The sequence below is a fragment of the Haemaphysalis longicornis genome, unplaced genomic scaffold (assembly GCF_048455015.1).
Source record: "Haemaphysalis longicornis isolate Haplotype H1 unplaced genomic scaffold, Haemaphysalis longicornis Haplotype H1 scaffold_14, whole genome shotgun sequence".
In the NCBI taxonomy this organism is placed as follows: domain Eukaryota; kingdom Metazoa; phylum Arthropoda; class Arachnida; order Ixodida; family Ixodidae; genus Haemaphysalis; species Haemaphysalis longicornis.
In genome coordinates this window covers 33,301,669-33,373,457 of record NW_027526245.1, presented here as the reverse complement: position 1 = coordinate 33,373,457, position 71,789 = coordinate 33,301,669, and the positions used below count along the sequence as shown (strand labels likewise).

General features: G+C 48.6%; 1 protein-coding gene across 1 annotated transcript; it reads right to left on the bottom strand.

Annotated features, from left to right (window-relative positions):
- Positions 1-11,567: 11,567 nt before the first annotated feature.
- LOC144165325 (uncharacterized) lies at positions 11,568-18,301 on the bottom strand. Its single transcript, XM_077695439.1, has 5 exons — positions 18,109-18,301; positions 17,703-17,809; positions 15,138-15,282; positions 12,606-12,691; positions 11,568-11,579 (listed from the first exon to the last, which is right to left on the bottom strand). The coding sequence occupies exons 1-5, from the start codon at positions 18,299-18,301 to the stop codon at positions 11,568-11,570; spliced, it is 543 nt and encodes a 180-aa protein (XP_077551565.1).
- Positions 18,302-71,789: the final 53,488 nt, after the last annotated feature.

Below are 71,789 nucleotides of genomic sequence, written 5' to 3'. Positions count from 1 at the left end.
TGTGCAGCTCAAAACGCCGCCTTGAGGCACGCCGTTTTCCTGCAGGAAAACATTTGAAAGGGCAGTGCCAACTCTCACACGAAAGGTTCGCTCCGCCAGGTAGCTACGAAGTGTATTAAACATATTTCCCGAGACACCGAAGGCTTTTAGGTCGCAAAGTATCCCGTATCGCCAAGCGGTATCGTAGGCTTTCTCGAGATCAAAAAACACCGTAGCACAAAACTGCTTATGGACAAACGCATCCTTGATATACGACTCAAGGGCGGCGAGTTGGTCGTTTGTGGATCGCCCCACCCTGAAGCCGGCCTGGCAGCTCTCGAGAAGACCATTGAACTCTAAGAAGTACACAAGTCTCCTGTTGATCATCTTCTCGAGAAGCTTGCCCAGGCAGCTTGTGAGGGCGATGGGTCGATAACTGGCGGGAGAAGAAGGGTCCTTACCCTCCTTCAAGAACGCCACTACAATAGCCTCCCTCCAAGATTTTGGGATGTGCCCCGAAAGCCATATGTTGTTGTATAGGTGTAGGAGTGTTTCAAGAGTGTCCGGGTGTAGGTGTTGTATCATGGTGTATGTAATCTTATCTGCGCCGGGAGCTGAAGGTTTACACGTGCTCAGTGCAGCCCTCAACTCATAGAGTGTAAATTCAGAATTGTAACCAGATTTTGACCTGTTATTGTCATGTAGGGACTTCTTTTCACAAGTATTTTTATGTTTCAGGAAAGTGTTTGTGTAGTGTGCAGAGCTGGAAACGTGTTGAAAGTGTTGTGCAAGAGTGTTAGCCTGGTCTTCGAGTGTGTCCCCTGTTGTACTGACCAGGGGCAGGCTATGTGTATGTTGTCCTTTAAGTTTGCGTATTCTTGTCCATACCTTGTGTGCATCTGTGTATGAGTTAATGGACGTAAGGAAGGTGCGCCAACTCTCTCGTTTTGCCTCACGGCGCACACGTTTGCCGAACGCCTTGGCCCGTTTGAACAAAATGAGGTTACCCGACGTGGGGTACCGACGAAGGATACCCCACGCCTTGTTCTGGGCCTCTCGCGCCCGCCTACAGTCCTCATTCCACCACGGCCTCCGCTGGTTGCGCGGGGCTCCAGAGGCGTGGGGAATGGACTTTTCAGCGGCGTCGAGGATGTGCGCCGTGAGGAGTTGGGTAGCTTCTTCAATGTGTAGGTGTCCTATGGATGTGTGGTGTAGTTTGGATGTCTCTGTAAATGTATTCCAGTTAGCTCGTGCTTCATTGAACCTATTATGGGAAGATGGACTGCTTGGGCCTTTGCCTATGTATGTGAGTGAGGTGGGGAAGTGGTCACTGCCATATGGGTCAGTTCCCACTCCCCACTCGACAAGAGGAAAGAGAACTGCGGAGCCAATAGCCAAGTCAACGCATGAGTATGTGTTGTGACCTATGTTATGGTATGTAGGCTGTTTATTGTTGAAAAGGCATGCTCCAGAAGATGTAAGGAATTTTTCTATCAGGCGACCTCGGGCATCCGTTCTGGAAGAGCCCCAAAGAGAGTTGTGAGCATTAAGGTCGCCTGTAAGGATGTATGGTTCGGGCAGCTGGTCAACCAGCGCCTCGAAGTCGGAGCTCGTAAGTGAAACATCAGGAGGAATGTATATGGAGCATACCGTTATCAACCTATTAAATATTATTAAGCATATTGCTACAGCCTCAAGGATAGTGTTCAAGGTGACAGGGTGGCATGCTAAGGATTTCCGGACAATTATGGCCACACCGCCAGAAGAGTGTGTGCAGCCATCCCTGTCTTTCCTGTATACCAGGTAACTATTCAAGAAATTTGTGTTCTTGGAATTCAGGTGTGTTTCCTGAACACACATTACACTTGGCTGATTAGCATGCGGAATCTCATAGACGTCGTCAAGATTATTCAGAAGGCCTCTGCAGTTCCATTGTACTATGTTCTCTCTTCCCATTATGAAGTGTTCGGAGCTACTGGACTGTGTTGTTTATGTGTCGTCTTTCGGGGCTGTGACTCTCGTCTTTTTTGGCTTGTCGGGAGGCTTTGGCGTCGGGACGCGTTCCTTGCGGTGCACCGCAGACAAGAACGGACCGACGTCCATTTCATCCTCGGATGTCCTCGGAGCGCCTGAGGGATCAGGCTCCTTGGACCGCGAACCCTTTGGGGCGCGCTTTTCCTTGCCCGCAACCACCGAGGGGTTCAGGAACGCCTCGGATGGCACAGGCGGTGCGTTGGGGGTGGGAGCTGCCGCTGGCTCCCCCAAGTCCATCTGCTCTGCGCCCTCGCCTGTGGCTTGGGACGCTGGAGTGGAAGTGGAGGATGCAGCATCGCTTCCACCAGACGTGGTTGACCCCACAGCCGCTGCTGGCTCAGCGAGCGGTGCGGAGGCGGGTTGGGCTGCCCGAGGCAACCCAGGGGGGGGCGGGGGCGGGACCAAGTCCGACTCGCGGTACTGGGTCCCCGCAGAAACCACACGCCGCTCCGCCCCCCGGCGAGCTGCGTCGGCGTACCTCCCCAGAGGGAAAGAGGCGAACCTCTTCCGCGCCTCTGGGAAGGTGATGTTTTCAGTGACGTTGATGTTAATGATTTTCTTTTCTAATTGGAACTTTTCACATTTTCTGGAGTAGGCCGCATGTGGGCCCTGGCAGTTTACGCAAAGAAGTTGTTGAACGTTACAGTTGTCAGACGGGTGGTCGTGCTGGGCGCATTTTGCGCAGGTAAGTCGGCCGCGACAGGAGTTTGCGCCGTGCCCGAACCGTTGGCACTTGAAACAGCGCCGCGGGTTCGGGATGTACGGCCGGGCTGAACATCGGATGTAACCTGCGTTGATGAATTCTGAAAGGATGGACTTGTCAAAGGTTAGGATGAGGTGCTTTGTCGGTATTTGTTTATCGTCTCTGCGGATGGTTATGCGCCTGACCGCTGTTACGCCCTGACTACGAAGGCCCTCCAGCAGGTCAGCTTCAGATTCATTTAGCAGGTCATACTCGGAAATCACGCCCTGGGAGCTGTTTAAGCTGCGGTGGGGCGTGACTCGGATTGGCAGATCGGCGATGCTGGTTTGAGCAAGAAGTTTATTGGCCTGATCCTGGCTACTGACCTCGACAAGAATTTCACCGGTTCGTTGTTTTTTGGCCTTATACGACCCTCCAACAATACCGTCAAGAAACTTTGAAATGAGAAATACAGACTGTGAAGCAAGAGGTTTTGATTGGTCTACAGATTCCATCACGATGAAGCGAGGATAGTTGTTCAGTTTCGGAGGACTCAAGTTAGAAAGTGGTGGAAAAGAAACTTCGGTGCGGCCCCTTTTCGGGGGCCGATCACGTTTGGGGGGGGGGGGGTTTGAAAATGCCATATAGCATAGTATAAAAGCAGGAAGACTGGGGTACTTTCTTCTTTGACCTTACCCTGGTAGCCAAAGAGGTCCCGGAGCTCCCTGCCTGGTAGACAGACAGGGAGCCCATCCGCCGGAGCTTGACCTGGGCTCCGACGGCCACCGTTCGTGGTTTCTAACCCTCCACCTATAAACACATCGCCACGGTTGGATCCAGCTTATGTTTGGGGGCTCGGGGTCCGCGGTATCGCCAGTACCGTCACCAAGATTGCTCAAGGTGCCCCGTGCGGGGCGAGCCTGCGATTTATCATCTCGAGAAGCTTGCACAGGCAGCCGGTCAGGGCAATGGGTCGATAGCTAGCAGGAGAGGAAGGGTCCTTCCCTTCTGTCAAGAATACTACAACTATGGCCTCCCTCCAAGCCTTTGGAATGTGCCCCGAAAGAAATATCTTGTTGTAAAGGTGAAGGAGTGTTACAAGAGTGTCTGTGTGTAAGTGCTGTATCATTGTATATGTAATGTTGTCTGGGCCTGGAGCTGAGGGTTTACACGTGCTTAGAGCAGCCCTCAGCTCATGTAGTCAAAACAGGGAGTTGTAAGAAGTCTGTGATTGGTTGTTGTCACGTAGGGACTTCTTTTCACAAGAGGCTTTGTTTCATGAAAGTGTTTGTGTAGTGTGCAGAGCTTGACACGTGTTGAAAGTATTGTGCAAGTGTGTTAGCCTGATCTTCTAGTGTGTCCCCAGTCGTGCTGACCAAGGGCAGGCTATGTGTACGTTGTCCTTTAAGTTTACGTGTTCGTGTCCATACCTTGCGTGTGTCTGTGTTGAATTTACGGATGTTATGAAGGAGCGCCAACTATCCCGTTTTGCCTCACGGCGCACGCGCTTTCCCAAGGCCTTTGCTCTTTTAAAAGAAATTAAGTTAACCGACGTGGGGTACCGGCGAAGGACACCCCACGCCTTGTTCTGGGCCACTCGCGCTTGCCTGCAGTCCTCGTTCCACCAGGGCCTCCTTGGGTTGCGTGGGGCACCGGAGGCCTGGGGAATGGACTTTGCGGCGGCGTCGAGGATGTGCGCCGTGAGCAGTTGGGTCGCCTCTTCTACGTGTAGGTGTTTTATGGATGTGTAGTGCAGTTTAGATGTTTCTGCGAATGTACTCCAGTTTACTCTTCCCTCATTGAACCTTTTATGAGAGGGGGAAGTGTTTGTGCATATGCCTATGTATGTCAATTTGGTGGGGAAGTGGTCACTACTATATAGGTTTGTGTCCACATGCCACTCAAGAAATGGGAAAAGAACTGCAGAGCCAAGAGCCAAGTCAAGATGTGAATAACTGTTTTGTCCTATGTTATAATATGTAGCTTGGTTTTTGTTAAAAAGGCATGCTCCCGATGATGTTAGAAATTTTTCAATTAGGCGACCTCGGGCATCTGTGCGGGAAGAGCCCCATATTGAATTATGTGCATTGAGGTCGCCTAAGACTAAGTACGATTCAGGTAGTTGATCTATCAGGGCCTCAAATTCAGTGTTCGATAGTTGATAATCCGGAGGGATGTAGAGGGAGCATACCGTTATTAACCTACCAAAAATAATTGTTCGAATCGCGACAGCTTCAAGCGTGGTGTTAAGGTGGATGGTGTGACACGCTAAGGATTTTCGGGCTACTATGGCCACACCACCTGAAGAATAAGTGCAACTTTGCCTGTCTTTTCGAAAAACCAAGTAGCTATTCAAGAAGTTAGTATGTTTACTATTTAGGTGTGTTTGCTGAAGACACATGAGACTTGGCTGATGTGAATGAAGTACCTCGTACTCATCATCTAGATTGTTGATAAGGCCTCTACAGTTCCATTGAATGATGTTGTCTGTTCCCATTATTTACATTCAAGAATGACTGGAGTGTGTGTGTGTGTTCATGTGTCGTCTTTCGGGGCTGTTACTCTGGGATTGGGCTTTTTGGGCCTGTCTGTAGGCTTGGAAGTCGGTGGCCGCTCCTTGCGCTGCGTTGCAGGTAGGAATGGCACGACGTCCATCTCGTCGTCGGATGTCCGAGGGGTGCCCGACGGACCGGGCCCCCCGGACTTGGCCCCCCCTCGGGAGCCCTTCGTTTGAGCCGCCACCGCCGAGGGCGTCCGGGGCGCCAGAGGGGGCACGGGCGGTGCGGTGGCGGTGGGAGCCGGTGCGGGGCCCGTGGTGTCCATCACCTCGGTACCCTTCAACGCACTGGAGGACGGGGAGACAGAGGCGGGAGCGGCACCGGTCCCGACGGAAGACGTTTGCACCACAACCGCTGCTGCCTCAGCAAGCGGCGTGGTCGCGGGTTCGGCTGCCAGAGGAAACCCAGGGGGGGGCGGGGCAGGGACCAGGTCAGACTCGCTGAACTGGGTCCCTGTGGACACCAGACGCCGCTCCGCCCCCCGGCGAGCCGCGTCGGCGTACCTCCCCAGAGGGAAAGAGGCGAACCTCTTTCGCGCCTCTGGGAAGGTGATGTTCTCCGTGACCTTGATGTTAATTATCTTTGTTTCCATTTGAAATTTTTCGCACTTGCGGGAGTACGCTGCATGCGGACCGCCGCAGTTCACACAAGTGAGGGTTTCGGATGGACAGGTGTCAGTCGCATGATCGTGCGCCGCGCATTTCGCACACGTCCTTCGGCCACGGCAAGAGGTTGTACCGTGCCCGAACCGCTGGCACTTAAAACAGCGCCGCGGATTCGGGATGTACGGACGGATGGAGCAACGGATAAAACCTGCATTGATGTGTTGTGGAAGAACTGCGCGGTCGAAAGTCAAGATAATGTGCTTGGTGGGAATCTCCTTGTCGTCTCTGCGGATAGTGATGCGTCTCACGACAGTGACGCCCTGATCCTTCAAGCCGGCAAGGAGATCCGCATTCGTTTCGTTCAAAAGATCTGTCTCGGATATCACACCCTGGGAGCTGTTGAGGCTCCGATGGGGTGTGACCCTGATGTCTAGATCAGCCAGTCTAGTCTGAGCTAGAAGCTTTGTGGACTGCTGCTTGTCATTTATTTCGATGAGGAGTTCACCAGACCTTTGTTTTTTGCACTTATATGATTTTCCTACTATGGCTTCAAGATACTTGGCTATCAAGAAGACTGACTGAGATGCTAGAGGGTGGGTTGGATTGAGCGATTCCATCACAAGAAATCGAGAAAAATTATCCGGTTCAGGAAATGTTAAAGATGGCAATTGGGGAAAAGATACTTCGGTGCGGCCCCTTTTCAGGGACCGATCACGTTTGGGGGGGGGGGGTTTGAAAATGCCATATAGCATAGTATAAAAGCAGGGATACTGGAGTACTTTCTTCTTTGACCTTACCCTGGTAGTCAAAGATGTCCCGGAGCTCCTTTCTAACCCTCCACCTATAAACACATCGCCACGGTTGGATCCAGCTTATGTTTGGGGGCTCGGGGTCCGCGGTATCGCCAGTACCGTCACCAAGATTGCTCAAGGTGCCCCGTGCGGGGTCGCGCAGCTAATACTGAATGTAGATTAATAATTCCAACGGCATTGCATCGCTATATTGGTGCTACGCGACAATACAGGCCCTTTGAACTTTTACAGAAGGCTTTTCTGGGTCCCTTTAATGCTGAGTTGTCATATATAGCCTGGAAGTTTGATGAGCTGTTGCCCACCGCACAACTTTTTGTTCAAAGGTTGTACCATAATGACACTGTTAAGAACATAATAGCACCAAGCTGGTGAAAGTTTCTTGCAATGCTGATATAAAACAGTGAGCAAGCAATATTAACATTGTGGCCTGCCCTGTGTGATTTCTCTGTGACCTGAGATAATAGTCAATACATTATTCTCTTTTGAACTGAACCTTCAGGCTAACTGCTTTTGCTTTTACAATTTGATGAGTATTTATTTCAACCGATAAATTTGTAGCCCCCTTTTTAAAAAGTATCAGCTTAGATTAGAGTAAACGTGGTAGTTTCCAAACCGATTGTTTGAAGAGAATCCACTTTATTCTTAAAATGGGTTCACATGCATAACTGGTAACTGTGGACACTCCTGCAGTCAGGCTAATGTGAAAGCGGGGCGGTGAGCGAAAGCTTTATGGAAATAATGCCTGTGACACACGGCAACGCTAAATCTTCTTTAAAATAAACTCCTTTCGCCTCGTCATAAGACATTTTCTGGAAAGGAGTGGCGCTCCTGACACACAGCATCCCCCCAACTCCTTTATGTAGTTCTCTTAACTGACACACCATTAATGTGGCGCTAGCAATTCTGTGGAAAAAGCATGCAAAATAACCAAAATAAAGTGCGGCTAATAGATTTTCTTTATTATTTTAGAGAAAAACTGTGCCTTTTATTGTTGTTTAGAAAAATAAATGGGTAATTTTACATATTTGTATTAAACAGCAACGATGGAGTGCTTTTTAGCCTGCGTTCCGTGCCTAATCTGGCAACAGTGGGCAGATGTACAAAAATATATTACGACTGGGCTTGTTTGGTGCAATTTCATTTCATCGAAGTTTTAACAATTGCTGAAAGTATTATGAAATCGAGTTTGTTCTCCTTAGTTCTGAGAAGCTTATGATTTGCAAGCGCCTGCTTACGAGGCTGCGCTGCTAGCTGCTCCTTTTCATCCGGGAAAGGAGATAGGTGAACACCCCTTATGGGAAATGCCCGCTGCGAGAAGATTCTCTTTTGTCGTGTGTCACCGAGGCGAACGCCGCTTCGGTAGCAGTCCTTCTTTGCAAAGGCCTTTTAGGCGCCCGTGTGTCAGGGGTATAAACCTTGTTTAGAGGTCATTTGTTGAAGTCTTTGAAGAGAGATTGAGAAGCGAAAACAGCATTAAATTACGCGTTTGTTGCAGTGATCCTGAAATTGGAAACTTTCCCTGCTTGAGAAACTAGCTTTTCCAAAGGGCAAGCCATTCTGGCATCCCCAAACCGTCGGCCAATCAGCAACAGTATGGCCATCTGTGGTCCACTGGCCACAGGTTGTCAACCCTGCTCTGAAGCATAACAGTCAATGCAGGTCCTCGAGAAGAAAGCATGACGTGCAACCGTTTGCCACTAAAGATAATGTCCTATGAGGGTGTACTTCACTCAAACACAATGATAGTGAAAAAAGCCAGTGGTAAGCAAGCAGAAATGGTCTGTACATCATACTCATCATTTTTTACGAAGACTAAAAAAGAAAAAAATTCGCTTCCTTAAAGAATACGCCAGCAAGCATTAGTTTAGAGGTCGCCAAAATTAACATAGCAGACACACTGTGCTTTTCGGAAGGCCTGTGTAGGGTGTATGCACTGGCCCCTCAACTGCACAGTAGTGACATTTGAGGGGGGGGGAGGATGACTTCATTTGTATAGGTGCACAGCAGTGCACGGTCCCTGACGCAAAATATTTGTTTGCTGCATGGTCACAGCTGTTTATGAGATTCGTGCGTTTGCAAATGCTTTGCCATAAGGGTAACCCAGCATTGCTTTCACTTCACAATCTTGGATCGCACTGTTTTAGGCTGCTGCCACTAGTGCGAAACAGGTGGCACAACGAAAACTTGCAGCGGAGTGAGGCTCTTAGCCAATTCAAAGCAAATACTAGGACAGTGCCTCAAAAAAGCAGATGTTACATAAATGAGAGTGGTCTGGCTGCAATGAATTCAGAGATATAGGTGATAGGGTGACTTGTAACCGTATCTATGTGCATTTCATTGCAGGCTAGGTTGCTGGGGCATATTAAAGCCGCCATCTCGTGCTTCATCACATGCTTGATGCCTTTTGAGTTATTGAAATGTTCACTATTTGGGCCAGCCTACCTTATGGAAGATATGAACCAGATTGGGCATTCAAGCTCTAGCTCAGCTATGCCCTGAACCATGCCACTTTTGGGCTTCCAACCCTTTAGCTGCCTTCACTTGTTCTAATGACAAAACTTGTTCCATGAGCATGTTTCATTTCCAATGTTCGCTTTGTCTGCACTAGAAAATCATTGGTGTAATTTTCACCTCCCCTACAAAAGGTAGCCATCGCGGCAGCTAATTTTAAGCATTGACATAGTTCTCAACATTGCATGCTCTTAAACAGTTTGAGTAATTTTTCAGCCTTTTTGGAGGGTTACGTGGACGATAGGCATGCATTCCATGCAGCAAAACACAGCGAGCAGAGCACTTCACCTTCTCGCACAATCCCCGAGCAAGGTGCAAACCTCGGTGGCACAGTGTCTCGTTTCACATCCCACCACCACAGAAAACTCGCAGCAGGCCTGAGTGGCGAAACTTTTATAAATTCAGCATGCAGAAATGGCACAAAGCAGACATCTCGCATTGGGGAGTGCATGCCAGCATGCAGCTGCACGAATGAGGCCAGTGCCACCATGCTGCTGAGGGGCCAGTGCGTACACACTATAATACAAACGGACCCCATAGACCCTTTGCAAAACGTCGGGCAGCACTGAACACTCAGCAGTGGCAACACTGGTAGTTAAGTGTGCCCAATGACATGAGAAAGGAAGTGTCACGCAGGAACACCGTTGTGGCGAAATGTTTTGGTCCACCACTTCACGATTTTGCAGCCTCATAAACTGTTTTTTGTTGCTTTGTATACATTGCTAATGCTCTTGTAGCATTATAAGGCACGATGCCCATGCACTGCTGCGTACCTCTTTGCAAGTGGTATGGATGTATGCCATGATATCTGAAAAAAAAACGTATGTATGGGTGCCACCAAGAGTGATTGGAACAAGGTCTCGTAAATTTACAGCAATTTTTTCTTGCGGAACCTGCATTGGTGTGCATTTAAAGGAGTTCTTGCTAACAGAAAAGGCTTCCTGTAAATCGGTAAATGGTGTCATAAAGCCAGTAAGACAAATATTTTGTGATATTCACAAATCCTTGATTCAGTTACTCATGATGGCACCTGTACAGGATGCGTGCCGTTAGCATCTCCCGTTTCCTTTGAGCTATCTCCAGAGCAATGCTCCATTTTTTTATACGTTACCTTGATAGCCGTGTTCCCAAGCTGGCCACAACTGCTGCTGTTATTAGTGCCAAACATTTAGGCAACAGAGCGGTTTCGCTGCATGTGGGCTTCCCTTTGCTCACTCTGACAGATGTTTAGGCAGCTCTAAATTGCTGTCATGCTCGTCCGTTTTTTTTTTTCTTGAGAACTGCTTTATGGTAGTTTCATAGGCGGGTTACAATCAATCGCCACAGTTCTAAAGAGAACATTTGGGCAGGAAAGTTGTGTTGGTGCAACCGACATATCAAGCCTGTTGGAGTGATTCACTCTGCTGCTTTTGGCATTCTGACGACTGTAGATGAACGTGCACTAGGATGTTAATTTTTGTCTGCATTATCTGCACTCCGTTTTTTTCTTTTTGCCATGTTAAAGGCCAACTGCCCTCAAATTTCACCTCGACGAAATTAAGTTTTAATGCGTAGTAAGTCCCCTCAAAACTAGCTGGTACACGAGTGGTAGCCCGGTGAACCGCCCCGTTATTCAGTCAGAAGCGTTTAAAAAGCTCCGCCTCAGACCACGCTGCACCTGCCGGCGGATCGCGTAAACAGTCATGATGCGCCTGTGACGCTCCGGCCGACGGGGGATTCTTCCTCTGGCCACCAACGCAGCTGGATAACCGGTCGAGCTCTGCTGCCCCGTGCGCGCGTAGAGCTTGTGCGCACTTTCTCCCGAGCTGGTGACCGTCCGGCCACTCGCTGGACGGTTGCAACGTCACTACAATGGCCGCGCTCTCCTCGGTTTCGGCTTCAAAATCGCCGATTTTTGCTGGACGCTTGCGGTGTCCACGCGCGGATTTCAGCTGTTGTATTTTGCATGTTTCTTTCTTTCTAAGCAAACTTTTCGAAAACAGGGTTTTCAAGAGGTCGAAGTTTTTAGTGCAGTTGGCCTTTAATGGCGCATACCGTGCAGCGACCGTGCTATGCTAGAGCCAAATTAGAATCCTGCTTTTCTGAAATCTCAACCCCTGACAATGCTTGGTAGTGCAATGCAGGAATTTTAGTGCTTATGTGGTACAGGTGAGAGATGCGTAAATGTTTGTAACTTGAGTAACTTATTTGCAGCTGTCCGATCACAAGATTCCAACTGACATAAGATGATAAAAGGTGGATCGCAGCAATCAAGAGAGAGGAGGGACAATGTTTTACCGTCTGCAAGGGAATGAATGTTTGTTTGGAGCATTTCGTGGAGACAAGAGCAGTGCCTTTACATATGCTCTCATCCTATCCGCGAATCGTCTAAAAATATGAAACAGTCTCAAAGAGCGCCCTGCAAAGAACAGGGTCCTCATAGTCCGTTCATAGCAGCCAGCCACCACTACCATGGAAAATAAACAAAATTAGAACTCAGTGACTTAGAAACTAGGCAGCACTAAGGCTAACCGTTGTTAGTAACAAATCCTAGATTCGTTTGCTGCTGTTTGTCATAATGGACGATAGTTCAACGCAAAATTTTGTGCTGAAACTGTAGGACCTCTCGGAAGATCTGTTAGTCACAGACCTCATCGAACGAGAAGTCGAGATTATGCTGCCATTTTAGTAACAAAGGAGCAGCAAGGTTATTTACAACCAGTTATGAGAAGAAAATTCCCTCGCACTTCCCCGAGGGGGAGAGTGTGTAAGTGCGAATGCACGGTTGTTGATTGCGCGGTTACGGTGAATATCGTGATCTTAATGAGTAGTCGAGAGATTACACACACGCACACAACTACAAAGAAAGATATTTCACTCGTTATTGCTGGTACCGTTGCCCGGTCCGCCATCATCGTTATCGAGATGCAGGACCAGCGACCGCTCTCGACGACGGCGCGCGCTCGACTAATACCCTCCCGCGCCACGCGGCCGCTACACGAGCGCCCTCACGCGTCAGAATGCGGAGCACCCGTTAAGCGAGCGAGAGCTCTCCCGCCCGAAGTGGAGAGGAGGCGCCCAACACCCGCAGTCACTGAGCGGAGAGAGGAGGAGGAGAGTAGCGCGCGCACCCGCAGCTGTTGCTATGCGGACGACGGCGGCGGACCATTCAGGCTCGCTTAAGAAGTGCATTCGCACTTAAAACCACTTTACGGGTAGCGCATGCCATTACATTGCCACAGCAGACAGTTGCTGCTCTGTGACTGCAGCCTTCTTGTTTCCTTCATGATGGCGCGTGCAGTGTTGCCACAGTGGCTTACTACCCCTCCGCTAGCACTAGGGACATTCTGCAAAAGGTCTATGATTGCCTACATGTAGCTGTCTGACACCAGTGCCATTATCACCGAGACGGTGGGAACACATGACGCAAGTCAAGAAAACATACCTTTGGGTGTGCTGGAGTAGCGACAGTGTTCCCCTCTTCAACTCTTTTGGTGATATCTTTGAGATACTTCACCAATTTGTACGACTCTGAAAATATTGAAAGGAATTGAACGTTTTAGGTATTGGCCCCGAGGACATATCGTGGCGCCACCTATGAGTGATGTCACTTGTAGGACGCCGGGCTATGCTGTCGTCTGCTAGAACACATTTCCTGTGCTTATGCGACCGCACGTTTTTTGTTGTGGCCACCGTGTGCCCCCTCCTTGTGGTTTTGTAGCAAATTACAGAAGAAAGTTGTCTACAGACCAAATAATCCGGGCAAGCAATCAACGGCTCGCTTGTTCCCGACGACACCGCCGCGGCTGGGTAGTTGCTACCATCGCCAACGACAGCTTGTACGCAGCCAGCTAACGCCAAGGACGATATTGGTGCCGAGAAAAGTACACTGTTAATTCATTATAAAATACATGCGACGTGACATGTACGCAACTGTCTGTGCAAGAAAATAGACCTTGCAACAGCGAAAGAAACGTGCCGCTCAGTTGCGAACTCACCACGCGTTTTGCGCGCATTGCTTAGTAAATGAATGACTACGTGAGACCGGTGAGTGGATTGCTTCGCCGCACAGGCTTAAAGGGACACTGAAGTGATATGTAAACATTGCAGGAATACTAGCGCAAAATGTTGTCCGGAGTCCTCAGGCCATGTTTCGACCACTCTGGCCGCGTTTACGCGATTTTATTTAGTAGAAAAATTAATTCGAAAATGCTGTCCTCCTCTCTTTACGCTCGCCCATTTTCTGTGGCGTTTTCGTGTGACGTCGCGAGGAGCCGAGCTCGCAATTGGCTGCGCTACTGCACGGCTCCCCGGCCTTTCAGACAGAGTCAGTCGGCCCAGCGTTTCGTCCGCCGGCCGCCGACGGGTCGTCGCAATTGGTTCGCTCTGTTCAAACGAAGCCAGGACACATTTGTGAATGGAAGAATGTGCCTTTCTTTACTTGGTTAGTTTGTACACTGTATCTAGCTCCAAGTCAAGGTCGCTTCACACAAGCGCACATGCGACGCTTCGCTGACTAGTACGCCAGTAGGAAAATATAAGGCCTCTTGAAGGCGGGAGAAGAGTCAGCGAAGTCAATATAGGCACAAAGGAAATAAAATCAACTGATATTTTTGTCGTACAGCGTAAAACTAGAGTGCGGGAAGCACTTTTTTTGCGCTGGGCGAACAAGCACAGCGGCCAGCAGCATGACTACGCATCTGCGAACGCTTTTCCGTCTAAGAAATGCAATTGCTAGACGTAAGATATTGTGGAAACTTGGGGGAAGCTTACTGCACGAGCGCAAAACAAGAAATAGTCTCCTAAGCTGCTTGGAATGCTAAAACTAAATAAAAGTGTAAACTGGTTATACCTTATATACCTTATATTTCCAGCGCCGGCAGCGCTCGCCCGTGGCCGCGCGGTCTGGGGCGCTAGGTACGACTTCGCAAATGTTTTGCAAGTCACAAGTTCGAATCCCCGCGGGTACGTGTTTTTTATTTTTGTAAGTTAACTTTTTCGTTTGCCGCCGATGTTTTCTATTCTGAGTTCACCTTTTTTTGGGCCGCAACGTTCACTGCTCCACGAACTACTTCACAGAATGCGCGCAGGCTGGCAGTGGCGCGCTAGCAAGTTCTCGTTGGCGTGCTGTTGCCATAAGCCCGGATTGCTTGCGCGCAGTGGGTACAGGTCAGAATCAACAGACCCTTGGCCTGGTGCGAACACATTTTTTACGAAACAGGCATGAGTGAGGCAAGCTCCAAATATGGGGAAAAAGCGCACGGCATTTGAGCGTCTGCGGGGACGCGGAGGGCGTTCATGCACTGCGTAGGCCTCGGCAAGTGAATGCTACGATTCCAAGCCGTCCTGGGAGGCTTATCTTATGCATTTTACAGCTGACAACATGGCAGAAGCGCGGTACGACGATTACTGAGATATTGCGAATGCCCATCCAACAACGCCATCGGTTGTGTTTTACAGAGGCGAAACCGAAACCGAAACTTGTTTGATTGCTAACCTTGGGCATCGTCCAATCACGGTGCCCCCTCCACCCAACGTCACAGCCTTAGTTGGTGCGGCCGCCGCAAACCGCGCATGGTAGGTTCTCTTCTTTCGCGCTTTGTAAAATAATTACCGATTTGTCAACCGGATAAACGATGAAAAGTGTGCTAATTTGAGCCAGTCTGTGCAGTGCAAGCAAAAACGGGAGCTTGACAAATTCACTTCAGTGTCCCTTTAAAAGTGCTGGTACAATCTGCACTTCGGCTTAAGCAGTGCCTATTTCCCCTCCAATGTTTTTTTTATATTCCATACCTGCCAGGTTTGCCGAGATGGCGTTAGGGAGATCTTTCCGGGGGGGGGAGGAGGAGGGGGGATAGTAGAAAAAGTAGTAGCAACAAAATGGAATAATTTACATTTACGTACATTTCTAATTTAGTTACAACAGAGTAGGAGCTTAACTGTTTCGTTAACATTTCGGTTAACATTGCTAGCTTACCTCGGTAGTTTTGCAGTTCGGCCACCTGGAGCTTCAAAGCATCGTTTTCAGCCTTGAGGGCCTCGTTTTCAGCCTTGAGGGCCTCGTTTTCAGCTCGCAGCTGGCACAGCTCTGCATAGGATGCCCCCATCCTGAGAGGTTGGGACTGGAAAATTTTTTTCAGGCAATGTTGCAGTTGCACTTAGTATGATCCATGCACACACTGTACACCACAGCAAAACCCACCGAGCCCAACTAATTCAGTAGGACATAACTGTGTACCATTAAACAACCTAGAAAATTAACCACAGAAAGCCTGAAACTACAATAGGTGAAATTTTAGCACACTGATGAAAAGCCTGAAATTACAAAAGATGATATTTTTGCACACCGAGTGTTTATTGCATTGAAGGCTGCATGTAGCCAAGGCTGCTCCCTATTTCAAACTAATGCACTATTCTTAAGGTTGTTTGTTTTCGTGTAAAACCCGGTTTTACCCGATTATTCCACCCCAAGCACGTTTTAGGAGAATCAGGTTAAAGCAGGTTCCTCCCCGAATAGACCTTTTTGATGTAGCAATCTGCACAATCTTCGGCTGACGGTCCACCATCCTCCACCTGTACTTGCTGGAAGCAAGCCCCACAAACACAGCTTTCTAACTTATTGGCCTGACTCTACCGCTCGTCACCCCAGTATGGCAAATGCTGCACTGACATTTTTGTGCCCAGCTAATGGAAGCTCTCATGCAGAGAGAACCTTGTCCTGGCTGAGGTATGTTCAACACTCGGACAGGTCCCGAATGGAGACTGACACGTTGCGCATGCAGATGATAATGTATGTAAACAAAGACGTGTCAAAAATCGATGACCAGCTTTTCGTGAATAAAATGTTTCTTTTAGAAGTTATATATTCTCTTCACTGGCATCATCACTGATTCATTCCCAAACGCCAAATTTTAGGGAGTATTTGCAGAAAACCTGATGTCCCCCAATTGCCACGTTGAAGCAACCACCAATGAAGAAACTTGTACAAAGAAGCTCGAGATATCTCCTGATAAAGTAAGCTGAGGGCATCACTTAACACATCTGTAGATTTGTCGATTTAGATTTATAGATCTGTAGATGAAATAATGAATAAATCTAAGCAATACTAATTTCGCCTGAAAAAACCCGAATTTCGGAATGGTGTAATGAAAAACCCGATTTCTTCCCAATTCTAAGTTTTAAAAGTAGCACCCAATTTTTACCCTCCGATTTAAAAAATATATAAATCTGAAAACGAACAACCCCTGCTACACTAGCGTCCGAATGTCACCAAGTTCTGCTGCTGCACTAGGTTTTGAAATGCCATTCGGCTCATATGTCATTCGAGCCAAACGAGCACCGAGAGAGACATTTGGTATTTCAAATGCCATTTCTAGCACTCTCGCACGCAGCGTCTTCGGTCGGCAATAAAAAAATATAATACTTCCGTACGTAAAACAAACAAAATATTTTTGTTTGTGGAACTTTGTTTACTGATTATTGTATGAAAACTGAACGGGGCGACGACAGTGCCACTACAGCACGGCGAGCAATCGTGAAAGCTTTCAAATGCCATCGAAATTGTAGTGTAGCACGGCGGATTCTGAATGACATTCGAAGCACCCCATTTCAGTCAAATCACATTTGGTTCAAATGACAATCGGACCCTGTGTAGCCGGGGCATAAGGCACGCCAATGCCCAAGTGAGCAATACTGTTCATACAGTTTGGATGACATTGGCAATGACGACATGAACACAAGTTCATACTTCAGCATTTAACAAATGAGTAGCAATCCTCTACTATTAAAATATTCCCAAACAAAAATATTTAAATAATAAGATTTTTTGGAATTTACATTAAGCTCGAACTGTGATAAAGAAGTATTTTAGGAGGCATATATATGCGGCTATTTTTTTTACTTTCAGAGATAAAATGAGGCTTCAACATGGTTACAAAAAAGAATCCACAAGAACTAAGTAGAATGCAATGAACCAGAATATTGCAGCTCCAAATGAACTATAGTTGCTAATGAACATGTGCCGTTTTGTCTATTTTTTGGTTTTTGTTCAGTATTTGCTATGCTTGGGGTAGCCACAAAATCATGGCAGTTACTTCAGCCACGTAGTATTTCGTCTAAATTAGTCCTGCATCTATAAGGGCTGTTCTGGGCTTCAGAACAGAAAGGAAATACTACCGTGCAAATACACCAATATACAACCTCGTTTAGGCTTTTAACGTGCGTGCAGTGAACACGACTTCTATAACAACAAAACAGTGCTGTTCTGGGCTTCAGGACAAAGGAAATACTACCATGCAAATACACCAATATACAACCTCGTTTAGGCTTTTAACGTGTGTGCAGGGAACACGACTTTTATAACAACAAAACACAGTGGATAAAAGGCAAGAAAAGAGTTAAAGAATACGAATTTTCCAGCGAGTTACTTGTGCACTTCACCCGCACACTATTAAAGAAACAGAGGTCAAGTCAACACTTCACGGCCGAAATGTGGAAAAGAAATTACTAAAACTGAAACGCACGTAGACGAATAGTGTTTTACCTCTGCAAGGCTGTCATCCGCAGCAGCGGGAAGCACTTCCTCTGGCTTGTCCAGGCCAACACTTGCCACCAGCTTGGCACGCTTCCTTTCCAAGGACTTCAGGCTACCTAAAACAAAAGGAATTGAAAATGTTCACAATATTATTCTGCCCCTACTAGCGCACATACCTAGCCCGGAACATCATTAAGCAGCTGTTTACCATGCCTGTTCATATTAGTTCGAAATGTAGGGCGATGCCATTTTACAGCATCAAACACATTTACATTTCTCAAAAAAAACTCCGCTTCATATCAGCCGGCACGTTTTTCACACCCACGAAGCCGTCCTAGCGAACATGTGGCAGGGGTAATAACTGCACCGTAGAGCCATGCAATATAACTTGGCAATGAACAAAAGGCTGACGTACCAACATCCAACAGGGTCGCCGGTGCAGGCTCCTCGTGAACGTTCCATTTGACGGTCACGATGGTGCCCCTATATTCATCGATACACTTCTCCTGCTGGAACAGGCGGTAGCCTATTACCGCATCCGTAAGGCGGCGAAGCGGGTACAAATCGTATTTCTGCTCCGTGACCCACTGCACAAGAATATGCGTCATTGCTGTGGACGCAGCTACACACGTGGTGGCACGAACTAAGCGATTTGTCGACCAAACCACGCGCAGGCAAAAAGACGCCGGAATGACACTTCTCCATCGTCTCCATCGCTTGTTGCATGCACCCTAGTAGCTAGATAGCAAGGACAGCTTTTGCGCTGTTACCTCTTGAATCAGTATGTGGATCTAGCGACGTCATGCGGCCATTGCTTACATTACTCAACTTTGGCAATGATCCTTATTTTATTTCTATTCTTTTTTTTATAAATGTGCGGTTAAGAAAGCAAAACCTCTACAGAAATTTTAATATGTACCAAAAGTTGAACCACGGTAGACCTTTCTACTGCTTTCGTGAGAAATGTTCGCGAAGAAGCCTTCACGAAGGATTATAGCGGCATTAGTGGATAAAATATTTTTCCAGGTGCGTTCTGTTATTTACCCGAAACAGGGAAACACCAGTGAAACGGAATTGACATTTAATAATATCGCAATTTTATGTGGCGAACGGAAGTCCCGCGCATAACAGCACGTGGGAAGGTAGAAAAGCACATGGGAACAACACATGGGAAGGTAGATAGAAGGTAGAAAATTCTGATACACAATCGGAAATGAATGTGTGTGTCGGGGAGGGGGGGCGGAAGGGGGGGTACGTGCGTACACACTCACGTATATCAGAAGGAACGGCACACTACTCCATGGCTGTTAAATCATGCTTATCTGTGGCCACCCACTGAACGGAGTGGAAATCACGCAGTGGGTTTTCCCGCAAACTTGTACTCAATGCGTGCAACTTATGTCATAGAGGAACTTTCTCTTCTCTATTACTTATGTTGAGGACCAATACAAGAAAAGAAGTTCCATCGGAAGGCACGAAGAAAAACGACGCAGTAGTTAGACGCGCTGAATCTGAAAAAACACGTTTTTGTTCAATTGACAACATATGGCTCTTGTGATGCATTGTGATGAGACAACATATTGCGAGGACGCCGGAGTTTCGCCAGTTCTATCATTCGGGCTCACCTTGCAGAAATTTTCCTATTTTGTACACCTTGAAGGTGGACTGGTGTGCATATGCGATCATTTGGGAGAATGTCAAAGGAAATGAATGTGACAGTAATGGTCTCGTCTGCTTCTCCTTCGCGCTGCTTTCGAAATGTCATTTTATTTACGATTAGCATATCGAACTGCCATAAATAAAAGCTGCAGGCGGCGTGTTGGTGCAATTTCTAGGAAGTGCAGTTCGCATGACATGTTCAATTTCATCTACTTCCAAGGAAAACCTGAGTAGACAAAGACTAAAATGCAGGCCTACACGGCTTATGCACAGCTTTGGGCTTAACACCCGTGGAGTTTGCACTACAACAGTTACAGCGCAGAAAAAAAAGTAACAATTGAAACAACCCCAGACAATACATACACGCTTGTGCACACAATATTATCTACATAACACTTCTAAACATGAATGCAAGGTTGTTGAAACACGTGCTCGGCTCTATTTTAGGCGTTCTGGTTTGTTGAGTTGACTTTCGCAAATTCTTAGATAATTTAGTTTAATAAAGTTTACCTTTCCTCCCCTTCGCGTGCATGCGTTTCATGAGGTCTAAATTTCGGTACAAGAACTGCGGGTCAGTTTTATTTTTGTAGCGTAATTTGTCAGTTGCCCATGTAGGAGACGCTGCTGATACACTAATCTCCGGGCATTCTAGAGCAGGTGACGTAAGGCTAGTGCCCCTCCATTCATATTTACAGGATGTGATGCCGGTGATGCCATATTTTTCCGGACTGTTCTGTTCTATCCTCCCTGTTCTGTGGTTCTATCAGTTCTATCTTCGTGCCTGCCGCCGATAACGGCTGTTGACCCTGTGGCTGCATTGTGTCTACAATCCGTGTTAATCTCTGTCCTGGCTTTTGACTGTTTGTGAAGTGCATATGTTCTCGTGACTCCTGCAAATGGCTTGTAGAAAGAAGTACGGGCAGTACCTGTGGGACGCGACGTGCCCAGTTCCAACGCGTTCGAAGCATAGGTTTAAGAAAAAGGCTGCAGTCGGAATCAACGAGGATGACGACGCAGGACAGACGCTCCTTCGCGAGTTTTCAGAACCTGTCGATACAGACTATGAAGCAGCACCTAGCAATGCCTTCACTGGTAGCGACGCAGCAACGGACACCGTTAGCGCGGTGACCGACGCCGTTATCGCACTGAGCGACAGCGCCGGCGACGTAACCAGCGTTACATCAAGGAACACCAGCGATTCCTCCGACGAGACTGATGACGAAGCCTGTGCGCCTCTACATAACACCCCTGGTGAAGACACATCAAGTGAAAGCAGCTATCTTGTACGTATGCCTGGCCCATGACTTTATTTTGACTGGAACAGGGCTATCGCTATGTGTATTGGGTGGCGACCACTAAATGGCGAAGTTTTATAGCGCTCCACAATACGAGGGACAACTACACAAAGAAGACACACTGTGCACTAGTGTTGTTGTGCCTTGTCTTGTGCAGCGCTTAAAACTGCGCCATGTAGCAACTCGCAGAGTAGTGGTTTGGGCGAGTGGTTTCATTCAGTGGTCTATTGACCACTGAATGAAAAGCAGAAAGAAAATCGGCGCAGTTGATATGCCTGCAGAATCACCAAGTTAATTTCGCTTGAAAAATAAAACGGCGATGCCCGCCGCTGTAAATTCTCTTTTTGAGGCGTAAACTGATGAAATAGCTTTCCTGCATAGTTTGGGTGTTTGAGATGAGGCTCGAAAATTTAATTAAATGGCTGCAAGCAGGGCCACAAAATGTTTTTTTTTGCAAGTGAAACAAGCTCTAAAGAAACAATAACAGTAATAAAGCATGTGCGCACACTACGAATGTCAAGCGTTTTTCTTCTTTAGTGCCAGGTTACTGGAAGTAAGATGGAGTGCTGGTAAATGATGGTTTGTGGCGTGGTGTTGGCAAGAACGTGTGTGTGGGCATTTTTTCTGCATGATTTGTGGGTTTGCAAATGCCTTTTTGTAAGGAGTACCCAGCATTGTTGCTTAAGAATGCTAGACTGTGCACTGAAAGGGACCCTGCAACACTCTTTGAGCAGTGCAAGTAAACCAGCACGACGCTTAGCTTACACTACCCAAAATACCTGAGCCAAATATTACACGGGCACGTGAAGCGGTGAGCGCGCAAATCGCTGTGAAAGACGCGGAAAAACCAACCGCGCTCTCTTAATTAACCTCATTACGCACCCCTAGCATGGCTTAAACGACGTCATTGAGGCCTTGGCTGTCCGACCGGCTGTCACTGGTCAACTTCATGGCTAATTTCTCGCATTTCCTCTGATGATACGCCGTCGTCAGCACGGTGTGCGAACCTCTTCTATGCCTGAACCTGTAGGCGCAGTTTTGGCGTTTCTTTTGTGTTTTGAATGTGCGTGGAGTTTGAGTGATTGCTTCCCCTTTCAACCAGCTTCCCCTTTCAACCAGGCCACTCGGCAACAAACGTTTATTGCTTCAAATACGCCCTACCAGCCGGAGCGCGCGCTTGCGAGCAGACACCCATGCCTGCTTTTTTGTGGCACCAGACCGGAAATAGACCCCTCCACGTTGCGGAGAAAAGGAGAGAACTCCCCGGCCTGTGATATATTGAAGGCTGCGGAAGTGAATGCCGCGAGTTGCCCCCCTATCCAGGAGGGAGAGCGCAGCTTTCGCCGCGTTGTCCGCGGTCGAGTTGAGAGGGAACGATTATGCGCGATTTCTCATGGCGCGTAGTTTCCGTGATAGTGAATGGATTTTCATTATTCTTGCGGAAGGAGATTGCTGGGGCAATAGACTTTACCTCAAAATACATTCCTAGTAGTCGATGGTACGTGTTGCAGGGTCCCTTTAACACTCCTTACAGCAGTGGAGCCACAACAGGCCTCACGATCAAAGCACAAAAGTGCATCAGGCTTTCTTGCTGTGTCTAAACAGAGGGCAGGCCAGTGTTCAAAGGCAGTCTGTCTGCATTAAACTATCCAAAAAACAAGGCATCATTGATGAGGCAAATCAGCGCCGAATCGGTGGCCTGTATTTCATTGCAATGAGGACGATCCACACTAATCTGATGTTGAAGCTTTCATCTCAAGAATTGGGCCACAAACCTTACATATGGCTTAAAATGTTTAATATTTAGGCCAACCAGCGTTGTTTATGGATGAGATTAACCGAACTGACCACCCTGCCTCAACCTGGACTCTTTTGGTCATATTCTGGGTGTGACCTCCACTCAATTCGTCTCCTTGACTTGAATGGAGGATACCGAAATGTGTGGAGGATACGTGGGAAAATTGCTTTTAAGGATCCCCGCAACTGGAGGCTCAAGTGGAGGATGGATTCAGAAAACCAGGGTTTAAGTGCTTTTAGGTGAATGCGCTGTCTGCGTCACTTATCAAGCAGTTGTGGGCTTCCAGCTATTTCTTTGCCTTTAAATGTTCCTTAATGACCAAGCATGTTCCGTGAAGTTGTTTATAACTTCCCCTTCGTGCACACCAACAAACACTGCACTTGAAGATCATCGGTGGAATCGTCATTGCATCAAAAGTGGGTCATTGCTGCCACACCTAATTTTAAACATTTACATTTGTCGCGTTTCCACCCATATACTTTGCATAATTGCTAAGCTTCAGTGGCAGCTTAGGTTAAAAGTGGTCACACATTCAGCGCATCACTGTTGCTGTTGACAGAGCACTCCAGTTTCGCACTCAACAGGGAGGGCACAGCAGGCCTGGATGGCAAGTTAACACGAGCACTTTGTCTCACATGCCACCACTGCCTATAGTTGCACGCTTAGGTTGAGAAATTTTCTCAACTCGTGCTACAGTCATTTCAGGCAATGCAGGAAATAAGAATATCAGTGTAGAGACGGCATTAATCCAGTGCGAAGTGAACCGCCACACCGGTGTTGCCGCGCCTGCGTCCAACCATGCATGCAAACAGGGTCAGTGCTGCCGCGGAGCTAGCGCCACTGTGCAGTCAAGTGGCCAGTGCATACTCTCCGTAGGTTACAAAAGTGTAATGATGAGGGAAAGTGAACTTTTTTTGTTCCTGTCTGACCCCATTTGAGGTCAAAACTGCCGTGTCACCCTGCATACAGGAAGTGACTAGGGGACGGGGGGGGGTAGTCTGACGTGCTGGGGCCCTGTAATACTAGGTTGCCAGCCCTTGGTGAGAGCTTGGCTGTACTCGATGCCCGAGAATGCGCTGTTCTCAAACAGCTCTGTCTAGGCCATTCCTGTAACTAAAAGCTTCATGTTACTTTGGTTTATTATTTCTCATTGAAAGTGTAGCTTGTGCAACCATGCAGTTATGATTTTAAAGCAAAACTATTTTTTTAGATGCATGTGCCTAATGCACATCTTTGTGTCATTATAAATTTAATGCTTCCAAATGCTAGATTGTGTTTTCATGCCTGCTAATATTGTTTTTGCTTTTTTTAGGACCATCCCATCTATCCAGGAGCACGAATAACTGCAGGAGAAAGCATCCTCATGGTTATGGCTCACAGCCTGCGTCATGACACCTCAAAGGAAGCTATGGAAAGTATGCTTAAAGTCATTGAAGCGCACCTCCCAAAGGATACAGCATTTCCAACTACGCAGTACACATTTTTTAAGCATTTCAATGGAGCTGACAGTGCGAGAACCCAACATTTTTACTGTCCAGCTTGTAAGGGCTACATTGGAGAGCTAGACTGTTCTTTGGCAAGTGTTACTTGTAAAGATTGCAAAAAAGTGCACAAGGTTTTACAGCTTACCAAAAGTTGTTCTTTTTTTTCACTGTCGACCTGAGAGTGCAGCTTGTACAGCTTCTTCAAGACGTTGGCTCTCTGCCACCTAAGGAATCTCTTTCATACGACTGTGATGATATCACGCGAAGCGCAGCATACCATGCCTTGCCGTTGCAGGAAGGTGATGTGACGCTCACATTTAATACAGATGGTGTGCCACTGTTTGAAAGCTCAAAATTTTCAATCTGGCCGCTGCTAGCGACAGTGAACGAGCTGTCTTTCAAAGAGAGAACACAGAGGGTGTTGCTGGCTGGGCTATGGTTTGGACCCAAAAAGCCTGCTATGAACACTTTTTTTTCCATTTGTCCTATGAATGAGCTCTCGACCGAAGGCCTCCTTTGGACTGACAGCACAGGCGCACAAAAAACCACCAAAGTGTTTCCAGGTCCTTGTACTGTGGACAGTGCAGCTAGGGCCGACATCATGTGCATGACTCAGTTTAACGGCGCATATGGGTGTGCCTGGTGTGAAGAGAAAGGAAAGGTTGTTAAGAAAGGAAAAGGTCACTGCAGAGTGTACCCTGCTACAAAAGCGGCCCCCGAAAGGAGGACACCTGATTCCTTTCTGAAGTACAGCCGCAAAGCTAAAACCCAACCAAAGAAGGTTAGCCGGGGCGTGAAAGCTACGAGTATCCTCTCCATGCTCACATTCTTCAGTTTCTCCCCTGGCTTTGTTGTAGATTTTATGCATGCTGTTTGTTCAGGCTTTGTTAAGTCCACTATGCTCATGTGGCTCCACTCTAAGAGGTGCAAGCTTTTTCCTCTCCGACGTCATCAGGGCAGAGTAAGTGCTCAACTGGTTGCCATGCAGCCACCTTGGGAAGTGTCGAGGCTTCCTCGGGGGCTTTCTGAGCTCAGGCACTGGAAGTCTTCAGAATGGAGGGCCTGGCTCCTTTTCTACTCCCCAGTTATCTTGAAGGATAACTTACCTGCAAGGTTCTTCAGGAATTGGATGAAGTTTGTCGATGTAATGCATTATTTGCTGGGGCCTTCAATCTCAATTGAAAACATCCACATTGTTAGGAAGAAGATTCGCAATTTCGTGACGGAGTACCACAAACTGTACGGCGAACGGTACATGTCGTACAAAGCACACCTCCTTCTTCACGTTGTGGACAGCGTCAAAGAATGGGGTCCACTGTGGGATTACTCACTGTATCCATTTGAGTCGGTCAATGGGGCTCTCACAAAAACTGTGTGGGACAAGGTATGCCGAGCTGAAGATACTTAGAAAGTTTGCCATAGCGCAAGCCCTGCCAAGGCTGTGGCAGCAGGTGTCACGGAAGGATGGAGGCACGTGCATCTCTGCCACTTTTCAAGACCTTATAAAAGGGTACCGCTTGAAACAAATGTGTATTCAGGTTGGAAGCGGCTTGCTGTTCGGCAAGGGTTTGAGAAGGGGTAGTGCGACGCACTTCAGGAAGATGAAGATAGGTGTCTACCGTTTTCGCACTTCAAGCATCGATAGGTCAAGAAGGTGTAGCTCTTTCGTTGCTGCCGATGACATCGTTGGCCGCATACAGGACATTTTTGTGGTCTGCAGAGATGGCCATACTAGGTGTGAATGCCCTCAAAGAGGTGTGAGTGTCGAGCTTGAATGGTTCACGGTGAAACAAAGCATCCTCGGGGTAGTTTTCCAGGGCTCAAGTGTTAGATTTGTACAAGTTGAAGCGTCTGGTCAGTCTGTAGTTGTGTCAGCAAGGTCAGTTACAAAGTGTGTGGCAGTTGGTGACGGCACATCTACATGTTTGTTTCCACTTACTGATCAAGTTACCCTTGAGGTAACGTGAGCGCACGTGAGCAAACAGTTGAACATTGTTTTTAGTGTGATTAAGGTAGCGAAGTTACCTGCCTGCCGCGGTGGCTCAGTGGCTAAGGCGTTGAGCTGCTGAGCACGAGATCGCGGGTTCGATTCCCGGCCGCAGCGGCCGCTTTTGTGATGAAGGCGAAAAGCAAAAATGCCTGTGTGTACAAGCTCTCTATGCGATTCAAGATCCCCAGGGGAGCCCTCCGGAGCCCTCCACTATGGTGCGCCTCATTGCCTGCATTGCGTCGGCGCGTTAAACGTCACAATCAAGGTAGCAAAGTTTGTTTTCTTAAAGAGAAGCATTATACGCCTATGCGAAACAAAAATATGGCGGTCCCGCATACGCAGAAAACTCTGGTGAAACCCGATGTGCATGCATGAGGAAACCAAGTTGGAGAGGAGTTAGGAGTAGGGGAGAAGGGAGTGTACCTTGAAGGAGAGTGCGTGCAGTAAGTTTCTATGACAACGCAGTGGGCAGGTGCGCCCGGCGGTATGCGACGAGATTCATCATTGTGGCAATGGCAAACACTGGCCACACGTTGGTTGGTTGTTGTTTGTGGGAGAGGAAAAGGAAAGGAAACACAATGGGGACATTTTGAGCTCTGCAGGGAGCTCACTAGCATACAACCCATTGCAGGGGAGGGGAAGTAGAGGGGGAGTGACAGGATAAAATGGAGAGAGACAGATAGAGAAAGGTATGAAGCGAGCTGTCAGTCCTAGAAAGCTGTCGGTCTGGGCAATCAGTCAGACACGGCAGTCCGGGCTACAGCCACTGCGTGAGGCTGGTCGTCTCCAGATAATGGAGCAGATGGGCGGAGACTCCCCCGTTGGGTTGCCGCAGGCCCCTTCGGGAACAGAAGGTCCTCCGTTTCTGCGCTGGGAAGGCCTCGACGCTGGAGCGCTCGGGCACGTTACTTTGAAATGGGTAGGCCACGTGGCATGCGTACTCTTGAGGAGCAGGCAGGTTACGATCAATGGCACCACGAGCAGGAACAAGAACAAGCTTGTCTGCATATGCTGATGCTTCAGCCCGGGCACAAGAACAGCTTTAATGAACCATGAGGGGTAACACATGGGTAAACACCAGCCACACGTTGCAGCTTCACTGGTGAACCATCTATGCCCAGGGCATGGGGGCTTTTTTTTTCCTTCCTAAATGTGTAGTGATCAGTTTTGTTCAGCATGTGTTGCAGGGCTCAAGTTTTGTTTATAGTGGATCAGGATGTGTAATTCGTTAGGGGCAGCAGGACATTTTTGTGGTCTGCAGGGATGGCCACACTAGGCTTGAATGCCCTCAAAGAGGTGCAAGTGTCGAGCCAGAATTGTTCACAGGGAAGCAAAGCACCCTTGTGTTAACAAGACAGAAGGGAAAACGGCACTTCCTTGGCAGCCAGTTGATGTGACAAGTGCTTGGCCCACATTAAGCAAAAGGCATCTGTTGCAGAAGAAACTACATGGCCACCGTGATCAGCATTTCATTGTACAGCCTCTGAATGATTTGTGGCCGCTATCATTTTGTCTTTCACACACCGCTACCCGCTCCTTCGTCATTGCAGCTACAAAGCTTTGTAGTCCGTGTTAATTTTCATTTTGACACTATATAGTTACTCGCCTGTGCTCGCCGCAATGGGCCATTTCACCTACTATATACATTCTTGCTCCGTGGCAAGGGCTCAATCAAGTGTCACTTTCGTACGAGTTAAGCCCCTGGTTGGTGTGTAGTTGTGTCTGCAAGGTCAGTTACGAAGTGTGTGGCGTTTGATGATGACACATCTAGATTTTTGTTCTCTCTTAGTGATCAAGTTACCTGTGAGGCAATGTGAGTGTACATGAGCAAACAGCTGAACATGGTTATTAGCCAGAAGTTAGGGCGGCCAAGTTGTTTTTCTATACGTTCCCAAATGTGTAGGGATTAGTTTTGTTCAGCATGTGTTGCAAGTGCTGGAGCTTTGTGTATACATGCTGCTCTGTAAGTGTGCAAGGTGTAGGTACTGTTGCGAACCAGGGTAGCGTGGTTGATGTGGACCGAGGTGGGTGTTGTGCCCGGGCAGTCATGATGGCGTGGCGAAGTTGACGGAGAAGAAAACTTTATATACAATTTACATATTGGAATCAGAACGGGCAGTGCGCTCCTGCGCGCGCGAGATTAAATAGGCACGTTGGGTCCATTCCCCTTCACCCTTTTTCTCCGGCTGACGTCAGGACGCACCAATCACAGAGTTCATAGCACTGATAGCAGTGCCACCACGCAAAACACGCGCACACGCACGAGAGACCCCTTTGTCCTGGGGATGTTGCACCATCCTGAAGACGTCTTGCCTCCCTTTGTCATGATATTCGTCGTCAGATATCCCACAAAAGGGCAGGACAATGAGGCGCGGGCACGCTGCCGAAGCTTGCAGTGCAGGGCGTCCAGCAATGCTTTTGTTAGCACTGCCGCTGGCCGGTTGGCGCTTGAGTTGGCGCTTGAATGGGCCACGAGGTCGCTGAAAGGGTGTTGTTGACATTGTCAAGTAGCCTCATAGTTCGCCTCTGCGAGCATGCCGGTTCGTGGAAAGTCGATGACATAGGGTCGAAGGCAGGCTGTTGTCAAGTAGCCTCATAGTTCGCCTCTGTGAACGCGCCGGTTCGTGGAAAGTCGATGACGAAGGGTCGAAGGCAGGCTATCGGTGAATCAGCGTCGCAACAGTACATATGTATATATATATATATATATATATATATATATATATATATATATATGTATACATGTGTGTGTGTGTGTGTGTGTGTGTGTGTGTCTGTGTGTGTGTGTGTGCACGTGCCCCACTTTGTGCGGTTGGTTTCCAAATGATTCAAAGCCATTGCATGACACTATCATCCCAATGTATTGTGCTTTTTCACCAGAATAGAATGGTTGTGCAAGTAGGCCTAAATAATGTGGACATGTTATGTGAGTTATGTCCTTCGTGTGCTCAGATGTGTTTCGTTGAATTTATCAACCATGTGTTATTTATTGTACAATTTTGTTTCAAGTGGCATTGTTCTGTGAGTCTGCCTTACACTTTTTTTTCGTGTGTAAATTCAATTCCTTTGCAGTTTGCTAACTTGTGTTGTGGGCATGAGTGTATTGGTTTCATTTTTCATTTGCTGTTCTAGTTTTATTGGAGTGCTGAATTAGTACTTCACTTCTGATAAATACCAAATTATGCCATTATTCGGTGTTCATGAAATAAATCCAGAAGTTTCTTGTGTATGCACAATTCCTTGCATTCCAGTTCTCTTTGACTACATCAGTTGACCTTAATAAACACTTGTTTCCAAAATTTGTTTTTATGTGCTGCATTTTGCGTTCGAGACAATAGCTGTGTATAACCTTAAACTCATGTTGACATTTTTGTATGCACTTAACATCAAACAGGCCATGAAAACAAAATTCAGTTTGGGCTCAGTGAAAGATTACTATGTCAGAATAACAATCATGTTAATTTTAAGGCAAATGTCAAATGATTAAGCTGAAAGGGACTGCGAGTTGGGAGAATTGATGAAAATTCATAACCATATCCTTGCACAAACACACGAAAAAAACTTACAGGGCAGCAATAATATATAAGGCAAACGTAAAAAACATGTCGAGCCACCAGCCTTTTTTTTCGACATGGTAGAAAGCGCACTAGACGGGGACAGAAGAGACTGACATGGGACGAGTGCTTGTCCCGTGTCGCTCTCTCTTCTGTCCCCGTCTAGTGCGCTTATTACCATGTCGAAGTCGTATCACCCACTAGCCCAAATTCCTGCATTGAATAGCCTTTTTTTGCACTGCCTCTAAGGTGTCATGCGACTATTTTGTGCCAGGACTGGGCAGAGATACTTTATGGAACACAAATACAGTGAAACCTGTGATGGATACCCAAAATAGGTACTAAGATGCATTTGATTTTCACTAATCAGGTTCTATTTCCAAGATATTTTGAAAATAAGTCTTCTGGAACACAGGTAAAAAGTACAGCTGCTGAAATAGCTATAAATTTCAGCAGTTTCATCTGTACATGTAATTTTCTGCAGCGTTATGCATTTGTAACCAAATCTGTGACACATTATACAATCAGTGATACAGGTGAATGAAGAGAAATAAACTTATTTTGCATGCAAGGCAGCGACATCAATTGTGCCTAAGTAAATGCAGCTTCTTGAACAGCTGTGCAGGCTGCCCGTGTCGCACTGTTTGACTGCTTTCTCGACATCTCGCCCTATGACAGTTCAAAGCACGAGTTCGCTCCGGCAAACTTCTCCGAATACCGTAACATTGTGTCTTCGTCGAATTGTTAAATGAGTGTTTGTTACGTGTCACATAAAAAATAAATACAGCGATACTTTCCAGGGTATCGTGGTAATTTTTTATACATAAAAGTGTCACTAGGATTCTATGCGACATTCTAGTGTCGCGGTACTTCCCAGCTCTTTGTGCTGCTAGGGCCACAAAAAACGTTGCCACGTGTAAATATTGTGCAATTGTAATGGTACCTCTAAGCTAGATATGCAAGTATAAGGTCAATGTGCAAAAAAAGTTGTTGTGCGGTATAGAAGATACGAAGAAAGACAGTGAAGAAGTCTTCATAAGCATTTTCAGGGGAAGTAATAATAGTTTTGCCTTCAAAGCACGTAAGCAACTTTAGTGACCCAAATTATTTAGGTCAATTGACATCAAATATCGCTTTGAGGGGATGAGACACTAGAGTTTTTGGAAATGTTTTGTTTACTCCTGTACTTTTTGGGGATCCAAACTTTGACATTACTGGAGGAAAACATTCAGGTTTTATGAAATTTAATTTTACACTGAGTTGGCTATATATGTTGTGACTTCCTCGTCTTCACCACTTCTAGCAGACGACGCCGATCATCATCATTTTCATCATGCTCTTCACGAGCTGCCGCATGCTCTCGTGGCTGCGTCGGCTCGCTCCACTTCTTCTAGTTTCCATTAAAGCCTCATCGCATCACGACGTGTCGCTCCCCTTCCTGAGCATCGTGCCGCAGCTGGAGGACCCAGAGGTCCAACACATGGTGCCGAGAACCCGGGACTTCTAGCCGACGCCAAGCACATCGACGCACGGAGCCGCGAAAGCAGAGGAAACGACGCGGCACCTGCGATCTTGGCGAGTTCCCAGCTGCGTGCGACCGAATGGAGCGGCAACTTCGACGACGCCTCAGACTACGGGCGCAACTGGATGGCCTTCTAGCAGAAGCTGAAGGCCATATAAAAGGACATCGAGAGGAGACACCATCAGCAGTAAGTGTACTGCTCGACCGAATCGGCGCATTTTATGCACAGATTGAGAAAGTGGATGACGCGGTTTTCGAGGAGACACCAGACGACCTGCTAGAGAGTGAGACGTTAGACGCCGGACAGTACCGCGACAAGGTTGTCACCTTGACGGCTAGTCTACGCTTCAAAATGCAGGAATGTCGGTCTTCGACGCCACGCCCGGCGACCGTTCATGCAATACCAAAAAACAAGAGCACATCCAAGCAAGCAGGCTCTATCATGCTTCGGCAGACTCCAGAAAACTGCGACCAACCGACAGCGCGACTGCCACCAGGCTCTATATGTGTGGACGATCCCCTCATTGGATTCGAGTTCCCTCCTGAAGAACCAATAGAGATGCACCAGAATGAGATCTTCCGAGAAGCTTTAACTAGCACACTTATATTGGCTAGCAACGAAGCAGTTGTATTTGCCGCCTCAGAAGAAAGAGTGGCTTCAGCGGAAAAATCCTTTTGCTCTCTTTCTGGAACCTCTAAAGCGCTACGACTTCAATGCAAAAAGCGGTCGGACATCTTTTCGCTCAAGTCCAAAATCATCCTGCACTCAAGCGAGGAGGCGTCAAAGGATACAGGAAATCTTCGCGAGTGGACTTCTGCAAAACTGACCGAGTCAAAAAGAGAATGCAAAAAGAAAGCACGTACCAGGAGACATCATGCCGTGCACAAAGTGAGGCGTCAAGGGAAAATTGACGCGCTGCATACACGGAACACAGCGGAAGTGACGACGCGAAGACTACCAGGAAGGAAAACACAAAGAAAAGCCAGCAAGATCACGCCCTCACAGAAGGTCCGACAAGTGCAAGAAAAGTTTTCCGTCTACAGCAAATTTCTCTGCTTTAGAAAGCGTTCCTTGTCCTATCCTTACAAATCCCCTCTGGCTAGCAAAACACCCTGGACAAATTGTAAGAAGCAGCAGATTAGGCGGTATAAACACCGATGGCGGAGAAAGCGCTCTGCAACGAGGAACGAAGAGGGACGAAGCACGGAAATTTCACCTGGAACGTCTCCCAAAACATGCGGACTCATTGAAGGATAGAGTGCTACTCGAAAAAACTCGTCCAAGACATCTGTAGACATTGGCATGAACTGAAGAGTTGAGATCGGTGGACGGGACAGAGTCTTCAGGTCCAACAATCTACGTTTTCGTTGCGGCACTCCACTCAAGCGCTCCAAACCCCGACTTTACGGTTCCGAATCCACCTAGCGTCATCTGTCCGCGGGGGAGACTGTTGTGACTTCCTCGTCTTCACCACTTCTAGCAGACGACGCCGATCATCATCATTTTCATCATGCTCTTCACGAGCTGCCGCATGCTCTCGTGGCTGCGTCGGCTCGCTCCACTTCTTCTAGTTTCCATTAAAGCCTCATCGCATCACGACGTGTCGCTCCCCTTCCTGAGCATCGTGCCGCAGCTGGAGGACCCAGAGGTCCAACAATATATATATATATATATATATATATATATATATATATATATATATATATATATATATATATATATATATATATATATATATATATATATTGTAGAACAGAGACGTACGGGACGAAAGATTCCGTAAGGACACATATCAAAGTTGCAGTCCTTATTGCCAGTGCTGCTTGCCGTATTTAACAGTGTTTTATAGTGCCGAATGAGGTATGAGTGCCTTTTTTTATGCAGGAATAAATAATTGAAAATTCAAGTCGAGAAAAAATGCGCCGTTTTTTCTGGAAGCGGGAATCGAACCCACAACCTTCGCATTACGCGTGCGGTGCTCTACCATTGAGCTAGTTCCGCGGCGACTCCTCTCTCGACTATACCGCGGGGTTTTGTATTTACGACTGCTCAGAGCCCGGTCAACTAGCGCCGCCCCTCGACCACCGCGGGAAGACGTAGAACGTCTTTTCTCAGCGGCCGCACGTAAGACGTGGTCGGAAGTCGGGGATAGCCAAAGGCATTTCAGACTGCTGAAGCCAGAACCCTCGTAATGCATTTTGTAGAACAGAGACGTACGGGACGAGGGATTCCGTAAGGACACATATCAAAGTTGCAGTCCTTATTGCCAGTGCTGCTTGGCGTTTTTAACAGTGTTTTATAGTGTCGAATGAGGTATGATTGCTTTTTTTTATGCAGGAATAAATAATTGAAAATTCAAGTCGAGAAAAAATACGCCGTTTTTTCCAGAAGCGGGAATCGAACCCACAACCTCCGCAACCTCCGCGGTATAGTAGAGACAGGAGTCGCCGCGGAACTAGCTCAATGGTAGAGCACCGCACGCGCAATGCGGAGGTTGTGGGTTCGATTCCCGCTTCCGGAAAAAACGGCGCATTTTTTCTCGACATGAATTTTCAATTATTTATTCCTGCATAAAAAAAAGGCAATCATACCTCATTCGGCACTATAAAACACTATTAAAAACGCCAAGCAGCACTGGCAATAAGGACTGCAACTTTGATATGTGTCCTTACGGAATCCCTCGTCCCGTACGTCTCTGTTCTACAAAATGCATTACGAGGGTTCTGGCTTCAGCAGTCTGAAATGCCTTTGGCTATCCCCGACTTCCGACCACGTCTTACGTGCGGCCGCTGAGAAAAGACGTTCTACGTCTTCCCGCGGTGGTCGAGGGGCGGCGCTAGTTGACCGGGCTCTGAGCAGTCGTAAATACAAAACCCCCCGGTATAGTCGAGAGAGGAGTCGCCGCGGAACTAGCTCAATGGTAGAGCACCGCACGCGTAATGCGGAGGTTGTGGGTTCGATTCCCGCTTCCGGAAAAAACGGCGCATTTTTTCTCGACTTGAATTTTCAATTATTTATTCCTGCATAAAAAAAGGCAATCATACCTCATTCGGCACTATAAAACACTGTTAAAAACGCCAAGCAGCACTGGCAATAAGGACTGCAACTTTGATATGTGTCCTTACGGAATCCCTCGTCCCGTACGTCTCTGTTCTACAAAATGCATTACGAGGGTTCTGGCTTCAGCAGTCTGAAATGCCTTTGGCTATCCCCGTCCTCCGACCACGTCTTACGTGCGCCGCTGAGAAAAGACGTTCTACGTCTTCCCGCGGTGGTCGAGGGGCGGCGCTAGTTGACCGGGTTCTGAGCAGTCGTAAATACAAAACCCCGCGGTATAGTCGAGAGAGGAGTCGCCGCGGAACTAGCTCAATGGTAGAGCACCGCACGCGTAATGCGGAGGTTGTGGGTTCGATTCCCGCTTCGATTGTGGGTTCGATTCCCGGAGGTTGTGGGTTCGATTCCAACAGTTTGCACCACGGCAAGTTCAGAATCCTTAAATGGGTGGCCTGAAATCGCGGTGTGTTTTCAAAATGACAGCAGCGCGGAACTTACAGTGCTCAGGACGTAGGCTAGACGCGGCCACTGATATTTTACTGGTCGCATGTGCCATTACAAGTGCAAACCACGGATAGCTAGAAAAGGTAATCATTGGTGTTCCCACACATGTACCGCGTACAACCCAGCACAGTAGTTTCCCCTTTAAGGAGATTAGCAAAAAAGACCCGAAAATCGGCAGTTTGTCGTGTGTTTTGTATATATTTTCGAGTGGATTGAATTGTGACTTAAAATTGTTTACCCGAAATACGTTTTGTGCGAGGAAAAGTCTGGTGATCATGAGCTGCTTGCATCATAAATGCATGGTATTCAGCGCTTGAAAAGATTTTTCAGAAGAATTATTGCCGCTGTAGTCACGAGCCATTTCACTACAGTAAAATGTGGCAGAAATACATCTGCGATACAAAGGATGTGAAAGAGTAAGAACATTGGCATTCTCGTATCCCGTGGCCCAGATTGTGGCTGGGTAGTTTCCATCATGCATTCAGCTCCTCACATTGGCACACACACGATGCTACGACAAATTAGGAACTGGGTCCTCCAAAAGGTACACTAGCTAGGCGCTTCATGCCATAGCTGCTGCATTGGCATAACCTTCACGTCTCTGTATATGTGGCTATGTTGGCCAGATTTTACCGATTCCCCTCATGCAAAGGGACTTAATTCAGGACACCCAGCCGATAGGGTCAGAGAAGAAGCTGTACAGACGGTAACAGGAAGGGTATACATTTGGCTGACCATCATGTCTCCAGCATATGAAAATCCATGGGTTCTACGCAGGCTCAATAGTCAACGTCAAAGAGAATCTGAAGATGTGCCTGGAACGTGAAAGCCTCAGCGGATGGTTTGTGTCCATGGGTGTGAGCAGCGAGCACACTGCAAATGTAATTGATAGGCAAAGGTCAAGGCTGTAATGGTGCGAGTTTAACCAAAAGAAATGGTGAAAAACATCCCAATTTCAAACTGCATTGATGTAATATGGGCACGAGTGACGTCATATGGACGTGCACTGTAAATGCAGTTATCTGTGTGTTAACTGTACGTTAGCACTCTAGTGATACGATCAAACGGAATGGAGGCCCCACTGAAATTGCCCAGTTATGCTTTTTTTGCGGTGGGTTGGGTTGGTGGCTGTCAATTGCACAAACAAGATTATGTGATGTCATAGAGAAATATCTGGAAAGTGTGTATGGAACTTCCACTGCTCTACACATTTTCTCTACTATCTTATTTGTTTGAAGTTTACAATAAAATTGATGTCATTTGTTTTTTGGGGAAAGAAGTCTTTTTAATGAACGAACCTTGTATTTTTTCTTCGTAGCCTGTGTAACAGCCTGCCTACTGTGCCCCTAAACAGTGGTCGCTAAACAAATACCCACTTGCCAGCCAGCTTCAGGGGCTTGTAACGATTTACTAGGATTTTTCATGGCCAACATAAATTCCAAGGAATTAACGGTGGTACAATCCAGGGCAGTGCAAGTCTCAAAAGAAGTTTGACAGCAGGACTGGACACTAACACAACCAACAGGCTTCATAGGTTGAAACCAGAAGCCCACCCACACAATGCCATGCAATAAGCCAATGCAGTGAGTCTCTTGATTTTTATGCGAGGCATTCAACGTGTGGGTCGACTAGCGACGTTAGCTGGCCAGTTTGGGCACAAAATACTCGCTTTTGTGATTTCAGACAGCTCTCAAAGGCCTATCTATAGTTCATATCACAAGCTAGCTGCAGCACTGTGGAGGCTACATTGTTATAAATAGTGCGCCCACTGAGGGCGCCTAATCCGCTGTGAAGGGGGTCCTGAAAGGACACTCCCTTCTCCTCTCTCGGCAAGTGGCACCGGCCCCGGCGCCTTTTGTCGCTTCCTTCGCGGTGAGTTAGGGGCCCTGAGGGGGACAACAATGTAGCCTCCACAGTGCTGCAGCTAGCTTGTGATATGAACTATAGATGTTTTCGTTTTTTTCGCAAAAAAAAGTGCAAGCTCACAGTTGGGGATCTTGAAAACATTGTTTAGCCTCTCCAGCAGTTGTGCGAGCCTGAGGTAATCCTGCCTATAGGTGGTCCACATGTTTTCTAGCTCCCACAGCAAGGACATGGATGAAGTGACTGAGAAAGATGGTGGACAAAGGGATAAAAGGGGGTGGTTCCTGAACAAACAGCCCTTGTTCATCAAAACAGCAGAAAAGAGCGCTGATGACTCCGAGTCCTCGGCTGGGGTGTCAAAATACCTTGTGGCCTACGTGTACAGTGCATTCACAAACTTTTCTTTAAAAAATCTTGCGATTACACACACTCCCTCCATGGAAAGGGTTTGCTTCCGGCAAGGTGGTTGAGTTGAAATTTGTGATTAGTAACAACATCAACCCGCCATTCGTCCCTTTCATTTAGCATGCTTCTGAGCTTCACTACAAAAACCCTACTTTTTCTAATTTATGTATAAATGGATTGATTATGGAATATTCTCTTATTTACCTCTGCTCAAATAAAACTGTGTTAAACACTGCTGTGTCCATGCAGGCGCAACATTCTTCAATGGTGTTGTGTGGGGTACATTAAGCTCAGTACTAATAAACTTAAAACCAGGGCAAGTGAAGTTTCCCCTATTGTTTCAGGGTATCCAAACTATTTATAAATGCTTTTCTGATGGAGGCGAAAAGCAAAAACGCCCGTGTGTACGAGATTTCGGCGCACGATAAAGATCCCCAGGTGGTCAAAATTAATCCGGAGCCCTCCACTACGGCGCGCCTCATCGCCTGCGTTGCGTCGGCGCGTTAAACCCCACAATCAATCAAATCAATCAATCAATCAACTATTTATAAATTTTTGTAAGCATTCTAACTGTCTACCAATACTTTGGGGGTAACTCAACTGAGCTCACCCTTTTTTCCCATGCCTTTATTATTGTTGTGCTCTACAAACACATTCCCAGCTGGAACATGCCTGCCGAATTTAGCGCCCAAACCATTCTTTTGCTATTTCACACGATTGCAGCTGTATGAAACATTGCTTCTGTTTAGTTTTAGCCCATTATTTCCAACAGGTCACTTAACTACTGTCAAAACCATTCTAAACATTAATCGCTATTTATAACAAACAGTATTCTAACATTTTACATAAAACATTTGGTTGTTACGGCACTTGACGTTTTTGTTACACAGCCAGCCTGGTTCATATTTATCTAGGTATGAAGGACATGTACACAACAAATGCCCTACTGCAATACATTCACATGCCCGTCTTACAGCAAATCACCAGTGACAGAAGCCACACGTTTTCGCTTTCCAGCACAGCTTTGGTGTCAACAAAAAATGAATCTTTCTTGGCTTCTCTGCAGAGCTTTGCACTCAAGCAAAAAGATCACTTGGTTGTTTGGCTTTCCTGCAGGACTGTAGTGTAGTGCTAGAAGGCATCATTTGCTTATTTGGCATTTTTTCTGTGTATTGTGCCAAGAAACCCTTGCGTTTTGTTTGAAAAAGGAACTTCACACCACAGACTCTGCAGAGAAAGTAGAGCTACTCACTGACTTTTTTCACAGGCACGGAATTTTGGTAGAATCACTTGTCATTGACAAACACTTTCTGTCTAAAGGTGTGAATCTGGGAGAGTTGGTTTATATTTTGGGGAAAAATACATCGACAATAACTACTGAAGTACAAGGAAAGGTGCTGTGATGAACAGTGTCCATGTGTTCGCAGCTTTTTTATCCAGTTTCTTTCCTGTGTTTTTTCGTGAAGACTTGCTACAGTGCCTGATCAAGCCTGTTTTTGTCTAACAACAATGTCAACAGCGAAGCACTTATCAATGCTCACATGCTGCCCATTGACACCAAAGCAGAAGTATGTTCACTGGAGTCATTTTATTGTTGAAGCCTTCCAGGATACATACAGCTTTCAGCTGTACTGCAATATTCACAAACACCAATAAAGACATTCACGTCCACATAGGTGTCCTCGGCTCCAGTTCCTGCACAAGGTATTAAGTACTCTCGGGAGAGGATAATGTCAAGCTGCACAAGAACAATTCCCTCGTACATGTGCTCCATAACCTGTTTTTTAGGCTTGTTAGCTTAAAAAATAGTTTCACTGCCCTTTTTTTTTCAAGCTAATTAACACCACCAGAGAATGTGCTTTCTAGCAGTTGGGCTCTGCTGGGTATGCATCGTTGCAAACAAAATATGGGACACTGCATTATGGCCCTTACGACTAAGCATAGTCACTTAAGCAATTAGCCGAAACAGTTTTTTTACACAGCACAGAGTTGAAAAGCAAAAGAACATGAAATATCTCCTTGCAATTAGAAACTTTTACTCTTCACCTCCCGCCCCCAAACACAGAGCAGACAATTACCAGCTGTGAACACAAGTATTAACGTCAAGTTGAATTCCACAGGGTGCTCCGGATGGGTACATTGATGTCACAGTCAATCAGAATTCGTGAATCCTCTGTAAGCCTTCGAGAGAAGCTCTCACCATTACTGGCCATCCAACTGAGTGGGCATGAAAGTATTGTTGTTAGTTATGTTGACTACAAAGCCAAACACGAGTAAACAAAAATGATGATGGTTGGTGTTTCCTGGCGCAAGGCCAACGAGGGCAAAGAGCGCTAGAAAAGAAGTTATATAATGAACAGAGGTGATTACCAGAAAAAGGTAGGTATAAAAACATGTAAATCGGACATAGTAAAATCAATTAAAGGTAATGGTGATGGCTGGTGTATAAAGCCAGATTTCATTATGCGTGATATGAGATAAGGTTTAAAAACTTAACATCTGACAAATAATCAAACACACGTTTCATAGAAACACTGGCATCGTCACCTAGAAACAGCGATGGATGTAGTGGGATATGTTGCCTGTAGAGTTCTCTGAAATGTTTGTGACGTGTTGTGTGAAGTGCCTTGCATGTTATTAGTATGTGGACTATGGATGGCCCTCCCCGCACCTGCTACACAGGGGTCTTGGAGATCCTGTGAGCAGGTGGGAATGTGTTGCATGCGTGTGGCCTATCCGTAATCGAGCCAGGGTAACTTCGTTGTCTGTTGTATCAGTGGTGTATGCTCCCAAGAGTGGCTTTATAATGCGTAGTTTGTTGTCAGTCTGTTGATTCCAGTGTGCTTGCCATGTTGTGCGAAGGTGTTGTCTGATGTGTGATTTGAGGTCGGTGTAGGGTATTGTTGTTATGTCAAAGGTAGTTGTAAGGGCAGCAGCGGCCGCCATTCGGTCCGCGGTCTCATTACCTGGAATTCCAGAGTGCCCTGGCACCCAGCACACAGTCACCTCAAGGTTTAACGCATGCACAGACATAAGAGTACTAATAAGATCATTGACCACATGGTTTTTAGACTTCTGTGAGGATAATGTACGCACAACACTTAAAGAATCACTATAAATTACAGATTTCGGAATTCGACTTTGAACAGTATGTTGAACTACAAGAAGTATGCCATAGGCCTCTGCCGTAAAGATACTTGTATTTCTATTCATAGTTCTACAGACATTAAAGGTGCCACCATGCGCAGCACAGGAAACAGTTGTGGCAGTTTTTGAAGCATCCGTGTAAAATTCAGCACACTTATATTTGTGCTGCAGGGACAAGAAATGTTGCACGATCGCGCTTCTAGGCACTCTGTTTTTCTCGACACTTATAAAAGATACATCACATGATATCGGGCGAAGCTGCCACGGTACTAGAAGTTCAGTAGCGGAGGTTTTGATGGTGTCTGAGAACATGACATCAAGTTGCGACGCTTCTTCTCTTACTCTGAAAGCGAAGGGAGCAGAGACTGATGGACGATTAGTAAGAAGTTGAGATATGGATGTATCATAAAAAACTGATGTAAAAGGATGGGGAGGCATTGATGAGATTTTAAAAGCATAAAGCAGGTCTGTGTAGGCTCGCTGACGTTCTAAACTCCATTTGTTGCACTCTACATACAGACTTTCGACTTGACTAGTCCGAAAGGCACCACATGACAAGCGGAGCCCTAGATGGAGCACAGGGTCCAGCATTCTGAGGGATGTTTTAGTGGCTGACCCATACACAACGCTACCATAGTCCAGTCGTGAGCCTATCAAGCTAGTAAAAACACGTAAAAGAAGTTGTTTGTCAGCACCAAAAGAAATGTGCGACAGAACCTTCAGGATAGTCATTGTTTTTAAGCATTTATGTTTTAGTTGTTTTATGTGTGGGATAAATGTGAGCTTTTCGTCAAAGATTATACCTAAAAACTTGTGTTCTTTCTTGACAGGAATCGAGACACCATTGAGATGAATGTCTGGATCCGGCCGGATGCCACGCCTCTTGGAAAACAAGACACAAGTGCACTTCCCTGGATTAGATTTAAAACCGTTGCTGTCTGCCCAAGCAGCTAGCTTGTTAACACCAAGCTGGACTTGGCGCTCGCAGACAGACAGGTTACAAGACTTAAAGGATAATTGAACGTCGTCTACATAAATGGAGCAGGAAATCGATGGTGGTAGCGCCTTCCGAAGAGAATTCATTTTTACAATAAACAAAGTGCAACTCAAAACTCCACCTTGCGGCACGCCGTTTTCCTGCACATGAACCCTAGAAAGTGCAGTTCCAACTCGCACGCGAAACGTTCTCTCAGACAGGTAACTGGCAAGCGTGTTCATCATGTTACCCGACATGCCAAAGTACTTCAAGTCGCTAAGGATGCCGTACCGCCAAGCAGTATCGTACGCCTTTTCAAGATCAAAGAAGACTGTCATACAGTACTGCTTGTGGAGGAAAGCATCTTTGATATAAGACTCTAACGCAACGAGTTGATCCTTGGTAGATCGCCCCGCCCTGAAGCCTGCCTGGCAGCTCTCGAGAAGACCATTGTACTCTAAGAAGTACACAAGTCTCCTGTTTATCATCTTCTCGAAGAGCTTACACAGGCAGCTGGTCAGGGCAATGGGGCGATAACTGGCAGGAGAGGAAGGGTCCTTCCCTTCCTTTAGGAAAGCCACTACTATGGCCTCCCTCCAAGAGCGTGGAATGTGCCCTGAAAGCCATATTTTATTCTATAGGTGTAAGAGTGTTTCAAGACTGTCTGGGTGTAGGTGCTGTATCATGGTGTATGTAATCTTGTCTGCGCCTGGAGCTGAAGGTTTGCACGTGCTCATGGCAGCCCTCAACTCATAGAGAGTGAATTCAGAGTTGTAAGAAGTTTTTGAATTGTCTTTGTCGTGTAAGGGCTTTTTTTCTGCAGATGTTTTGTGTTTCATGAAAGTGTTTGTGTAGTGTGCTGAACTAGACACGTGTTCCAAGTGTTGTGCAAGTGTGTTAGCCTGGTCTTCCAGTGTGTCCCCTGTTGTGCCAACCAGGGGCAGGCTGTGTGTCTGTTGTCATTTGAGCTTGCGTATACGTGTCCAGACTTTGTGTGTGTCTGTGTATGAATTAATGGATGTCAAGAGATGTGCCAACTCTCTCGTTTTGCCTCACGGCGCACACGTTTTCCAAACGCCTTGGCCCGTTTGAACAAAATAAGGTTACCCGACGTGGGGTACCGACGAAGGATACCCCACACCTTGTTCTGGGCCTCTCGCGCCCGCCTACCGTCCTCATTCCACCACGGCCTCCGCTGGTTGTGCGGGGCACCAGAGGCGTGGGGAATGGACTTTTCGGCGGCGTCGAGAATGTGCGCCGTGAGGAGTTGGGTAGCTTCTTCAACGTGTAGGTGTCCTATGGATATGTGGTGTAGTTTGGATGTCTCTGTAAATGTATTCCAGTTAGCTCGTGCTTCATTGAACCTATTATGGGAAGATGGACTGCATGGGCCTTTACCTATGTATGTTAGTGAGGTGGGGAAGTGGTCACTGCCATATGGGTCGGTTCCCACTCCCCACTCGACAAGAGGAAAGAGAACTGCGGAGCCAATAGCCAAGTCAAGACATGAGTATGTGTTGTGACCTATGTTATGGTATGTAGGGTGTTTATTGTTGAAAAGGCTGCTCCAGAAGATGTAAGAAATTTCTCTATCAGGCGACGTCGGGCATTCGTTCTGGAAGAGCCCCAAAGAGAGTTGTGAGCATTAAGGTCGCCTGTAAGGATGTATGGTTCGGGCAGCTGGTCAACCAGCGCCTCGAAGTCAGAGCTCAAAAGTGTAACATCAGGAGGAATGTATATGGAGCATACCGTTATCAACCTATTAAATATTATTAAGCATATTGCTACAGCCTCAAGGATAGTGTTTAAAGTGACAGGGTGGCATGCTAAGGATTTCCGGACGATTATGGCCACACCACCAGAAGAGTGTGTGCAGCCATCCCTGTCTTTCCTGTATACCAGGTAACTATTCGAGAAATTTGTGTGTTTAGAATTCAAATGTGTTTCCTGAACACACATTACACTTGGCTGATTGGTATGCAGAATCTCATACACGTCGTCAAGATTATTCAGAAGGCCTCTGCAGTTCCATTGTACTATGTTCTCTCTTCCCATTATGAAGTGTTCGGAGCTACTGGACTGTGTTCTTTATGTGTCGTCTTTGGGGGCTGTGACTCTCGTCTTTTTGGCTTGTCGGGAGGCTTTGGCGTCGGGACGCGTTCCTTGCGGTGCACCGCAGACAAGAACGGACCGACGTCCATTTCATCCTCGGATGTCCTCGGAGCGCCTGAGGGATCAGGCTCCTTGGGCCGCGAACCCTTTGGGGCGCGCTTTTCCTTGCCCGCAACCGCCGAGGGTTTCAAGAACGCCTCAGATGTCGGAGGCGGTGCGGTGGGGGTGGAAGCTGCCGCTGATTCCTGTCTCTATCTCCTCCGTGCCCTTGCGTGTGGTTATGGGACAGTGGAGCGAAAGTGGAGGATGAAGCATTACTCCCACCAGACGTGGTTGCCCCCACAGCCGCTGCTGGCTCAGCGAGCGGTGCGGAGGCGGGTTGGGCTGCCTGAGGCAACTTAGGGGGGGGCGGGGGCGGGACCATGTCCGACTCGCGGTACTGGGTCCCCGCAGAAACCAGACGCCGCTCCGCCCCCCGGCGAGCTGCGTCGGCGTACCTCCCCAGAGGAAAAGGGGCGAACCTCTTCCGCGTCTCTGGGAAGGTGATGTTTACAGTGACCTTGATGTTAATGATTTTCTTTTCTAGTTGAAACTTTTCACAGCTGTGGGACCATGCTGCGTGCGGCCCCTGACAGTTTGCCCAGGTGAAGGTAGTAGAATCGCAGTTTTCAGTAGGGTGGTCATGTGCCGCGGCAAGTCGCAGCGTGCCCGAATCGCTGGTACTTGTAGCAGCGGCGCGGGTTAGGTATGTACGGACGTACACCACACCTAATGAAGCCAGCATTGATGTGCTCAGGAAGTTTTGATTTGTTGAATGTCAAGATTATATGCTTTGTGGGGATTTCCTTATTGTCTCGTCTGATGGTGATACGCCTCACTGCAGTTACACCCTGATCTTTCAGGCCTTCCAACAGATCAGCTTGGGTCTCATTCAACAAATCGGTCTCCGAGATCACACCCTGAGAGCTGTTGAGGCTACGATGGGGAGTGACTCTAATGGCCAGATCTGCCATGCAGGTTTGCGACAGGAGGTTAGTGGCTTGTTGCTGCGTCTTGACATTGACTAGCACTTCGCCGGTACGGAGTTTCTTAGCATCGAACGATTTTCCGAGGATGCCTTCCAGGAACTTAGTGATCAAGAATACGGACATGGAAGAAACAGGGTTTGTTTTGTCAACTGCCTCGATAACCAAGAATCGAGGATAGTTGTCAGGTTTCGGAATGTGGATTGTTGAAAGGGATGGAAAGGAAACTTCGGTGCGGCCCCTTTTCGGGGGCCGATCCCGTCTGGGGGGCGGGGGGTTGAATTATCCATATGGCATAGGAAAAAGCAGGGAGACGGGGGTACTTTCTTCTTTGACCTTACCCTGGTAGTCAAAGAGGTCCCGGAGCTCCCTGCCTGGTGAACCGACAGGGAGCCCATCCGCCGGAGCTTGACCTGGGCTCCGACGGCCACCGTTCGTGGTTTCTAACCCTCCACCTATAAACACATCGCCATGGTTGGATCGACCTTATGTTTGGGGGCTCGGGGTCCGCGGTATCGCCAGTACCGTCACCAAGATTGCTCAAGGTGCCCCGTGCGGGGACGAGTAAACAAAAAACTAGCGTACCAAAATACATAATCAGAACAGATGCAGGATGAAGTTTGTTGACTAACCGGGTTGAAGAAGGCAGAAGGCAGTGGGGCAAAGATTAGGGAAATAAAATCCATGCGGTAATTGTGAACGAAGTTATGAGACGCTGCCAGACAATCAGCTGGTGAGGAGGGAGGGCTATCCTATCTGTCCTATCTATCCCTTGCTACATCTTTACTATAATTGAGCAGATAACAACCTTTCATTAAACTTCCTAGCTGGCAGTTCCACGTACCCTATGTAGAAAATTTCAAGGTAGACAAAACGTTGTTTCCTGTGCATTCATAATGGCTGCCTACAGATTGCTTAGAATTCGCAGCTCATTTTAAGTCTTGCATATCATGAAAGCACAATAGTATTATTCGAAGCAACAAATTCGGAAAACATAGATGAACAACAAGAGCCTCTTGTTTACCTTGAGCACAGCAAACTTGAAAGCACTATTTAACACAAGTGTCAAGCATGGCACAAACGGCGATCTTATCGGCTTGACTACTCCCGAACTTGCACATTTGGGCTTGAGCCTCCTTGCACAGGAAGCCAGCCAGTGAGCGTCTGGTTTCAGCGATAGCTGAGTACCTATGCTGCCCATGGACGGGCGGCTGCTGGGCTCCCCCATTCACCAGGCCACCCACGAAAGTGGAGCTGCGCTCCCTGCATGCAGCGTGCACGGATCGTTTCGCGGGGTAGTAACGTTTCTTGCAGTGCCCCGCGAGAAACATTGCAGAACAGGCTACATGCGAGGACGGATTGCGTTCGACGATGCCCTGCGCTACCTGACGATACTTGATTCGTGCACACTGACGCCGCTGACACTGCGTTGCTCGCGTTATCATGTCATCAAAGTCAGCTGGAAAACTGATCCGCACGTAACACGTTTCACGCCAGAATCAAAATACAAGGCTTGGAATGCGATCGGAACAAGTAGACAACGAATGCAGGAGCATTAAAGCCGATGGCACGCGAACTGCAAGACAATATGAAGCTAGCAACATATTTAACGGCAACAAAAGGAGCACGGAAAAAAGCGGGGCGAAGCAGCTCGCCAAAATAGCACAAAATAGGATGCGTTAGGCTTACCAAGACTAGCAGCAGCAAGTTCACGAAAAATACTCAATAAATAACTGCAAACAATCCTCCAAACAAGAAAAAAGCGCCGGAGGCAGCCGCTGTGCAAGGCGATAAGGATGTAACTTTGCGCAGGCTTGCGGTTGGAGCCACAGAACAGGGAGTTGGAGCCAAGGCCGGAATCCCACATGGCGCACACACGCCGTAAAACGTCTTCAAATGTGGAAAAAAAAGTGACGACACAGGAAGTCACGTGACTAGTTTAGTTTGACGTCACTTCTGCGGGGCAGGAGCCGCCGCGAGGGGGCTAGATCTCGTACCCCGCGCGGGGCACGACACTTACCCTTCTACAAAATGCATTACGAGGGCTCTGGCTTCAGCAGTCTGAAATGCCTTTGGCTATCCCTGACTTCCGACCACGTCTTACGTGCGGCCGCTGAGAAAAGACGTTCTACGTCTTCCCGCGGTGGTCGAGGGGCGGCGCTAGTTGACCGGGCTCTGAGCAGTCGTAAATACAAAACCCCGCGGTATAGTCGAGAGAGGAGTCACCGCGGAACTAGCTCAATGGTAGAGCACCGCACGCGTAATGCGGAGGTTGTGGGTTCGATTCCCGCTTCCGGAAAAAACGGCGCATTTTTTCTCGACTTGAATTTTCAATTATTTATTCCCGCATAAAAAAAAGGCAATTATACCTCATTCGGCACTATAAAACACTGTTAAAAACGCCAAGCAGCACTGGCAATAAGGACTGCAACTTTGATATGCGTCCTTACGGAATCGCTCGTCCCGTACGTCTCTGTTCTACAAAATGCCTTACGAGGGTTCTGGCTTCAGCAGTCTGAAATGCCTTTGGCTATCCCCGACTTCCGACCACGTCTTACGTGCGGCCGCTGAGAAAAGACGTTCTACGTCTTCCCGCGGTGGTCGAGGGGCGGCGCTAGTTGACCGGGCTCTGAGCAGTCGTAAATACAAAACCCCGCGGTATAGTCGAGAGAGGAGTCACCGCGGAACTAGCTCAATGGTAGAGCACCGTACGCGTAATGCGGAGGTTGTGGGTTCGATTCCCGCTTCCGGAAAAAACGGCGCATTTTTTCTCGACTTGAATTTTCAATTATTTATTCCTGCATAAAAAAAAGGCAATCATACCTCATTCGGCACTATAAAACACTGTTAAAAACGCCAAGCAGCACTGGCAATGAGGACTGCAACTTTGATAAGTGTCCTTACGGAATCCCTCGTCCCGTACGTCTCTGTTCTACAAAATGCATTACGAGGGTTCTGGCTTCAGCAGTCTGAAATGACTTTGGCTATCCCCGACTTCCGACCACATCTTACGTGCGGCCGCTGAGAAAAGACGTTCTACGTCTTCCCGCGGTGGTCGAGGGGCGGCGCTAGTTGACCGGGATCTGAGCAGTCGTAAATACAAAACCCCGCGGTATAGTGGGGAGAGGAGTCGCCGCGGAACTAGCTCAATGGTAGAGCACCGCACGCGTAATGCGGAGGTTGTGGGTTCGATTCCCGCTTCCGGAAAAAGCGGCGCATTTTTTCTCGACTTGAATTTTCAATTATTTATTCCTGCTTAAAAAAAAGGCAATCATACCTCATTCGGCACAATAAAACACTGTTAAAAACGCCAAGCAGCACTGGCAATAAGGACTGCAACTTTGATATGTGTCCTTACGGAATCCCTCGTCCCGTACGTCTCTGTTCTACAAAATGCATTACGAGGGTTCTGGCTTCAGCAGTCTGAAGTGCCATTGGCTATCCCCGACTTCCGACCACGTCTTACGTGCGGCCGCTGAGAAAAGACGTTCTACGTCTTCCCGCGGTGGTCGAGGGGCGGCGCTAGTTGACCGGGCTCTGAGCAGTCGTAAATACAAAACCCCGCGGTATAGTGGGGAGAGGAGTCGCCGCGGAACTAGCTCAATGGTAGAGCACCGCACGCGTAATGCGGAGGTTGTGGGTTCGATTCCCGCTTCCGGAAAAAACGGCGCATTTTTTCTCGACTTGAATTTTCAATTATTTATTCCTGCTTAAAAAAAAGGCAATCATACCTCATTCGGCACAATAAAACACTGTTAAAAACGCCAAGCAGCACTGGCAATAAGGACTGCAACTTTGATATGTGTCCTTACGGAATCCCTCGTCCCGTACGTCTCTGTTCTACAAAATGCATTACGAGGGTTCTGGCTTCAGCAGTCTGAAGTGCCATTGGCTATCCCCGACTTCCGACCACGTCTTACGTGCGGCCGCTGAGAAAAGACGTTCTACGTCTTCCCGCGGTGGTCGAGGGGCGGCGCTAGTTGACCGGGATCTGAGCAGTCGTAAATACAAAACCCCGCGGTATAGTGGGGAGAGGAGTCGCCGCGGAACTAGCTCAATGGTAGAGCACCGCACGCGTAATGCGGAGGTTGTGGGTTCGATTCCCGCTTCCGGAAAAAACGGCGCATTTTTTCTCGACTTGAATTTTCAATTATTTATTCCTGCTTAAAAAAAGGCAATCATACCTCATTCGGCACAATAAAACACTGTTAAAAACGCCAAGCAGCACTGGCAATAAGGACTGCAACTTTGATATGTGTCCTTACGGAATCCCTCGTCCCGTACGTCTCTGTTCTACAAAATGCATTACGAGGGTTCTGGCTTCAGCAGTCTGAAGTGCCATTGGCTATCCCCGACTTCCGACCACGTCTTACGTGCGGCCGCTGAGAAAAGACGTTCTACGTCTTCCCGCGGTGGTCGAGGGGCGGCGCTAGTTGACCGGGCTCTGAGCAGTCGTAAATACAAAACCCCGCGGTATAGTCGAGAGAGGAGTCGCCGCGGAACTAGCTCAATGGTAGAGCACCGCACGCGTAATGCGGAGGTTGTGGGTTCGATTCCCGCTTCCCGAAAAAACGGCGCATTTTTTCTCGACTTAATTTTTAATTATTTATTCCTGCATAAAAAAAGGCCATCATACCTCATTCGGCACTATAAAACACAATTAAAAACGCCAAGCAGCACTGGCGACAAGGACTGCAACTTTGATATATATATATATATATATATATATATATATATATATATATATATATATATATATATATTGAGAGGCAATGCTAGGAGACTTGGAGGACGACGTTTATTCGAGGAGCGGTACCCTGGCCAGAACAGGATCAACCACGATGGCGATGATCGCGCGTCCGAGAAAGACGACGAGCGATGAGATGATGATGGACGCACCCAATGCAGCGACGACGACGAAACACGAAGGCGGTATTGGCCAGTCATAATACTGAGCTAGGGCCTGATGACGGGACGTTTAATATTCGCGCTTACAGTATTATCCCCCCTCCGGGGAAGCGGCCATCCTGGCCGTCACAGTCAGGTAGAGGAAGCCCGTCGAATAAAAGGCTTGATTCGGGAAACATGAACGATCTCAGTTCCACGGCACCGGCGGTCACTGACACCGGAAGTAGGGGCTACGCGGTAGTTAACTGGTGAGGTCTGCGCGAGGATTGTGTAGGGGCCAATGAAGCGGGGAAGGAACTTCTCGCATAACCCAGGGGCACGAAGAGGGGTGCACAGATGGACTTCTTCCCCAGGTTGGTAGGAGACAGAACGATGGCTCTCATCGTAGCGGGACTTGCGGCTGTTTTGGCAGGCTGCTGTGTTCATACGGGCAAGGCTGCGGCAGTGCGCAAGTCGGGAAACAAACTGGTCGGGCAGGCTTGCAGTAGAAGATCCGGGTGCAGAAAGGAACGATGTGTCAAGTACCGAAGAAGGGGAACGGCCGTAGACAAGGAAGAAAGGAGAGAATCCGGTGGTTTGTTGTACAGCGGTGTTGTAGGCGTAGATGACAAAAGGTAAGATGGTGTCCCAGTTGGTGTGGTACGGTCGAATGTAAAAGGAAATCATGTCGGGAAGAGTACGGTGGAAGCGCTCAGTGATGCCATTTGTCTGCGGGTGGTAACTGGACGTAGTCTTGTGAACGGTTTCAGCGGCACGAAGAACTTCGGAAAGAAGAGTAGAAAGAAACGTTCTTCCGCGGTCACTAAGCAGAACGCGAGGTGGACCATGGCGCAGGAAGATTGCTTGCAAGAAGAATTCCGCAACCTCTTAAGCGCAACCCGTGCGAATAGCCGCTGTTTCGGCATAGCGGGTCAGGTGGTCAACCGCGGTGACAACCCACCGATTACCGGCTGGGGTGGCTGGAAGGGGTCCGTACAGATCGATCCCTACAACTTCGAATGGAGTCGAAGGACAGGGAAGGGGTTGTAGCGTCCCAGCTGGACTCGAGGTGGGTTGTTTACGGCGTTGACACGGTTCACAGGATGAAACGTATTTGGCAACACTTGTTGAAAGCCCAGGCCAAAAGAAGCGGCTTTTTATGCGATCGTATGTCTTTATGTAGGCAAGATGACCAGCGGTAGCATCGTCGTGAAAAGTTCGTAATATCTCTTGCTGAAGGGAACGCGGAACCACAGGGACCCATTTGTCGCCAGTAGGATGATAGTTGACGTGGTAAAGGCAGCCGCCATTCATGAGTTTAAATTTGTTCAGTTGTCGACGTGAACGGCTGTTGAGAGGTTGGGTTGAACCGTCTAGAAGGTCGATAAATTTGCGGCAGTACGTGTCAGCTCGTTGTAAGGAGAGAAGATTAGAAGGTAACGCCGAGCTGACGGGCTCGGTGGAGGCAATAGTAATAGCTGGCTCTGACGGAGGTGGCGCTTGACAACTTTCCTCTGTTGACAACAGCGGACAGCGTGAAAGTGCATCGGCATCGGAGTGCTTTTTCCCGGATTTGTACACCACGTCAAAATCGTACTCTTGCAGCTAATGTATCCAGCGGCCAAGGCGTCCGGTTACATTCTTGAGAGAGGATAGCCAGCAGAGTGCATGGTGATCCGTTACAACTGCGAAGTGACGACCATACAAGTATGGTCGAAACTTTTGAACGGACCAAACTACAGCCAGGCACTCCTGCTCGGTTATTGCGTAGTTCCACTCGGCTGGCGTCAACGTCCGGCTGGCGTAGGCAACCACCTGCTCCAAATATGTTGCATTGCGTTGCAGGAGCACAGCACCAATACCATGTCCACTGGCGTCGGTGTGGAGTATCGTCGGAGCGTCGTCATTAAAATGGCTAAGTACGGGTGCAGAACTAAGAGCCCTTTTGAGCTCCAGAAGCGCTGATTCACATTCGTCAGACCAGGTGAACGGTGTGCCAGTAGCTAAGAGCTTGTTTAAGGGTGAAGCTATTGCAGAAAAGTTCCGAATGAATCGACGGAAGCATGAAGCCAATACAAGAAAACTTCGGAGTTCTTTCTGACGAAGGGGTCGCGGAAAATTTATTACGGCTCTCGTTTTATCCGGATCGGGGCGAATGCCATCTTTGCTCACAACGTGCCCCAATACTTTGATGGATGTGGTTGCAAAGTGGCATTTTTTTGCATTGATTTGGAGACCGGCCTCGCTCAGGCAAGTTAATACTTGGTGCAGGCGTTGAAGGTGCTCGGCAAATGAGGACGAAAAGATAACAATGTCGTCCAGGTAACAGAGACACGTTTTCCATTTAAAGCCACGAAGGACATTGTCTATCATTCTTTCAAATGTAGCGGGAGCATTGCAAAGCCCGAATGGCATTACATTAAATTCGTAGAGGCCATCGGGTGTTGCGAAAGCTGTCTTCTCTTTGTCAGCTTCGTGCATGGGGATCTGCCAGTATCCCGATCGAAGATCGAGACTAGAAAAGAATTGTGCCCCTTGCAAGGTGTCGAGCGCGTCGTCGATGCGCGGCATCGGATAAACATCCTTGCGAGTGATCTTGTTGAGGGTCCTGTAATCCACACAAAACCTCACGGAACCATCTTTCTTCTGAACTAGCAAAACAGGTGATGACCAGGAGCTAGCCGAGGGACGAATAATATTTCTCTTCAACATGTCGTCCACGTTTTCTTGAATAATTTTACGTTCTTTAGGTGAAACGCGGTACGGGCGCCGACGGACGACACAGGAACCATCCGTTTCGCGCTTCGCTTATTCGTGCTTACTATATATATATATATATATATATATATATATCATTACTGTATGAGTAACAACACTGGAATAACCCATAGCTAGTCTTGTCAATAAAAACTCCATTGAGTTTTAATTCAATGAAGTCAATTGCTATTCTGCTGTGTTTTCTCAATTGAAAAGCTGTTGAATTTTTATTGACTGCACTCAGTAGAAATGCGAACATAGAATAAAAGCAAACAGCAACATATATATGATCTTATTAGTGGGCAGCGCTGAAAAAAACAGCCTTTAACAGGTACATGTTTCAGCCTGATGAGTTTTGTCAATTAATGCTCAATATAGTTTCAATTGACTGGTGTCATTAGTTTTTGAATTGCGTTTTCTCGATACAAATCCTTCTGACTTTCTACTGACACATTTCAATAGCCAATTGAGTTTGAATTAAGTTTCTGTTGACTCAATAAGAACTCAGTAGGAACTGAATTGAAACTCAAAATCCATTTTTGTAAGGGAATGAAACAAAATTTCTCTTCTGAACAGAGAAACTTTTGCTAGAAACTAAGCAATAGTACAAATTTGTCGCAAGGCGCACTCGCCTTTCTAGTACTACTTGAAAGATTTCAGAGGGCAGCACTTGAATGCATTTTTTTACCACTCGCGCTAACGAACTCTGGTTACACATTGAGTCCGTCGAGCCCGTGCAACTGTCTCGCCATAATCGCTGACAGTGCGCAAGCTGAGTGAGTACAGCAGGCATAAAAAAATTCACAATAACATAATGGCGAAACTGCAGACTTTGTTCATCTCGACATGAGATTGTTCAACCAGTGGGAATCTGTACGCTTGCTTAGCGTGAGATGAAAATCCTGGTTTCATTCTTTCGGCGCGCATAGAAGAACATATACTCCGCCTTGATCACTACAAAATCAAAGATAAACGGCGATGCGTTTGGACACACTAAACATGTTCACTCGTCTTAATGCGTAAATAAAAAAAAGACAGACAGATCACGTCACGTAGAAAATTTCCTGGGAATGATATGGGCAATCGCGGGCTTCAAAAAGTTTGGCTGGGGATCTCGCACCGCCCTTCAGCATCGGACAATGGTAAGCCTTCTGAAGGACAACGCTCAATTTTTTTTAAAGTCACCAGCACCCACCCAACCCAGCGGGCGGTTATTGGATTGCACACACAGAACCGGGAGGATTTGTTGCACAGCTGGCACACACCACACAGCATTTCGGATCGGCTATAGCGTGACTGCGCAATGGATGCTGGCGTGGATTCAAAAAAATTTCGGTGCTTAACAAAATCATTGCAAAAGCACATATATTCCTGATGAACAGTTTAGAAGCTCTACAGGCGAATTATAAACTGTATCTGGGACAGCTCCGCTGCTGCTACTGCCACTGCAAAGCGTGTAGCGGATGTGACGGCTGCGCGGCCGCGACGTCAGAGATGTCAGAGGCCCCGAAGGCCACGCCCCCGTTGGAAAGTAGACGAAAGTGAATTGCGCGTTTCGTTTCGTCTACTTTTCGAAGAGCAGGCGGCCACCCCATTTTTTGTTATTCGCTTATCACACTGCCTGCCATGCTCGAAATTTTTCTTCAAGCCCGGGCACGTGGCGCCAACTGAAACCAGAGTAATCAGCGTTGCAAAACGCAAAGTTCATTCCGCACAAGATTCGTTCGGCAACGCTCGTTACTCTGCTTTCAGTTGGCGCTACGTACCCGGTCTCGAAAACTTTCGAGTATGGCAGGCAGTGTGATAAGCAAATAACGAAAATCGGGGGCGGCCGTCTGCTCTTCGAACAGCCTAGCAGACGACGGCAGCAGCGGCATTTGCTTAGTGCGCATGCGGCTACTCGCCAAGTTTGCCGTATCACTTCATCACGAGGCGCTGATCGACCGAACGGTCGACGCTCCGGTGATATTGGTAAAAAACTGGGCGGATGTACAATTGGTTAGATTTTAAGAATTCAGAGAACTGCAGTATAAGGGCTGTCGGCACAAAGCTAATCACTTTCAGCTAACTTAAAATAAAGTTCTTTTTGCAAAACTGGTTGCTTCACAAAATACACACCCTTATGCACCAAAGCAGTACTTTTTAATAGATAGCTCCAGTCTAGGCATGCTCAGAAAACATGTAACTATGCAGTGGTACCCAATTATTTGATATGCATCAAAATTTCTGTGCATGCCTCCACAAGTCTTTGGCTGTCTGCTAGGGGCACATGGTGGACACTAAGAACTGTTGTGAAAATTGTGAAAACGGTATCGGACGAGCAGCATTTAAGGGGCCATTTCAGTATTTCTTTTCACTAAAAAAATTAATGACGAGAAGTGTAACAGTGTTAATGTGTCAGCATTCTTTGGCAAATCTGCCCGCAAAGTCTGCCCTTAATGAAAAAAAAAGTGCAGTACCTAATACATGCTAAGTAAACACATAATCAGACAAATTAACATGCATAATTATGATAGACTCGTACCTTCAGACTCGATAAGAATAAAGAGCGTGACGTAATGCACTAATTGGGTATTTAAAAGGCTTTGGAACCCCACATTTTGTTGTCACACGGCTTATATTTCCCCTCATTAGATGTCTTTCTAGCAATGCGTTTGTGCTTAGTGAAGCCGGTTTTACAGGGCTGGATTTAAATAGCTCAATTGGGATTTGTTTGCTAACGCATGAGACAAATACAGAGAAACTTAGTGGGCTGGCACAGATACAGGAAGCACCAATTAATATTAGACAATACAGGTCCACTGTTGACATGTCGACCTTTTGGGTACAGCTTGAAGCACATCGGCAATGAAAGCAATACAGCTGTTCGTCATTTAGAACAGTCAACGTCACGCATGGCACCTGCCTACAGAATACCTCTATCCCACAAAAGAAAAAAGAAGCGTTTACAAGTATAACAATGCTGCGCACCACTTTTTCAAGAGTCACGAAGCACAGCACAATATTTCGCTTTCCACAACTGCCGGTAAAATGCTCACCCACCAACAGTTGCTTGGCAGAGCTGGCACACTACATTCCAATTCCCGGACAGAAAGCAGACAGCTTACCAGCAGTCAAATTACATACCTGAAGCAACAGAAACTGGAACGACACAGCGGCTCCCACCGCAGCCGAAAGCCTCGTAGCACGCATGTTAACGCAAGCCGCAGTTTCGCAAAAAGCTACTAATACATTGTTTACGCAATTTACTTTACGCAATTTAAAAGTAAACAAAAGCATATTCAAAACTGTAAAATTGTGCAATATATTTGAATTAAACAAGTGTGTTTGCTACAATACGAGAAAGAGCGGCGCCGGCGTCGCCATTATCTTTTAATTTAGGTAGTACTACACGCCATCTTTTGTCTTAAAGTCATTGTTAAAGGCATTATTGAACGTATTCAACCAGTGGGAACCATGTACGTACAGGTGCCCCAAAAATAATACGGAGCACGGGAGCGGTGGCCGGAGCGCGCAAAACTGCATGCCAGCGCGATCTATGCGTAGATGCGCCGCAGATAGCGAGAGTGCGTGGGCACATCCGGCTGGCCCCTCTCGATGTTCTGACGCTCGTCTTATCGCCGGCTCAAGCGAAGCCGCGCTGCTGCCACCCCTGCTCGACAGGGGCGCTTTCGGAGCTTCACGAAGCGCGCAGAGCCAGCGAAGAAAGCTTCGTCTTCAGCGGGGTCCACTTTCTGCTTCGTCATGAATGCCGCCGGTTTCACTATGGGTGCCTGCCGTGCTTCGCGATCCGCTTGATTTTGAATCATGTGGCTAGAATAATGCCTGGCTCCAGCTAGCGCAAACAATAAGCAAGAAACAAAAATTTCATGCGCGTACTGGCTGCATTGCTTTAACGATACAATTGGGCGATCAAATAAAATGGGAAGTGATACCTTTGGACTCCAGTTACTTCAACACAACTATACTTTATTACGCGGGAGACACGAACCTACACAAATTTACTTAAAAATGAAGTGTGTCCCGGCTTGAGAAGCCAGCGATTGGGCATATTTTGCAACAATGCTCGGCGAAATGAATCAAGGGTGGTTACCATTGAAGCAAATTCTGAAGCAACCCTTTTTCTTATCAAGAAATTCTGTTTCAACTATTTGTTTCATTGTAAATACCTTTGATTCATTTTTTAATCAGTGCGAGATATTGTCGGAAAGCCCTCGCTAAGTTCACTATATTCCCATTTTTTTCAGTTCATTGAATTTGATATAATGAAGCCTATTTGTTTTGAAGCAACTAGCCTTTGCTCCACTCACTTTCTCAATTCTCTTGAGCGGCGCTTAGAACCTTCGCAGCAATGCAGCCAGTACTTGCATGAAATTTTTGTTTTTTGCTCCTTTTTATGCGCTAGCTGGAGCCAGGCATTATTCTAGCCAAATGATTCAAAATCAAGCGGATCGCGAAGCACGGCAGGCACCCATAGTGAAACCGGTGGCATTCATGACGAAGCAGAAAGTGGACCCCGCTGAAGACGAAGCTTTCTTCGTGAAGCTCCGAAAGCGCCCCTGTCGAGCAGGGGTGGCAGCAGCGCGGCTTCGCTTGAGCCGGCGATAAGATGAGCGTCAGAACATCGAGAGGGGCCAGCCGGATGTGCACATGCACTCTCGCTATCTGCGGCGCATCTACGCATAGATCGCGCTGGCATGCAGTTTTGCGCGCTCCGGCCACCGCTCCCGTGCTCCGTATTATTTTTGGGGCACCTGTACGCTTGATTAGCCTGAGATGATCAGCTTTGGTTGATGCTTGCAGAGCGGATAAACGGACACAGTGCCACTCCCCCTTGGTCGGTAAGAAAACCAAAAGATAAGCGGCGATGCGTTTGGGCATACGAAACATGTTCGCTCAGGCGTCGAGCACACCGTAATGCGTAGATAAAAATAAAAAAAGAAACGAACACATTAAGTCACGTAGTAAATCCTCTGACGATGAAATGGAACTTTGCAGGTTCGGAAAGTTGGGCTGGGAGTCTCGCACGGTTTCTCATCACCTCACAATACAACGGCTTATGAAGCACACGGCGCACTTTCATCACAGTCACCGCCACCCACCCAACCCTGCGAGGGGTTATGTGGTGGCACAGCTCAGCGAAACTTTACGGCGCAGCAGCGACAGTGTACCACAGCTTGTTAATCGCACAGAGTGCGTGACATTTTTCTTTGCTCAGCGGATCGGCTAGGCTAGAGCGTGACTTCGCAATGGATGCAGGCGTGGATTCGAACATTTTTCGCCGCCTAACGTAATCATCTCAAAAGCGCACATGGTCCCGTTTACAGTTTAGACGTTTTACAGGTAGATCGTAAAATTTATATGAAGCAGCTCCGTTGCTTTCACTGCCACTGGAAAGCGTGCAGCGGATGTGACGGCAGCGCGCCGTCGACGTCACAGATGTCAGCGGCCCCGAAGTCCACGCCCCCGTTGGAACGTAGACGAAACCTAATAGGGAGGCCACGCCACGCCTCAGCGTTTCTTTCTTTGAACACCGTCAACGCTTCCGCGCCTCCTCACGCATGCGCAACAGCTCAGCGGTGCCAACATTTTTTTTTCTTTCTCTCGACGCGCACGGCGGGCCATTTTGGTACGTGCGTGAGCGAGCCCGCGTACGAAGGGTTGCGCGGGTTGCCTAAACGCCTCCACGGGCTGAAATTTTCCCTGCATTAAAGAATACATTCGAATGTATTCTAAGTATGGGGCAGCGGAGGAAGGAGCGTTACCACTCCTGCGCAGCTCTGTGGTGCAGCAACACAGGGCGGTACAGTTCGGCCAAGTTTCTCGCCTTCTCCAAAGACGACAGGTAAGTAAATTAGCTTTGTACAAGTTATAGTGAATTCCTTAAAAGCCGACCGATTGCACTCTTCTGTTTTCAAAATAATTCGTGCATTTAACGTGAAGTTAATGAGACATGTCACTCGTCTTGGAGTGGAAAATAATGTGCAAATATATCCCAGCTGTGCAGGTACGCAAAGTTTTAGTAGAAGTAAACGCGTCTTTGGCACGCACACGCTTGCTCGCAAGATCAATCTGTGGTGGCATTGCTGTTTTTTGATTGCCTCAGTAACTGCTGGAACGTCGATTCAGTATACTTATCAATATATTTTTTGTTGTTTCGTGCAGCAGGTATGAGTCAAGGTTTCGCCCCAGGTCGAGGACGGTTTGCGACTTCATTGGACGTTTCCTCCGGTGACTCTCCTCAACCCATCCAATGTCATCACGACGCACCTGTTCACAAAGAAGGCAAGCTCAACTGTACGCGCTTAATGCCTTTCACGGCGTACCTACTACCACAGCGATTGGTGGCGTGGAGGTGCTGCGGGCTAAGCATTTTTTCCTCCGCCGTCTTGCTCCAAAACGTATATTTGCGGCAAAACTACTGCCAAGCGTTGCTTCAGTGCTCCGAAAAATGTGACGTAACACCACGGTGTTCAATGCAAGTCGATTTTCACATGAAGCAGTGGAAGGCCAAACCGAAATACATGCGTTGTCTGCAGCCGCCATTGCAAGCATTTCGCTCATTCATAATAAAAAAATAAAACCAAATAGCATTGCTGGCTTTGCTGTTCAATCTAAACTGCGCGCCCGCGCCTTGTCATCTTATCGCGAGTGGGTTTGGTGTTCCATAGTTCTAAAGTTAGAATGGTTATGCTGTATCGGACAGCATAAGATAAGAAGCGCTGCCCAGACACGAGCTAGCTCGTGTCTGGGCAGCGCCTCTAGCTCGTGTCTGGGCAGCGCCTCTTATCTCATGCTGTCCGATACAGCATGACCATTCTAACTTTAGAACTATGGAACACCAAACCCACTCGCGATAAGATGACAAGGCGCGGGCGCGCAGTTTAGATTGAACAGCAAAGCCAGCAATGCTATTTGGTTTTATTTTTTTTTATTTTTGTAACAACCTGGCCGATATCTGCGGCTTACAATCCAGGAAAGCTTTTTTTTCTGGGTGTCTTCTCCCCTCCCCCCACCTTCCCTCCCACCCCCGGTAAGCAGGCTGTTAAATCACGTGCCATTAAAAGAAAAGACGGGTGCGTTTGATTTGTGTTCTGTTTTTGTACGTAGATATAATCCAGCAATGAGTGTCTACAGTGCGGTCATTGTGTTTTTTTTTTATGGCTGCATTTTGTTGGTGTGAACATGATTTCTCGGAAGCGTATGCAGGTTAATGGTGGGTCAACGCTTTTTTTTTCAGAGTTTGCGTTAACGCGCCCGAAAGGCAGGGCTTGAAGCATACGTGTGTGTGCTTTCTTTTAACATATAGGTTCCCAATTATTGTGTCTCTGAACTGAAACGAATTTTTTTAATGTCTAAGGAACATTGCTGTCTCGAGGTGAGCCCAAGAAATAAGTATACATTGAGTAGAACTTTCAAGTTTTTTCTTCTGCCGCCGAGGTGTGCGCGAAAAAAAAATCTGTGTAGGGATTAGAACTTTCGAAGTTCTTTTTTCGTAATCAAGTATTAGGTACCTAAATGTGTATTCATGGCTGCAACTTTTGCGCAACTTGAGACGGAGACAGGTACAAAAAGGGACACGAAGACCTGTATCTGTCTCCGTCTAAAGTTGCGCAAAAGTTACAGCCATGAATTCAGAATACCAACTAGCCCGCCTAACCGTGTTTTGTAAATGTGTATGTAGCACGTTTTTTTTCCTATTGTACAATCTTGTATGCCTAAATTCGCATATGTCATATTTTTGCTTAGTCCAATACTGTGTACATAAAATTATGATGATGATGATGGTTAGGTTTTAATGGCGCAAGGCCGACTAAGGGCAAAGAGCGCCAAAGAAGAAGTTATTTATTGGTTGATGAGACTGTAAATTCTAAAACGTGTGAGTAGACGTAAAAGTGACGCAAAACAAGACAATGGAGATGGCTGGTGTATAGGGCCAGGATGATTACACGTGATATGACAGGAGCTGCGGAAATTTTAGCTCAGCTAAAAACTTAAAAACACGCTGACGAGGAAACATTGGTTGGTCGGCTAAAATGTATGAAGGGTGCTGTGATGATGATGGTTTGGTTTTAATGGCGCAAGGCCGACTAAGGGCAAAGAGCGCCAAAGAAGAAGTTATTTATTGGTTGATGAGACTGTAAATTCTAAAACGTGTGAGTAGACGTAAAAGTGACGCAAAACAAAAGACAATGGAGATGGCTGGTGTATAGGGCCAGGATGATTACACGTGATATGACAGGAGCTGCAGAAATTTTAGCTCAGCTAAAAACTTAAAAACACGTTGACGAGGAAACATTGGTTCGTCGGCTAAAAAGTATGAAGGGTGCTGTGATGATGATGATGATGGTTAGGTTTTAACGGCGCAAGGCCGACTAAGGGCAAAGAGCGCCAAAGAAGAAGTTATTTATTGGTTGATGAGACTGTAAATTCTAAAACGTGTGAGTAGACGTAAAAGTGACGCAAAACAAAAGACAATGGAGATGGCTGGTGTATAGGGCCAGGATGATTACACGTGATATGACAGGAGCTGCAGAAATTTTAGCTCAGCTAAAATCTTAAAAACACGTTGACGAGGAAACATTGGTTCGTCGGCTAAAAAGTATGAAGGGTGCTGTGATGATGATGGTTAGGTTTTAATGGCGCAAGGCCGACTAAGGGCAAAGAGCGCCAAAGAAGAAGTTATTTATTGGTTGATGAGACTGTAAATTCTAAAACGTGTGAGTAGACGTAAAAGTGACGCAAAACAAAAGACAATGGAGATGGCTGGTGTATAGGGCCAGGATGATTACACGTGATATGACAGGAGCTGCAGAAATTTTAGCTCAGCTAAAAACTTAAAAACACGTTGACGAGGAAACATTGGTTCGTCGGCTAAAAAGTATGAAGGGTGCTGTGATGATGATGATGATGGTTAGGTTTTAATGGCGCAAGGCCGACTAAGGGCAAAGAGCGCCAAAGAAGAAGTTATTTATTGGTTGATGAGACTGTAAATTCTAAAACGTGTGAGTAGACGTAAAAGTGACACAAAACAAAAGACAATGGAGATGGCTGGTGTATAGGGCCAGGATGATTACACGTGATATGACAGGAGCTGCAGAAATTTTAGCTCAGCTAAAATCTTAAAAACACGTTGACGAGGAAACATTGGTTCGTCGGCTAAAAAGTATGAAGGGTGCTGTGATGATGATGATGATGGTTAGGTTTTAATGGCGCAAGGCCGACTAAGGGCAAAGAGCGCAAAAGAAGACGTTATTTAATTGTTGATGAGAATAAATTCAAAAACGTGTGAGTAGACGAAAAAGTGACGCAAAACAAAAGAAAATGGAGATGGCTGGTGTATAGGGCCCGGATGATTACACGTGATATGACAGGAGCTGAAAATTGTACCTCAGCTAAAAACTTAAAAACACATTGAAGAGGAAACATTGGTTGGCCGGCTAAAAAGTATGAAGGGTGCTGTGGAATGTGTCGTCTGTATACTTCAGGGAAATGTTTGTGTCGTGTTGTGTTAAGTGCCTTGCATTGAATGAGGATGTGGATCACGGATAGAGCCTCTCCGCACCTGCTGCACAGAGGTCTTATGTCACTCCCCCCGCTTATGTCACTCGTGCCGTTCGCCGAGCCACCGGCGGAGTCGGAGCCGCCAAGCGCCGCGCCGGAGCACCGCGCCGGCGGCACAACCGCAAATGCGCCCGGAGGAGAACCAGCCGCGGGGCGGCCGCCCAGGCCGCTCGTAGCGGCGACGGAGCCCCCGCCTGCTCGGGAGGAACAGATCACAGAATTACGAGCGCTCTTGGCAAACGCTTGTGAGCTGTCCACTCCCGAGCGAGATCGCGTCCTGTCACTGCTGGGTGAGTTCAAGGAGATGTTCACCGAGCAGCTGGGCTGTACCAACCTGGTACAGCACGGCATCGACACGGGTGAGGCCCAGCCCTGGAAATGCAATCCCCGCCCGGTAAGCCCCGCCGAGCGGCAGGCGACTGACGCCGCGTTGGATGAGTTGCTCAAAGAGGGGATCATTCGCCGCTCAACGAGCCCGTGGGGATTCCCGGTGGTGCTGGTGCGCAAAAAAGACGGTAGCTGGCGCTTGTGCGTGGACTACAGGAGGCTGAATGCAGTCACCCAGAAAGATGCGTACCCCTCCCCGAACGTAGACGAAATCGTCTCAAACCTTGGGGGTGCTAGCTACTTCTCCATCTTGGACGCCAGCAAGGGATACTTGCAGGTCGAGATGCGACCGGGTGACGAATGCAAGACTGCATTCACGTACCGCCGGGGGCTGTATGAGTTCGTCCGCATGCCTTTCGGTTTGTGCGGAAGTCCGAGCACATTCCAGCGGCTGATCGATCGGGTGCTTGGAGATGCCAAGTGACAACACGCACTCGCCTACCTGGACGACATCGTCGTGTACTCCCGCACGTTCGAGGAGCACCTCAGCCACTTGAGGGACGTTTTGGGGAAATTGAAGGCGGCGGGAATCACACTGAACCCATCCAAGGCCCAAATCTGCAGTTCTCAAGTGAGTCTGCTCGGGTACAAGGTCGAGCGGGGGCAAGTGTCCCCGGACCCAGGGAAGTTACAGGCAATCCTGGAATTCCCCGCGCCGAAGGACGTGAGCGGGGTACGCCGATTCCTCGGAATGGTAGGGTACTACCGTCATTTTATTCCGGCCTGCGTACGCCTGCAAGAGCCCCTGACAAAACTACTCAGGAAAAACGCTTCCTGGGAGTGGGGAGAAGCGCAGTTTCCGGCGGCTATCACAAAGCATTGCCGACACGGCATCGCTAAAGCTGCCGGACGTCAACAAGCCCTTTGTGATACAGACGGACGCGAGCGACCTCGGCATACGAGCCGTGCTCCTCCAAACGGAGGGACAGCAGCTGCGACATGTGGCGTTCGCCAGCCGAGCACTATCGCCCGCGGAGAGAAACTACTCGGTAACGGAAAGAGTGCCTGGCCATCATCTACGCACTGTGAAAGTTTGAGATGTACGTACAGGGGACCAAATTTACGGTTGAAACCGACCACATGGCACTGACCTGGCTGTCTCGTCTCCGGGAGCCGAGCGGAAGGCTCGCGCGGCACGCGCTGACCCTACAGCGCTTCGAATACGAGGTGCGATACCGAAAAGGGGCCACAAACGTGGTAGCCGACGCGTTGTCACGGGCACCAGTACACGACGAGCAGCCGGCGGGGGAGGCCGAAAGGAGGCCGAGGGTCAGCGACCCCTCTCAAAGAGAGAAAATCGCAGCGAAGCGCGGGAGCATACGCGACCTGAAAGCGTGCAGCAGGCGCACATGGTGGGAACCAGGGCCCCCCCAGAGGTAGCATTCAGCCGGACGGAGCTGCTGCGGGCCAAGAGGGCGGACGACTTTTGCCGGAAAGCAGTCGCCAGCCTCAGCAAAGACTCAGAACCCCACAGCGCCGGCGGGGCGAACCCGAGCGCACCCGGTATGGTCGCAGGCGAGCTGGACAGCTTCCTGCTGGATAGCGATGGAGTGCTGTTGAAATATGTGCCAGGAAAAGACGAGTCAGACGAGTGCTTTAAGGCCGTAATTCCTCGCAGACTCCCACGGGCCGCGCTGTAGCACTATCATGACGCAGACGGTCATGGTAGCGCACCAAAGACATGGCAAAAGCTTTGTCGGTACGCTACCTGGCCGGGCATGAAATCCCAGGTGTGCAAGTATGTACGTACGTGCTACGTCTGCCAGCAGCGCAAGCCTAGGGGAGGCAAACCGCCGGGCATGCTGCACCCCATAGTAAGCACGAAGCCGTGGGAAATCCTAGCGTGCGATCTGATGGGCCCGCTGCCGCGCAGCAAACGGGGGTTCAAGTACGTGCTCGTGGTGACATGCCACTTCAGCGGAACCGCAGAAATCTACCCGCTGCGCAAAGCGACGGCGCAGGAAATCCTGCAAAAGCTGTCCGAGGAAATCCTGCAAAAGCTGTCCGGCTGATTACCGACAATGCCACGTACTTTACGTCGAAAGTCTTTCGGGACTCGTGCGCCGTAATGGGGGTCAAGCAGCAAACCACATCATGCTACCACCCCCCAGGCCAACGTAACGGAACGCCGAAACCGGGATGTGAAGCCACTCCTCAGTGCCTACGCGCGCACCCACCGCGATTGGGACGAACATCTGAACGCCATCTCCTTCGCGCTACGCACAAGCGAGAACCGCTCAACCGGCTTCACACCAGCCTTCCTCACTTTCGGGCGAGAGCTACCGGCGCCTACGGACACAGTGTTGGCCAAACGGCTCGACAACAAGAAGCGCAGACGGCAGTCACCGACTACGCGCGGCGCCTGCGGGAACGATTGGCAACCGCCATCACAACCGCAAACCAGAACAGGGAGAAGGCTCGGGAAGTGCAAAAGGTCACCTATGACCGCGCCCACCGAAACGTGGAGGACCAAACGGGCGACACAGTGCTGAGACGGAACCACGCACTCAGCGACGCAAACGCAGGAATCGCAGGAGCAGGACCCAGCGAAAGCACCCCCCGCGAACGCAGCGGCCCCTCATCGCTACAACACCCGACGGGGACGGCGAAATCACCCACGGCAGTTGAGCGGCACTCGGGCGGCTGGGGAATAAGGGAGGAGCCTGCAACGTCACCACCCAATCGCGGGCCACGTGACCCCCTGGCGGCGAACGCCTCCCAAGCAAGACAAGAAACGGCCAGCCCGCAACCCGCGGGATCAGTCTCGCAGCAGCGGCCGAGTGGTGGGTAGCAGAAATGGAAAACTACCCACCGACATCACCACCCAGTAGCAGCAGCGGCAGCACTGGCGGACGCGGCCTACGGAGAAGGACCCGGCCCAACTTCAGCCAACACCGCCGGGACGCGCGTTACCGGCCATGGTTCGAGAGGACGGAGAGGCCCGGCGGCGGCGGAGGCGCCCCAACGGCCACATGGGACGGCCTGGTGCCACGTGCGGCCGAGGCAGCGCGACCAGGGGCGCCGTCGTACGCGCCGCGGCAGAACTGGGGGAGCTGCGGTGCCCGAGCACCCTTCACGGGCCCCAAGCGACAACCGTCGGCCGATCCGCTGCGGGACAGCAACTTCCGTGGCCCGGCGCCGCACACTCGGCATCAGTCGGCCCCGGGGGGCAGCGGGGAGCCCCGGAAGAAGCGCAGCGTGGCCACGTGGGTGGCCCAAGAGGGAAGTAGCCCCCCACGTGGCTACTGTAGCTCGGCTCCGTGAAAGGCGCATCTGCGCATTGAGCCGAGCCTGCCCCTGGAGCTCGTCCCCGGGGTCTTCCGGAGCCACACGCCGCGCGACTACCTGGCCCGCTTCCCCAACGGCGTCGTGGCTCCGGACCCGCTGGCCACCTACTGCTCCGACTGTGGGGTGCTGCTGGTGTCGGAGACGAAGCACCGGGCCCTCACGGGGCACGGCCCGGACCTAGAGGACGGAGGCGACCCTACCAGCGTGGCTGCCGTGCGGGCCCGGATGCAGCGGGACCCCGCGTACCGGGCCGCCATTTTGGCCCCGCCGGCGGGCAGCGGCAACGCGGTCGGACCGGGTGTGCCCACCGAGGAGGGAGGGGTGCCGACGGCCCGACCAGGCCGCTCACCGGTGGCGGAGGCCCCGCCGGCCAGGCCTAACCCTGAGGCGCTTAAGCTCTGGGAGGGGTCGCCGTCCTGCAGCCGGCCCCTGCCCAGCACGAGGAGGCAAACGCCTCCAGCGACGGGGACGCCGACATGCTGCACCTGGGGTGCGGGGAGCCCGACGACACGGACGAGCACGCAGCCCGCCTCCAGAAGCTCTTGGAGGAGCTGGAGGCGGAATGAAAGGTAGGAGAAACCGCTTAGCCTAAGGTGGTTAGAATGCTAGCCATCTTGGATTCGGACACCATCTTGATACCGGGGTGGTTACAGTCTTAAGGGAGGAGGAGTAGAGAAAGGGTAGTAGCGGAAACCCGCACCCACTGGCGCGGGGCACGGAGGGGCGATCGCTCCTCGCGCGGAGGCAACGTCGTCACCTCCACGTCACGCACCACGTGAGTCCAGACGGCCCAATGGGGCGCGGGGGAGAACGCGGTGACGTCACGCGCCGTACGGCCGGACAGGAGGAAGGACGGCGCGCGCGCCGGGGCAGTCCGGGACAGCGAGGAGATCGGCTGCCAGGTAATCCCTCTTCCCTTTACAGGCGAACTTCATACGAGCCGAACGGCTCCGGCCGCCGTCACATCGGAGCAAGAAGAAGGGGTACTGGGGTTCGCACAATAAACCCCGCCATTGCTTGTTGGACGGTTGCCTTTGTGTTGCCTGCCTCTCACGCCGGCCCGTATACACGGAAGCCGCGTGCGGAGGACCGTCCGAGTCAAACCCACGCAACACTGTGCACGACTAAAGGGCCACATGTTTTCGTTTATGCACGCGGCAACACTGCACAGGCGCAAATGCATCGTACCAGCTGCACTGTACCAGCTGCAAATGCATTTACCCTCGTACCAGCTGCACCTTCTGTCTTTCCTTTTTGTGCAGACGGTGAGAACAACAACAGGGGAAAAATCTATCTGAATCCGTCCCAGCTTATAGCAGTTTTGCTTGCTGCACACAAGGCAACCATGTTTTGTCGCAGCAGTGTCTACATGGTCATGAAACACGGGAACATAACAGAAAACAGGCGTGGAACGTTGGCGAAGTCCCGAGTCCTGACAAGATGTTCTGTTGTTCCCGCTGCGGTATCACCCTCACTCCCAGCGGGTCAATCTGTGGGACGAACGTTGCGAACAAATTCCTTCAGAGATATAAGCAAAAAAGAAATGCGGTGTTGTCATCGCACCCCTTTAACAGCATGTGCCTTTTTAATGCGTCTTTCATAGGAGGCAGCTGATCATTTCAAGGATTAGAAACAATGAATTAACGGGAATTCTTGTAATCCTCAATGTTTCTGTTGTCCATAAAATCCGGATGTTCAAAGTGGGAGCACGTGAAGAAAGTAGCAAACAAGAGAAAAATGCGCTCTGACAAGTTTCACAGTTGTTGCCTGGACGACAAAAAGACGGCAGCTGACGACCACCCAAGAGCACGCTTTATCACGTGAAAGCGCCGGGGCGCTCGGCCGTTCCAGCGGCGCGTAGCAGACGACAAGACAAGCACCGACATAAATGGACCCAGTAGCTACTCTACTCTACGTGTAAAACGAACTTGCTGGACACGTGCTAACGTGTATGCTTTCATAAGTGGAAAGAAAATTTTACCCGAACCTCACCGTAGCGCGATAAATGCAGCACGCGCGCTGCGAAAAAAGCACGTGCCGAAGCGGCGGCAGCCACCGCCTACTCCCTCGGAGGGTAAGGTCCCTAAAATAACTAAGGTAGCGCCAACTGCTCCCTCCTTCTCCGCTGCCCTCCTCTTTTTTCTCTCCCCTCACCCGCGGCGCCGCGGTCCCTTTAACTCCGCGGCGGGGCCGCCATGTTTGTTGGCTTCCTCAGAGCAGACGCCCTCGCAACGCTTCGGGCCACTCGCTGCAGTTTTTCGTGCAGTTTGCTCTTGTTTTCGTGCCGCAATCGCTTTTTGGTAGCATTAATAGTATTTCTAGAGCCCCGTTTTACCAACACGCATTAAGTGAGACTGTTTTGTTGTATATTTTTGTCTATAAGGGGATATTTGCGGCGTGGATGCCGCGGGCGGATACGGACAGCGCGGTGTTTGTTTACGTGTGCGGCATGCTCAGGATAGTTCGTGAACGCGAAAGGATCGAACGTGGACGTTTCAAACTGCTCTGTTACTTAGTATTTCTAGAGCCCCATATTACCAACACGCCCTAAGTGAGGCTGTTTTGTTGTATATTTTTGTGTAGAAGTGGATATTTGCGGGATGGATGCCGCCGGCGCATACGGACAGCGTGGTGTTTGTTTACGTGTGCGGCATGCTCAGGATAGTTCGTGAACGCGAAAGGATCGAACGTGGACGTTTCAAATTGCTCAGTTACAGTAATTCCGTTCTTGCATTTGCGTGATTAAATTGTGGCCGTGCAAGCGCTGCACAGAGGGCTTGCGCATGGTTCGCGGTGACCTTGGTTCGCGGCAGTTCGAGCGCTGCGCTGGCTTTTTTGCGTTCGCGTTTTTTGCGTTAGTTGTAGATCATTAGGCAGCGCTCAGTATGCGCCCCGCATTAGCTACTGACATTCATGCCACCTTTATTTCGTGCAATTTACGGTGCTTTGACGCTGTTGCAAAATATATGTCACCTTCACGTCGTTATAGGCTGCTGTCAAGGTCAAAGTTCTCGCGTCTCCTCGTTGGCCTCGCCCAAGTCGGCTGTACTTTTGGCAGTGCGTCCGTGGCATAGCAATGTTCGTGCGATTGGCGTTCACAATTACTTCGAGTACGGCCCTGTCGGGCATATCTGGAACAGGCTCGCACAAAGAACGCGCAGTTAAATAATGCGCTCAGCTTACAATTAGCTGTAGCGCCCAATTCTATAATAACTACCGTATTCCAAGGCCAGAAGCACGCTAACAAGCGCAATTGTGAATCCTTTTCATGCTGTACAGCTAACATTGATTCATGTGTGGGCTTTGATAAATTACAGCTTGCTACAGCCGAGCTGGCCGTGACTGCGCTGACCTTATTCGAGCAGCCGAAGGCACAACTCGGCATCGCGAAGCTACATAAAGTGACGCGGACGCAACACTTGTTTGAAACGAGCAGCTGACTCTTCGGTTGTTATACGCTGGCTGCTTCGATAACAGCTCCATTCGATTCAGACGCGATTCCCTGCAACGCCTGCATCGTTGCACGGTGCGCTGCACCAAAGCGCTCGATTCGCGTTCGGGCGTTGCGGGTTGGGCTACCGGCAGTTGCGGCGACCGCGTGAAAATGTCCGTCGAGCTCGAAGATGCGTGGGACAAACTTTGCGTCGCCGCTGATGCGTACGACGCAACCCAGATGGCCGTAAACATCCAGTTGTAGAGGACGACAGGCGAGGATGATTAGCAGACGACTATGCCTGCACCTCGCTCGATTGTAAACACGCAGGGGCGCTACTGACGGTGCAACCGTGATGCACGGCACCGTGGAACCACGCTGCTGCATTGCACCGGCACCACAGAACTTCCTCTGCAACGTTGCCGTGCACCCCTTCTGAATTGAATGGAGCTAAGGCCTGCTCCGATGCAGCTGAGCCTAAAATGGCGAATTTAAATGGACAGTGGCGGCGAAGAGAAGAAAAAACAAACAACGCGGGGACGAGGTATAACGTCACTGGCCGTTGGCCAATGGCGCGCGGCGTTCGCCGGTGAAAAAGAAAATGGCAAAAAACGAAGGAGGAAAGGAGCGCGGGCGAGGGCGAAAGGCGGCGAGATCTAAAGATGGCGCTACCTTAGTAATTTCAGGGACCTTATCGGAGGGGAGAGTGCAGCGCCACCCGGCGATCGTTCCAGAGCCTATAGCGCAGCCCGGCTGTGGGTTTACCCATGGTTTACCACAGCCGGACTGGAGGAGCGGCGAACGCGCACTTTCATACGGCCTGCGCACCCAACAAGGAAACGATACAGCAGATTCTTGACAGAGTGAGGGCGCTTCGAACCAACCCTCTACCCTCCCAACCCTCTTTTTTCTTAGTCGACGCATCGCCTCTGGCCGAGCGAGCCGACAACGCTTGCCGCACGTGTTTTGGATCTGCCGCGGAATATCACCGGTACCAATGAATGCCTTCGCTGCTATATCTCACCAAAAAGAAGACTCGTTGTGCACTTCAGTTGCATGATTAAGAGTTTTAGCTGCATGTTTTTGACAGTACGCTCGCTGCCAGCGGTCCGCTCAGCCCGACCGGAGCGTGAGCAGCAGAAACACGTTTAGCTAAGCGATAACCGTATCTCCCTCAGCGGGAAATCAATCGCGTCACTGGTCGTTCCCGTGCGCGTGCAAACCAAAGCATCATCCGAAAGGAAAAATAAGAACTGATATTTCAGTCACGGAAAATGCCGCGTTTATTGCCTGCCGCACCATTTTCATTTAATACAGTCGCTGATAAGATATGAAGGCCTAGCATACTTTTCTTCATGTACCCCGAGTTAAACTGTTTCTTTCAATTTTTTGATTAGGCGCTTCCGAGTGGTAATGTTAGGCTGTTTGACACTATTAGACCGACAATTCAGAAGGGGGAAGGAGTCGCCTATTTTAATGACGCATATGTAAATTTACACGGACAGGTATCACGTGTAGCCACGGCAGGGCTAGGGCAGTGGCAAATGCGCGCGCGCCGCCGCTCTACCCCGCCCGTGCTGTAGGTCAACCGGCGAGGGTTGGTCCGCAGCGCCACGAACTAGAGGCGGCGGTGAAAGGTGGGAACTATACCCGAAGCGCAGGCCGTATGAAAGTGCGCGCCCGCCGCTCCTCCAGCCCGGCCGGCATCCGACTAAAACCTGACCACAACCGCCGCCAAATCGGCCTAAACGCACCCAACTATGCTGCCAACGCTGTCTTTTTGGCCTCAAAATCTCTCCAATTTTGGTGTGAAAAATCGAGGGGCTTTGGCCATGCTGACAACACTGACGACGTTGTTTTGTGCATTTCTTGTTTCTTGTTCGTCTGTCCGTGCTTTTGCGGCACCGTTTCAACAGAACGGACGGACGGCTTTTACGCTGTTGTAGTTTGAAATGGCAGCTGTTATTCCAGCTGACGTTCCTAGGGTGCTACCGAGACTCACGTTAGTCTGCGCCTCAACTTCAAACATTCAGCTTCGACGACACAAAGGCGGAGACTTAGCGAGCTCGATTTTGTGGCCATCTACGTCGGTGGTAGCGACAAGCTCGTCAGGAGGTAAGTGTTTAGTCATCTGATATTGCGCTTTTTATACCCCGAAGAAAACACACAAGGTGTTGCTGGCTTAAGGGCTCGTGGTAGAAGTGTAGGCTCATTTTAAAGTGGGTAAGCTACGTGCCATATTTCTTGCGAACGCGCACCCGCAAGCACAGCGTCGTGATTTTTTTTTCTTACGGGCTCATATGCGTAACTGAGCTCGAATCTGCTAGCTATGGTGTCACTATGCTTACTACTGGTGACAGTTATTACACCGAGGTGAACGTTCACAGCCTCAGTAAGCAGAAGAGGGGTTCTGGGTTGCATGCACAAATGCAAAGCGGGCACAGTTTCGGAGGTATTTATTTCGGTATCTTATGTCATCGAAACGTCGCTCACTGCTTCCATTACAGGGGCTGGTCGAAAATTTCCACTACAGCCGGTGCACGTGTACGAGTGGCCGACGGGTGACCTGCGCTGTTTCTAAAGGGAGACAGACCTACCTCAAGAGACTGCTTGTCGATGCCTTTGGCTAAGGGCGTCACTGTTCTCGTTGCGGGTGTAAGTATTTCGCAAAATCTGCGCTTCGCAGTCTGTCTTTCGTAGGGACAGTGCAGTGAAAGTATATTCCTGTTGAGAAGCTGGATTATATATGCGTGCGAGTGTGTGTGTGTGTGTGTGCGTGTGCGTGTGTGTGTGTGTGTGTGTGTGTGTAAAAATACAATTTGCACCTGTCACCACAATTTCTGTTGTAATTTTTTAGGAAACATAATTGAGAATTCCTAGCGCTCGCATGCAGGAGTTAGAAGATGGAATGCATTCCACAGTATACATGCCGCGACTTATTCTGTTCAGGGGAAAGTGAAACGGAGACACTTGATGCTAACAATGAACAAATACTGCGTACCATGCGGTGCACCCACCTAATGCACTCACATTTGGTGCCCAAACATTGGTGTTGAGTGCATTCAAAGCTGCTGTTTCTTTTTTTTTATCGCTAAGACTGCACTACAGAGGTTGCTCTACATGGTCATTTTAGAAGTCAGTTATTTATTGCAATTCACTAATGAAATTGCGTTTCGGCAAAAATTTCCTCAAGCAATGCAAGTGGGGTTTTAAGATTAAAGGAGCCTCAGGTAATCGAAGAATAGGTAGCCATCGCTACTTCTTTGCTGACACGGGGCACTCCTTGACCGGCCCCACATCGCCAGACGAGAATTTTTCTCGCATTGCTCATGCCGTAGTCATCATCCTGAGTCTATTTGTGTACACTCCAGAACAGAGGCCTGTCTGCTCC

Coding starts and splice junctions, on each gene's coding strand:
- LOC144165325 (XM_077695439.1), bottom strand. CDS start 18,301: ATGACGCATATTCTTGTGCAGTGGGTCACGGAGCAGAAATACGATTTG. Junction 17,810..18,108: donor GGCGACCCTGTTGGATGTTG/GTACGTCAGCCT, acceptor CTTTTGTTTTAG/GTAGCCTGAAGTCCTTGGAA. Junction 15,283..17,702: donor CGGATGACAGCCTTGCAGAG/GTAAAACACTAT, acceptor AAAATTTTCCAG/TCCCAACCTCTCAGGATGGG.